At 42.3% G+C, this 51,674-nt stretch overlaps 1 non-coding gene and 7 pseudogenes across 1 annotated transcript; all 8 read right to left on the bottom strand.

Moving 5' to 3' along the window:
- Positions 1-3,859: 3,859 nt before the first annotated feature.
- On the bottom strand, positions 3,860-3,979 carry LOC141268148 (5S ribosomal RNA; annotated as a pseudogene).
- Positions 3,980-11,612: 7,633 nt separating this feature from the next.
- On the bottom strand, positions 11,613-11,732 carry LOC141268147 (5S ribosomal RNA; annotated as a pseudogene).
- A 7,767-nt stretch (positions 11,733-19,499) lies between these two features.
- On the bottom strand, positions 19,500-19,617 carry LOC141270312 (5S ribosomal RNA; annotated as a pseudogene).
- Positions 19,618-20,275: 658 nt separating this feature from the next.
- LOC141267993 (5S ribosomal RNA) lies at positions 20,276-20,395 on the bottom strand (annotated as a pseudogene).
- Positions 20,396-21,016: 621 nt separating this feature from the next.
- On the bottom strand, positions 21,017-21,135 carry LOC141269709 (5S ribosomal RNA; annotated as a pseudogene).
- A 957-nt stretch (positions 21,136-22,092) lies between these two features.
- Positions 22,093-22,212, bottom strand: LOC141267390 (5S ribosomal RNA; annotated as a pseudogene).
- A 24,449-nt stretch (positions 22,213-46,661) lies between these two features.
- On the bottom strand, positions 46,662-46,781 carry LOC141266924 (5S ribosomal RNA). The gene has a single exon (XR_012320943.1). It is a non-coding gene; the product is annotated as a 5S ribosomal RNA (ribosomal RNA).
- A 621-nt stretch (positions 46,782-47,402) lies between these two features.
- On the bottom strand, positions 47,403-47,521 carry LOC141269842 (5S ribosomal RNA; annotated as a pseudogene).
- Between the last annotated feature and the right edge of the window lie 4,153 nt (positions 47,522-51,674).

Below are 51,674 nucleotides of genomic sequence, written 5' to 3'. Positions count from 1 at the left end.
CAGCAGCTGCTAAGTGTGATTGATGTGACAGAGGCCTCGTATGTTTGTATGTTTGAAAAAAAAAAATGTTTCTTTATGTGAAGGTACGAACATATATTTAATTCTGAGGAAATTATAATACATAATTAGGTATTATCTACATATATATATTTCTATATTTCTTTAATAATTATTATTTCTTGATTTAACTAATAGTGGATAAGGGCAACCACACATCAAAATGGTTTACAAAGCAAATTTATATTTAGAATAATTTTCCACATGATAATATTCTTGAATAACTATAATATTATTTTTAATGGTTACCTAAATAGGTACACACCTCTCTTTAGTCAAATCTATGCTACTCATCGATATGAAATGTATGCACAATATTTCTAGAAGAAGAATTATTTTTAATTTGGTTCTGATATATACATAAATTTTATAAAATAATATTTTTGGTATTAAGGGGGAAAATGTGTTTTTGATCCTGATTACATAATCACTTTTGATCAATACTTATTTTCCACACATTTTAATAAAGAAGAAATAATAATAAGGTACTATGGTATAATTAAGAAAGGTATTACATGCAAAGTTGCATAATTTAATATTTTTTGGTGGTACAAGGTTATGACAAATATGAAATCATCCAGATAATGGAGATATAAGGGTATTTTTTATGGAGAATATAATTACTCTGCATTTGTCATTAAAATTTAAAGGCCTTATTTTTATTTTTATTCTTATTTTTACTCTTAATTTTATTTTTCATTTCTAAAATTTTATTCTTACTTTATATTTCTTATTTTTTTCTTTTTTAATTTTTTAATTCTCATTTGATTTTATTTGAGTTCAATATCTCAATTGAGAAAACACATTAATATTTAATAAAGTAATGTCTAATACAAGAGTATTGCTTCATTAAATATATATTGCTAAGGAAAAAAATGTTTACATTTTCTGAGTAAACACAACAATTCATTCATTCATTTATTCATTCATTCATTCATACATTCATATATTTATTCATTTTGGTTCAGGAGTATACATTCTTTGATATTATTGGTTTAATAAAGATATAAAAACTTGTTTTTTCAAAATACACTGACACCTATGGGTTGGAAAAGGTAATTACACCTATGACATAAAAATGTTCTATCATATGGAGAACTTGATTGATAATGAATTATTATCTATTCTTGTTTATTATTCCAAACATAATTTATTTTAATATTTTGATAATAATTAGATGGATATTACTGATTGCTATGGTACGCTGTGATATTATAGGTTAGGAAAAACTGCCAGATTTGGTATCAGATTAGGGAATGAAGACTTCAATCAAGACATCGCAATTATGAATTCTATCTTAATAAAGACTTTTAATTTTTATAAATCAAAGAGATTCTCAAAAGTTACAAGAAGAAGCAACTGATATCCGGACGTCTCAGAAGGTAACACGTGTGAATGCTGAGTGTTATAATAGACTGTGTCCATTACATACAATACAATTCACACCACTGATCACCAGGACGGCAGAGGATGATGATCCTATATGTACTGTGTTGTGTTCAAGTTTCATCACGTTCTAGTGGTTTCTTATCACCTGCAACGCTTCAATGAAAGCTGGTGAACAGGTAATACCTGGCATATGTGTCTTGTATATAAAGGACTGAGTACTGGTTATGGTGCTATATAAAGCAGGAAAGTGTCAAGTTAACCCTTGCTTTACTGACCAAAGACGTCACATCTATTCCAAAAATGACACGAGACCAGTGCAGACACACGGAAGATTCCAAAGATGATCCAACGTAAGTCCAGGTGACACTGCACAGATATTAAAGCTACATTTCATCCATGGACTTTGTTTTCTTATCAACTGACACACATGATCTTTCTAATAAAGAGTACAGTTTATGGACTGAACAATAATGAACACAATTATGGACTGTACAATATCTACATGCTGTAATTTATTTCAAAAGAGTTTTCATCTAAAGACTGTGTTATAAAAGAACCAAGAATAAGACGAAACGACGACCCGATGACATCAGATGATGACGATTGAACCCGCGATTGCTTCAATTTAGATATAGGGAAGTATAATTATACATATAAATGAATATTAGTCACGGCTTACCATAACATGAATTCACATCATTATATAACAATAATCCGATATTGATACTATTATTACTATTATTATTATTATGGAAATTTAATGATATTGCCAAGGAAGAAGGAAAGAAAAAATGATTGATGAATGTATCTTCTTTTGAGAAGTTTCAGTTAAAGTCCATTTATTCTCAAAAAAGGGGGAAATGTTAAATGGTTAATTATGGAAATTCATTTGGAATGTTAATCGATAATCATTTTTCTGAGTTCTATGCCTCAGCCATCGTGTCTAGTTGACATGCGCTATTTGTGTGTGTATTTTTGGTTCACTACCATATGTAGAACAGGTGTCCATACGACTGGCTATGAAAGCCCATGGTACAGAAAGGGGGGGCTCTCTTGCTCTGCCCACCCCACAAGACACAGAATCTTCATGCTGAGAAGCAGATGACATGTAGGCCTGGACACATGCTGGACAAAGACATGATTTACCAGCCAGGATCCAAGGAAAGATGGGTGAATCTCAACAATTAAACAATTAAGCTAATTATGGACAAATGGACAATTACTTTATAACTAATTATTGTATGTACCTGCTGCAATCTGATTCTTTTTAATGGACAATCCAAGAATAAATAGATACATTTTTTTATAAGAATATCGTGATATTGATACTTTGAGAAGTCCTCAGTAGAAAAAAATAATACAGGAAGAGTATTATTTTACAGTCTCCCATCCAAGTACTAACCAGGCTCAACCCTGCTTAGCTTCCAAGATCAGATGAGATCCGGTGTGTTCAGGGTGGTGTGGCCGTAGGCAAAGACAAGCCTCTCACTTGCTGCATTTCTACTTTGACGTCTGGCTGCCAGCTGCCCTTTCCAGTGCTCAGCAAGACCAGGTCCTTTTGTGCTTTCCCTTCTCTTCAATTTTTTTGCTGGCTTCCTTAAAAGGTCTTGTAGACACAACGCCCCACTCAGAGCCGCTGAGCTCACTGATCGGCTGCAGCGCTGTCGACGGAACGTCAGCTTCATGGCCAATGCCACAGGCCGGGAGCAGAGGCGAGACTCACCGGTAGACCCGGGTAGGATGAGTAGAGCACGGTTAGTGGCTTTCTAATAGGCTGCAGCCGGGGATTAACTTTTAACGAAAGGGAACAATCCCTTTGACTGTCTGCAGCGCGTCACACCTAGGAAGCGCACTCTCACACACAAGCCAGCATGCACACGTGCTCGCACGTGACAACACCCCCTATCTGCCCCTACAACCTCTCCGTCACCATGCGTCAGACTCTCCTGCCTGTTTTATGATTTCAGGGCCCTAGCAGGAATCACCCCCCCTCCCCAATTCCTTCCGCACCTTCCTTGCCTTCCTTGGACTGAGGTTAGCTCTTTGTCAGCCGTCTGGCTTGGTTACACAAGCTTCTTTGCAGAGAACCATGTTACTTCTGCTGGCCCTCGCTAGGCAGCCGGCATCCAAAACCTTCCCTGGGCACCTGCTGAAAGCCTGGCCCCTTCACGGCCCTGGGTGCTTTTAACGCCATCATTTTCACACGGCGAGCTGCGGAGTCAATAAGCACTCCTAGCCGTGGCAAGGAGCTCGGTGTCAGGCCTGCGTGAAGGGCGGTGGGGTAGCGTACTTAGCAGCCAACTGGCTCAGAGGCCTTGGGGCTTCCATCATCTAAGTTACTTAAGGTCAGTGTCCGGCAAGGCGCCGTTCCATGCTAGCCGAGCTGGGCAGTAGGGCAAAACGTCATCAAAATGGTCTACAGCACCCGGTGTTCCCAGGAGGTATCCCATTCAAGTACTGTCCGAACCCAGCCCTGCTTTGCTTCCGAGATCAGACGAGATCGGGCGAATCCAAGGTGGTATGGCCAGTAGACGCTGCTCGATCCATCGCCCGGCCAGCCTTTCTCAGGATCGCTTGATGGCGAGCAATCTGGCCGTGATGGGGCGGGCTCCGAAGGGTCCATGTAAAGGCTGTGCCGTCCCTACAGGTGTGGTTTGTTTAGCAGTGATTCACCCGCCGCATCAGGTGTCTTCAAAAATGGCTCGGCGCAGGGTCTCCTGCAGGCTAAACCCTTCATCGCGGTAATATGACAGAAAGAGCAAGCTGGACCCGTAACTTGTGGGCGGAGCGATACATCCAGGGGTGAAGGAAGGAAGAGGGTGAGATGGTTGCCAGTGACTTTGAGCTGCTCTTCAGGGGGGAGGGTCGTGTTGCCTGCAAAGGTCTTCTGCTTGGGGTTACCGGTGGTTGCCTCCAGCCACCCGGGAGATGCTGGTCCTGGTGAAAAGGAGCCTAGTATTAAAAGTAAATAAGCAACAATGCTGGAGGCCCACGGTGATCAGAAGGATGCTGGTATTTTGCAGAGATGAAATAGCGCAAGAGAGAAAGCAAATGAAAAAAAGAAAAGAGAATGAATGTGTGCACTTGTGAAAGGGAATGGAAAAAAGGCATAGAAGAGAGTGCCCCCTGCTGGTGGAAGGAAGGAAAAAGCAAAAGCCTACAGCACCTGGCATTCCCAGGCGGTCTCTGTTAATTGGTTAATTATGGAAATTCATTTGGAATGTTAATCGATAATGATTTTTCTGAGTTCTATGCCTCAGCCATCGTGTCTAGTTGACATGCGCTATTTGTGTGTGTATTTTTGGTTCACTACCATATGTAGAACAGGTGTCCATACGACTGGCTATAAAAGCCCATGGTACAGAAAGGGGGGGCTCTCTTGCTCTGCCCACCCCACAAGACACAGAATCTTCATGCTGAGAAGCAGATGACATGTAGGCATGGACAAATGCTGGACAAAGACATGATTTACCAGCCAGGATCCAAGGAACGATGGGTGAATCTCAACAATTAAGCTAATTATGGACAAATGGACAATTACTTTATAACTAATTATTGTATGTACCTCCTGCAATCTGATTCTTTTTAATGGACAATCCAAGAATAAATAGATACATTTTTTATAAGAATATCGTGATATTGATACTTTGAGAAGTCCTCAGTAGAAAAAAATAATACAGGAAGAGTATTATTTTACAATGGTGGGCCAGCCAGTCCTGTTTTTTTTGTTTTTTAAATTAAGTAAGTGAATTTCTTCCGTGAACAAGGGGGGAGTCCTGACGAGCTGAACAGCTGTTGTTCACGTGTCAGTAAATTCAATAGTTTGTCACGAGAAGCAGAAAGGACCTACAGACTGAGGAAAGACAGGAAGCAGAGGTACTAACAAGGAACAGAATCACACAGGAAAAGAATCAGACGAACTGAAGACAGGACGTGCTGATAAAGAGAAGCCAAGGAATCTTAAGGTAAGCAAAATATGGATATAATTTCTTCTTTTGCTAAACAAAGTAATATTAATTTCAAAGTTAATGTAGGAGATGACAAAGAAGTTTTGTGGCTCAGTTTTTACAAAGAATGTGAATTGCAGAATTTACAGTTAACTTCTAAATTGGTAAATAGAGACAAACAGAAATTGAGAAATATTCTACATTTGGTAGATTTTTTTCATAGTCTTGTGTTAGAGATTTCTAAGCAGGAAAATAGTGTAGAAGTGTCAGACGGTGATACTGATTCAGACTGTAATGTGGAAAATGAACAAGAAGTAAGACACGTGTCTGTAACTGAAGGTGACCTTGGGTCTGACCAAGAGACGGACATACAGAAACCTGACATGGGAGGAGACATGACTGACATACGAGAAACCGACATACTAGGTGATGTGGGAGGAGACGTGAGTGACGTAGGAGGAACGGACGTACAAGAGCCACTAAAAATATCAGAGAATTCTGGAATTACCCAGGCTCAACTCCAAATTAAAATGAGGAAAAATTTGCTGAAATTATACAAAATCATGCCAAAATATGATGTCAAAGTCCATGCCTGTAGAAATTCAGAGACATTTGAGAGCTTCTCTGATAAGTTTGATTTATCCAATGAGGAGAGGAATCAATTATTTAAAATATGGATTCCTGTGACATTGTCCAGACGTTTACATTTAATGCCCTGTGAAAATGACTCTCCTAATGGATGGGAAAATGATTCGGACAGATTAAGATCTTTGTTTTATTGTGTCACAAAGGATTTTCCCAACATAGAAGATCTGCAGAAACTAAGGATTGGTAGGAAGGAATGTACATATACATTCATGTCCATATTTGAACGGTTGTACAAAGCTCTCATCAAAAATGGAAAAGTACAACATATGATAACAACTTTTGCACAAAAATTCAAATTCCTAAATTCAGTTTCCCAAGTTATGGCATCACAAAAAAATTCATTATTTGAATGAGCGCAGATGCTGGATTTTGTTAGAAAACATGAGAATCGTGAAAAGAAAATAAATCAAGCTAAATTTATAAAACCAGGAAAGGTAAAATCTTACCAAAAGCCAATATCAAACTCTCCTAGACTGAGTCATCCCCATAGTTAACTCTGTCAAATACGCAGAAGATTACATATATCTTATAACCCATATCAGCCAGTGCAAAGATCCATCTCTCCACAGAATGAGTTAATTCTCAGTCAGAACTGTGATTCTATAAAAGGGAAAATGGCTGAAACTGATGGACAGAGACAGGTGAGACGACCAACTCACAGTGACGTCATGGAATGTGGACAGAAGAACAGGCAGTTCTCTGAGGTTTTGAAGGATAGAAAAATGTCTTTCCTAAATAGGGCGTTCCTGGAGATATTTGAGAGAGACAGAAGATTTGGTTTAGGGAGTGGCTAAGGAAAAACTGTAATTATAATGTTGTATCAAAATGCAATACAATGTCTCAATATTTATTTATAATCTTATACAGTAAAATTGTAGTTACATAGTTTCTAATAGTTCATATATATATATATACACTTGTCTAAGTAGAGATTGCGTATAATTGTATTTATATAAACGTTTATAAGATATATATATATATATTAATTAATAAATTAGAACTTCATATATATAAATTTAAGAAGCAATATTTTGAATTACATTAGAACCAACCAATATATGTATAAGATATTTAAATAATTCTGTATCTGTATGAATTTGATATTTAATTTTATTTTCTTATATTTCCTTAGAGTTTTCATTCCAAAGCAGGATTTGATCAAAGAACTCTAAAATGGATTTATTTTTTTATTCACACAGGAAGTGAAAAAATTGCATGATTTTTTGTGTATAACATTTTAAAATAATAACAATATATCTAGTTGAACTATAATATATATGTAATACTTATTAATTCTTTTGTGTTGCTAATATTTTCTGTGCATGAAGTGTTCGTGCAAATTAAAGTAGCTTTACAGCATGACGTGTGACAGCTGCGGCCTTTGAACTTTGAGCTAATAGTATAGGATCCCATTCATTCTATTTTCAACTGATGTAACTTAAGACCGGACAGCCAGTGAAAAAAGAATCTAAGACAAGAGTTTTTTCAATTGTCTGAAATTCCAGTGACTTACTCTCATAATATATAATATGTACTTGGGGAATAGTCAAAGAAATATAAAGATATTCAATTGATATGGCAATGCGCATTAATAAATTGGGATACAACAATTTTGGGTTAAATATTTATATATATATATAAAACTTCATATGTGGAATGTTTGAGTTGAACAGATCTGTGAATGTCAGAGTGAAGGTGACAGATGAGTAAATCAGCAGCTGCTAAGTGTGATTGATGTGACAGAGGCCTCGTATGTTTGTATGTTTGAAAAAAAAAAATGTTTCTTTATGTGAAGGTACGAACATATATTTAATTCTGAGGAAATTATAATACATAATTAGGTATTATCTACATATATATATTTCTATATTTCTTTAATAATTATTATTTCTTGATTTAACTAATAGTGGATAAGGGCAACCACACATCAAAATGGTTTTCAAAGCAAATTTATATTTAGAATAATTTTCCACATGATAATATTCTTGAATAACTATAATATTATTTTTAATGGTTACCTAAATAGGTACACACCTCTCTTTAGTCAAATCTATGCTACTCATCGATATGAAATGTATGCACAATATTTCTAGAAGAAGAATTATTTTTAATTTGGTTCTGATATATACATAAATTTTATAAAATAATATTTTTGGTATTAAGGGGGAAAATGTGTTTTTGATCCTGATTACATAATCACTTTTGATCAATACTTATTTTCCACACATTTTAATAAAGAAGAAATAATAATAAGGTACTATGGTATAATTAAGAAAGGTATTACATGCAAAGTTGCATAATTTAATATTTTTTGGTGGTACAAGGTTATGACAAATATGAAATCATCCAGATAATGGAGATATAAGGGTATTTTTTATGGAGAATATAATTACTCTGCATTTGTCATTAAAATTTAAAGGCCTTATTTTTATTTTTATTCTTATTTTTACTCTTAATTTTATTTTTCATTTCTAAAATTTTATTCTTACTTTATATTTCTTATTTTTTTCTTTTTTAATTTTTTAATTCTCATTTGATTTTATTTGAGTTCAATATCTCAATTGAGAAAACACATTAATATTTAATAAAGTAATGTCTAATACAAGAGTATTGCTTCATTAAATATATATTGCTAAGGAAAAAAATGTTTACATTTTCTGAGTAAACACAACAATTCATTCATTCATTTATTCATTCATTCATTCATTCATTCATACATTCATATATTTATTCATTTTGGTTCAGGAGTATACATTCTTTGATATTATTGGTTTAATAAAGATATAAAAACTTGTTTTTTCAAAATACACTGACACCTATGGGTTGGAAAAGGTAATTACACCTATGACATAAAAATGTTCTATCATATGGAGAACTTGATTGATAATGAATTATTATCTATTATAGTTTATTATTCCAAACATAATTTATTTTAATATTTTGATAATAATTAGATGGATATTACTGATTGCTATGGTACGCTGTGATATTATAGGTTAGGAAAAACTGCCAGATTTGGTATCAGATTAGGGAATGAAGACTTCAATCAAGACATCGCAATTATGAATTCTATCTTAATAAAGACTTTTAATTTTTATAAATCAAAGAGATTCTCAAAAGTTACAAGAAGAAGCAACTGATATCCGGACGTCTCAGAAGGTAACACGTGTGAATGCTGAGTGTTATAATAGACTGTGTCCATTACATACAATACAATTCACACCACTGATCACCAGGACGGCAGAGAATGATGATCCTATATGTACTGTGTTGTGTTCAAGTTTCATCACGTTCTAGTGGTTTCTTATCACCTGCAACGCTTCAATGAAAGCTGGTGAACAGGTAATACCTGGCATATGTGTCTTGTATATAAAGGACTGAGTACTGGTTATGGTGCTATATAAAGCAGGAAAGTGTCAAGTTAACCCTTGCTTTACTGACCAAAGACGTCACATCTATTCCAAAAGTGACACGAGACCAGTGCAGACACACGGAAGATTCCAAAGATGATCCAACGTAAGTCCAGGTGACACTGCACAGATATTAAAGCTACATTTCATCCATGGACTTTGTTTTCTTATCAACTGACACACATGATCTTTCTAATAAAGAGTACAGTTTATGGACTGAACAATAAGGAACACAATTATGGACTGTACAATATCTACATGCTGTAATTTATTTCAAAAGAGTTTTCATCTAAAGACTGTGTTATAAAAGAACCAAGAATAAGACGAGACGACGACCCGATGACATCAGATGATGACGATTGAACCCGCGATTGCTTCAATTTAGATATAGGGAAGTATAATTATACATATAAATGAATATTAGTCACGGCTTACCATAACATGAATTCACATCATTATATAACAATAATCCGATATTGATACTATAATTACTATTATTATTATTATGGAAATTTAATGATATTGCCAAGGAAGAAGGAAAGAAAAAATGATTGATGAATGTATCTTCTTTTGAGAAGTTTCAGTTAAAGTCCATTTATTCTCAAAAAAGGGGGAAATGTTAAATGGTTAATTATGGAAATTCATTTGGAATGTTAATCGATAATCATTTTTCTGAGTTCTATGCCTCAGCCATCGTGTCTAGTTGACATGCGCTATTTGTGTGTGTATTTTTGGTTCACTACCATATGTAGAACAGGTGTCCATACGACTGGCTATAAAAGCCCATGGTACAGAAAGGGGGGGCTCTCTTGCTCTGCCCACCCCACAAGACACAGAATCTTCATGCTGAGAAGCAGATGACATGTAGGCCTGGACACATGCTGGACAAAGACATGATTTACCAGCCAGGATCCAAGGAAAGATGGGTGAATCTCAACAATTAAACAATTAAGCTAATTATGGACAAATGGACAATTACTTTATAACTAATTATTGTATGTACCTGCTGCAATCTGATTCTTTTTAATGGACAATCCAAGAATAAATAGATACATTTTTTTATAAGAATATTGATACTTTGAGAAGTCCTCAGTAGAAAAAAATAATACAGGAAGAGTATTATTTTACAGTCTCCCATCCAAGTACTAACCAGGCTCAACCCTGCTTAGCTTCCAAGATCAGATGAGATCCGGTGTGTTCAGGGTGGTGTGGCCGTAGGCAAAGACAAGCCTCTCACTTGCTGCATTTCTACTTTGACGTCTGGCTGCCAGCTGCCCTTTCCAGTGCTCAGCAAGACCAGGTCCTTTTGTGCTTTCCCTTCTCTTCAATTTTTTTGCTGGCTTCCTTAAAAGGTCTTGTAGACACAATGCCCCACTCAGAGCCGCTGAGCTCACTGATCGGCTGCAGCGCTGTCGACGGAACGTCAGCTTCATGGCCAATGCCACAGGCCGGGAGCAGAGGCGAGACTCACCGGTAGACCCGGGTAGGATGAGTAGAGCACGGTTAGTGGCTTTCTAATAGGCTGCAGCCGGGGATTAACTTTTAACGAAAGGGAACAATCCCTTTGACTGTCTGCAGCGCGTCACACCTAGGAAGCGCACTCTCACACACAAGCCAGCATGCACACGTGCTCGCACGTGACAACACCCCCTATCTGCCCCTACAACCTCTCCGTCACCATGCGTCAGACTCTCCTGCCTGTTTTATGATTTCAGGGCCCTAGCAGGAATCACCCCCCCTCCCCAATTCCTTCCGCACCTTCCTTGCCTTCCTTGGACTGAGGTTAGCTCTTTGTCAGCCGTCTGGCTTGGTTACACAAGCTTCTTTGCAGAGAACCATGTTACTTCTGCTGGCCCTCGCTAGGCAGCCGGCATCCAAAACCTTCCCTGGGCACCTGCTGAAAGCCTGGCCCCTTCACGGCCCTGGGTGCTTTTAACGCCATCATTTTCACACGGCGAGCTGCGGAGTCAATAAGCACTCCTAGCCGTGGCAAGGAGCTCGGTGTCAGGCCTGCGTGAAGGGCGGTGGGGTAGCGTACTTAGCTGCCAACTGGCTCAGAGGCCTTGGGGCTTCCATCATCTAAGTTACTTAAGGTCAGTGTCCGGCAAGGCGCCGTTCCATGCTAGCCGAGCTGGGCAGTAGGGCAAAACGTCATCAAAATGGTCTACAGCACCCGGTGTTCCCAGGAGGTATCCCATTCAAGTACTGTCCGAACCCAGCCCTGCTTTGCTTCCGAGATCAGACGAGATCGGGCGAATCCAAGGTGGTATGGCCAGTAGACGCTGCTCGATCCATCGCCCGGCCAGCCTTTCTCAGGATCGCTTGATGGCGAGCAATCTGGCCGTGATGGGGCGGGCTCCGAAGGGTCCATGTAAAGGCTGTGCCGTCCCTACAGGTGTGGTTTGTTTAGCAGTGATTCACCCGCCGCATCAGGTGTCTTCAAAAATGGCTCGGCGCAGGGTCTCCTGCAGGCTAAACCCTTCATCGCGGTAATATGACAGAAAGAGCAAGCTGGACCCGTAACTTGTGGGCGGAGCGATACATCCAGGGGTGAAGGAAGGAAGAGGGTGAGATGGTTGCCAGTGACTTTGAGCTGCTCTTCAGGGGGGAGGGTCGTGTTGCCTGCAAAGGTCTTCTGCTTGGGGTTACCGGTGGTTGCCTCCAGCCACCCGGGAGATGCTGGTCCTGGTGAGAAGGAGCCTAGCATTAAAAGTAAATAAGCAACAATGCTGGAGGCCCACAGTGATCAGAAGGATGCTGGTATTTTGCAGAGATGAAATAGCGCAAGAGAGAAAGCAAATGAAAAAAAGAAAAGAGAATGAATGTGTGCACTTGTGAAAGGGAATGGAAAAAAGGCATAGAAGAGAGTGCCCCCTGCTGGTGGAAGGAAGGAAAAAGCAAAAGCCTACAGCACCTGGCATTCCCAGGCGGTCTCTGTTAATTGGTTAATTATGGAAATTCATTTGGAATGTTAATCGATAATGATTTTTCTGAGTTCTATGCCTCAGCCATCGTGTCTAGTTGACATGCGCTATTTGTGTGTGTATTTTTGGTTCACTACCATATGTAGAACAGGTGTCCATACGACTGGCTATAAAAGCCCATGGTACAGAAAGGGGGGGCTCTCTTGCTCTGCCCACCCCACAAGACACAGAATCTTCATGCTGAGAAGCAGATGACATGTAGGCATGGACAAATGCTGGACAAAGACATGATTTACCAGCCAGGATCCAAGGAACGATGGGTGAATCTCAAAAATTAAGCTAATTATGGACAAATGGACAATTACTTTATAACTAATTATTGTATGCACCTCCTGCAATCTGATTCTTTTTAATGGACAATCCAAGAATAAATAGATACATTTTTTATAAGAATATCGTGATATTGATACTTTGAGAAGTCCTCAGTAGAAAAAAATAATACAGGAAGAGTATTATTTTACAATGGTGGGCCAGCCAGTCCTGTTTTTTTTGTTTTTTAAATTAAGTAAGTGAATTTCTTCCGTGAACAAGGGGGGAGTCCTGACGAGCTGAACAGCTGTTGTTCACGTGTCAGTAAATTCAATAGTTTGTCACGAGAAGCAGAAAGGACCTACAGACTGAGGAAAGACAGGAAGCAGAGGTACTAACAAGGAACAGAATCACACAGGAAAAGAATCAGACGAACTGAAGACAGGACGTGCTGATAAAGAGAAGCCAAGGAATCTTAAGGTAAGCAAAATATGGATATAATTTCTTCTTTTGCTAAACAAAGTAATATTAATTTCAAAGTTAATGTAGGAGATGACAAAGAAGTTTTGTGGCTCAGTTTTTACAAAGAATGTGAATTGCAGAATTTACAGTTAACTTCTAAATTGGTAAATAGAGACAAACAGAAATTGAGAAATATTCTACATTTGGTAGATTTTTTTCATAGTCTTGTGTTAGAGATTTCTAAGCAGGAAAATAGTGTAGAAGTGTCAGACGGTGATACTGATTCAGACTGTAATGTGGAAAATGAACAAGAAGTAAGACACGTGTCTGTAACTGAAGGTGACCTTGGGTCTGACCAAGAGACGGACATACAGAAACCTGACATGGGAGGAGACATGACTGACATACGAGAAACCGACATACTAGGTGATGTGGGAGGAGACGTGAGTGACGTAGGAGGAACGGACGTACAAGAGCCACTAAAAATATCAGAGAATTCTGGAATTACCCAGGCTCAACTCCAAATTAAAATGAGGTAAAATTTGCTGAAATTATACAAAATCATGCCAAAATATGATGTCAAAGTCCATGCCTGTAGAAATTCAGAGACATTTGAGAGCTTCTCTGATAAGTTTGATTTATCCAATGAGGAGAGGAATCAATTATTTAAAATATGGATTCCTGTGACATTGTCCAGACGTTTACATTTAATGCCCTGTGAAAATGACTCTCCTAATGGATGGGAAAATGATTCGGACAGATTAAGATATTTGTTTTATTGTGTCACAAAGGATTTTCCCAACATAGAAGATCTGCAGAAACTAAGGATTGGTAGGAAGGAATGTACATATACATTCATGTCCATATTTGAACGGTTGTACAAAGCTCTCATCAAAAATGGAAAAGTACAACATATGATAACAACTTTTGCACAAAAATTCAAATTCCTAAATTCAGTTTCCCAAGTTATGGCATCACAAAAAAATTCATTATTTGAATGAGCGCAGATGCTGGATTTTGTTAGAAAACATGAGAATCGTGAAAAGAAAATAAATCAAGCTAAATTTATAAAACCAGGAAAGGTAAAATCTTACCAAAAGCCAATATCAAACTCTCCTAGACTGAGTCATCCCCATAGTTAACTCTGTCAAATACGCAGAAGATTACATATATCTTATAACCCATATCAGCCAGTGCAAAGATCCATCTCTCCACAGAATGAGTTAATTCTCAGTCAGAACTGTGATTCTATAAAAGGGAAAATGGCTGAAACTGATGGACAGAGACAGGTGAGACGACCAACTCACAGTGACGTCATGGAATGTGGACAGAAGAACAGGCAGTTCTCTGAGGTTTTGAAGGATAGAAAAATGTCTTTCCTAAATAGGGCGTTCCTGGAGATATTTGAGAGAGACAGAAGATTTGGTTTAGGGAGTGGCTAAGGAAAAACTGTAATTATAATGTTGTATCAAAATGCAATACAATGTCTCAATATTTATTTATAATCTTATACAGTAAAATTGTAGTTACATAGTTTCTAATAGTTCATATATATATATATATATATATATATATATACACTTGTCTAAGTAGAGATTGCGTATAATTGTATTTATATATACGTTTATAAGATATATATATATATATATTAATTAATAAATTAGAACTTCATATATATAAATTTAAGAAGCAATATTTTGAATTACATTAGAACCAACCAATATATGTATAAGATATTTAAATAATTCTGTATCTGTATGAATTTGATATTTAATTTTATTTTCTTATATTTCCTTAGAGTTTTCATTCCAAAGCAGGATTTGATCAAAGAACTCTAAAATGGATTTATTTTTTTATTCACACAGGAAGTGAAAAAATTGCATGATTTTATGTGTATAACATTTTAAAATAATAACAATATATCTAGTTGAACTATAATATATATGTAATACTTATTAATTCTTTTGTGTTGCTAATATTTTCTGTGCATGAAGTGTTCGTGCAAATTAAAGTAGCTTTACAGCATGACGTGTGACAGCTGCGGCCTTTGAACTTTAAGCTAATAGTATAGGATCCCATTCATTCTATTTTCAACTGATGTAACTTAAGACCGGACAGCCAGTGAAAAAAGAATCTAAGACAAGAGTTTTTTCAATTGTCTGAAATTCCAGTGACTTACTCTCATAATATATAATATGTACTTGGGGAATAGTCAAAGAAATATAAAGATATTCAATTGATATGGCAATGCGCATTAATAAATTGGGATACAACAATTTTGGGTTAAATATATATATATATATCTAAAACTTCATATGTGGAATGTTTGAGTTGAACAGATCTGTGAATGTCAGAGTGAAGGTGACAGATGAGTAAATCAGCAGCTGCTAAGTGTGATTGATGTGACAGAGGCCTCGTATGTTTGTATGTTTGAAAAAAAAAATGTTTCTTTATGTGAAGGTACAAAAATATATTTAATTCTGAGGAAATTATAATACATAATTAGGTATTATCTACATATATATATTTCTATATTTATTAATAATTATTATTTCTTGATTTAACTAATAGTGGATAAGGGCAACCACACATCAAAATGGTTTACAAAGCAAATTTATATTTAGAATAATTTTCCACATGATAATATTCTTGAATAACTATAATATTATTTTTAATGGTTACCTAAATAGGTACACACATCTCTTTAGTCAAATCTATGCTACTCATCGATATGAAATTTATGCACAATATTTCTAGAAGAATAATTATTTTTAATTTGGTTCTGATATATACATAAATTTTATAAAATAATATTTTTGGTATTAAGGGGGAAAATATGTTTGTGATCCTGATTACATAATCACTTTTGATCAATACTTATTTTCCACACATTTTAATAAAGAAGAAATAATAATAAGGTACTATGGTATAATTAAGAAGGGTATTACATGCAAAGTTGCATAATTTAATATTTTTTGGTGGTACAAGGTTATGACAAATATGAAATCATCCAAATAATGGAGATATAAGGGTATTTTTTATGGAGAATATAATTACTCTGCATTTGTTATTAAAATTTAAAGGCCTTATTTTTATTTTTATTCTTATTTTTACTCTTAATTTTATTTTTCATTTTTAAAATTTTATTCTTACTTTAAACTTCTTATTTTTCTATTTTTTCATTTTTTAATTCTCATTTGATTTTATTTGAGTTCAATATCTCAATTGAGAAAACACATTACTATTTAATAAAGTAATGTCTAATACAAGATTATTGCTTCATTAAATATATATTGCTAAGGAAAAAAATGTTTACATTTTCTGAGTAAACACAACAATTCATTCATTCATTTATTTATTCATTCATTCATTCATTCATTCATACATTCATATATTTATTCATTTTGGTTCAGGAGTATACATTCTTTGATATTATTGGTTTAATAAAGATATAAAAACTTGTTTTTTCAAAATACACTGACACCTATGGGTTGGAAAAGGTAATTACACCTATGACATAAAAATGTTCTATCATGTGGAGAACTTGATTGATAATGAATTATTATCTATTATTGTTTATTATTCCAAACATAATTTATTTTAATATTTTGATAATAATTAGATGGATATTACTGATTGCTATGGTACGCTGTGATATTATAGGTTAGGAAAAACTGCCAGATTTGGTATCAGATTAGGGAATGAAGACTTCAATCAAGACATCGCAATTATGAATTCTATCTTAATAAAGACTCTTAATTTTTATAAATCAAAGAGATTCTCAAAAGTTACAAGAAGAAGCAACTGATATCCTGACATCTCAGAAGGTAACAGGTGTGAATGCTGAGTGTTATAATAGACTGTGTCCATTACATACAATACAATTCACACCACTGATCACCAGGACGGCAGAGGACGATGATCCTATATGTACTGTGTTGTGTTCAAGTTTCATCACGTTCCAGTGGTTTCTTATCACCTGCAACGCTTCAATGAAAGCTGGTGAACAGGTAATACCTGGCATATGTGTCCTGTATATAAAGGACTGAGTACTGGTTATGGTGCTATATAAAGCAGGAAAGTGTCAAGTTAACCCTTGCTTTACTGACCAAAGACGTCACATCTGTTCCAAAAGTGACACGAGACCAGTGCGGACACACGGAAGATTCCAAAGACGATCCAACGTAAGTCCAGGTGACACTGCACAGATATTAAAGCTACATTTCATCCATGGACTTTGTTTTCTTATCAACTGACACACATGATCTTTCTAATAAAGAGTACAGTTTATGGACTGAACAATAATGAGCACAATTATGGACTGTACAATATCTACATGCTGTAATTTATTTCAAAGGAGTTTTCATCTAAAGACTGTGTTATAAAAGAACCAAGAAGAAGACGAGACGATAACCCGATGACATCAGATGATGACGATTGAACCCGCGATTGCTTCAATTTAGATATAGGGAAGTATAATTATACATATTAAATGAATATTAGTCACGGCTTACCATAACATGAATTCACATCATTATATAACAATAATCCGATATTGATACTATTATTACTATTATTATTATTATGGAAATTTAATGATATTGCCAAGGAAGAAGGAAAGAAAAAATGATTGATGAATGTATCTTATTTTGAGATTTTTCAGTTAAAGTCCATTTATTCTCAAAAAGGGGGAAATGTTAAATGGTTAATTATGGAAATTCATTTGGAATGTTAATCGATAATCATTTTTCTGAGTTCTATGCCTCAGCCATCGTGTCTAGTTGAAATGCGCTATTTGTGTGTGTATTTTTGGTTCACTACCATATGTAGAACAGGTGTCCATACGACTGGCTATAAAAGCCCATGGTACAGAAAGAGGGGGCTCTCTTGCTCTGCCCACCCCAAAAGACACAGAATCTTCATGATGAGAAGCAGATGACATGTAGGCCTGGACACATGCTGGACAAAGACATGATTTACCAGCCAGGATCCAAGGAAAGATGGGTGAATCTCAACAATTAAACAATTAAGCTAATTATGGACAAATGGACAATAACTTTATAACTAATTATTGTATGTACCTGCTGCAATCTGATTCTTTTTAATGGACAATCCAAGAATAAATAGATACATTTTTTTATAAGAATATCGTGATATTGATACTTTGAGAAGTCCTCAGTAGAAAAAAATAATACAGGAAGAGTTTTATTTTACAGTCTCCCATCCAAGTACTAACCAGTCCTGACCATGCTTAGCTTCCAAGATCAGATGAGAGCGGGCGTGTTCAGGGTGGTGTGGCCGTAGGCAAAGACAAGCCTCTCACTTGCTGCTTTTCTACTTTGACGTCTGGCTGCCGGCTGCCCTTTCCAGTGCTCAGCAAGACCAGGTCCTTTTGTGCTTTCCCTTCTCTTCAATTTTTTTGCTGGCTTCCTTAAAAGGTCTTGTAGACAAAATGCCCCACTCAGAGCCGCTGAGCTCACTGATCGGCTGCAGCGCTGTAGACAGAACGTCAGCTTCACGGCCAATGCCACAGGCCGGGAGCAGAGGCGAGACTCACCGGTAGACCCGGGTAGGTTGAGTAGAGCGCGGTTAGTTGCTTTCTAATAGCCTGCAGCCGGGGATTAACTTTTAATGAAAGGGAACAATCCCTTTGACTGTCTGCAGCGCGCCACACCTAGGAAGCGCCCTCTTACACAAAATCCAGCATGCACACGTGCTCGCACGTGACAACACCCACTATCTGCCCCTACAACCTCTCCGTCACCATGCGTCAGACTCTCCTGCCTGTTTTATGATTTCAGGGCCCTAGCAGGAATCACCCCCTACCCTCCCCAATTCCTTCCGCACCTTCCTTGCACTGAGGTTAGCTCTTTGTCAGCCGTCTGGCTTGGTTACAAAAGATTCTTTGCAGAGAAACATGTTACTTCTGCTGGCCCTCGCTAGGCGGCCGGCATCCAAAACCTTCCCTGGGCACCTGCTGAAAGCCTGGCCCCTTCACGGCCCCGGGTGCTTTTAACGCCATCATTTCCACACGGCGAGCTGCGGAGTCAATAAGCACTCCTAGCCGTGTTGCCTGCAAAGGTCTTGTGCTTGGGGTTACCGGTGGTTGCCTCCAGCAACGCGGGAGATGCTGGTCCTGGTGAAAAGGAGCCTAGCATTAAAAGTAAAGAAGCAACAATGCTGGAGGCCCAGGGTGATCAGAAGGATGCTGGTATTTTGCAGAGATGAAATAGCGCAAGAGAGAAAGCAAATGAAAAAAAGAAAAGAGAATGAATGTGTGCACTTGTGAAAGGGAATGGAAAAAAGGCATAGAAGACAGTGCCCCCTGCTGGTGGAAGGAAGGAAAAAGCAAAAGCCTACAGCACCTGGTATTCCCAGGTGGTCTCCCACCCAGTACTAACCAGGCCCAACCCTGCTTAGCTTTCAAGATCAGACGAGATTGGGCATGTTCAGGGTAAGTAGAGCGCGGTTAGTTGATTTCTAATAGGCTGCAGCCGGGGATTAAATTTTAATGAAAGGGAACAATCCCTTTGACTGTCTGCAGCGCACCACACCTAGGAATCGCACTCTCACACACAAGCCAGCATGCACACGTGCTCGCACGTGACAACACCCCCTATCTGCCCCTACAACCTCTCCGTCACCATGCATCAGACTCTCCTGCCTGTTTTTTGATTTCAGGGCCCTAGCAGGAATCACCCCCCCACCTCCCCAATTCCTTCCGCACCTTCCTTGCCTTCCTTGCACTGAGGTTAGCTCTTTGTCAGCCGTCTGGCTTGGTTACACAAGCTTCTTTGCAGAGAAACAGGTTACTTCTGCTGGCCCTCGCTAGGCGGCCGGCATCCAAAACCTTCCCTGGGCACCTGCTGAAAGCCTGGCCCCTTCACGGCCCCGGGTGCTTTTAACGCCATCATTTCCACACGTCGAGCTGCGGAGTCAATAAGCACTCCTAGCCGTGGCAAGGAGCTCGGTGTCAGGCCTGCGTGAAGGCGGCGGGGTAGCGTACTTAGCTGCCAACTGGCTCAGAAGCCTTGGGGCTTCCATCATCTAAGTTACTTAAGGTCGGTGTCCGGCAAGGCGCCGTTCCATGCTAGCCGAGCTGGGCAGTAGGGCAAAAGGTCATCAAAATGGTCTACAGCACCCAGTATTCCCAGGAGGTCTCCCATCCAAGTACTGTCCAAGCCCAGCCCTGCTTTGCTTCTGAGATCAGACGAGATCGGGCATATCCAAGGTGGTATGGCCAGTAGACGCTGCTCGATCCATTGCCCTTCCAGCCTTTCTCAGGATCGCTTGGTGGCGAGCAATCTGGCCGTGACGGGGCGGGCTTCGAAGGGTCCATGCAAAGGCTGTGCCGTCCCTACAGGTGTGGTTTGTTTAGCAGTGATTCACCCGCCGCATCAGGTGTCTTCAAAAATGTTTCGGCGCAGGGTCTCCTGCAGGCTAAACCCTTCATCGCGGTAATGTGACAGAAAGAGCAAGCTGGATCCGTAACCAGGGGGCGGAGCGAGACGTCCAGGGGTGAATGAAGGAAGAGGGTGAGATGGTTGCCAGTGACTTTGAGCTGCTCTTCAGGGGGGAGGGTCGTGTTGCCTGCAAAGGTCTTCTGCTTGGGGTTACCGGTGGTTGCCTCCAGCCACGCGGGAGACGCCGGTCCTGGTCAAAAGGAGCCTAGTATTAAAAGTAAAGAAGCAACAATGCTGGAGGCCCACGGTGATCAGAAGGATGCTGGTATTTTGCAGAGATGAAATAGCGCAAGAGAGAAAGCAAATGAAAAAAAGAAAAGAGAATGTATGTGTGCACTTGTGAAAGGGAATGGAAAAAAGGCACAGAGGAGAGTGCCCCCTGCTGGTGGAAGGAAAGAAAAGGCAAAAGCCTACTGCACCTGGTATTCCTAGGCAGTCTCCCATCCAAGTACTAACCAGGCCTGACCCTGCTTAGCTTCCAAGATCAGATGAGACCAGGCTTGTTCAGGGTGCTGTGGCTGTAGGCGCCAGCCAAGCCTCTCACTTGCTGCTTTTCTACTTTGAAGTCTGGCTGCCGGCTGCCCTTTCCAGTGCTCAGCAAGACCAGGTCCTTTTGTGCTTTCTCTTCTCTTCTATTTTTTTGCTGGCTTCCTTAAAAGGTCTTGTAGACACAACGCCCCACTCAGAGCCGCTGAGCTCACTGATCGGCTGCAGCGCTGTCGACGGAACGTCAGCTTCACGGCCAATGCCACAGGCTGGGAGCAGAGGCGAGACTCACCGGTAGACCCGGGTAGGGTGAGTAGAGCGCGGTTAGTTGCTTTCTAATAGCCTGCAGCCGGGGATTAACTTTTAATGAAAGGGAACAATCCCTTTGACTGTCTGCAGCGCGCCACACCTAGGAAGCGCTATCTCACACACAAGCCAGCATACACACATGCTCGCATGTGACAACACCCCCTATCTGCCCCTACATCCTCTCCGTCACCATGCGTCAGACTCTCCTGCCTGTTTTATGATTTCAGGGCCCTAGCAGGAATCACCCCCCCCTCCCCAATTCCTTCCGCACCTTCCTTGCCTTCCTTGCACTGAGGTTAGCTCTTTGTCAGCCGACTGGCTTGGTTACACAAGCTTCTTTGCAGAGAAACATGTTACTTCTGCTGGCCCTCGCTAGGCGGCCGGCATCCAAAACCTTCCCTGGGCACCTGCTGAAAGCCTGGCCACTTCACGGCCCCGGGTGCTTTTAACGCCATAATTTCCACACGGCGAGCCAATTGTGCTTAATGACACGGAGTCAATAAGCACTCCTAGCCGTGGCAAGGAGCTCGGTGTTCGGCCTGCGTGAAGGCGGCGTGGTAGCGTACTTAGCTGCCAACTGGCTCAGAGGCCTTGGGCTTCCATCATCTAAGTTACTTAAGGTCGGTGTCCGGCAAGGCGCCGTTCCATGCTAGCCGAGCTGGGCAGTAGGGCAAAACGTCATCAAAATGGTCTACAGCACCCGGTGTTCCCAGGAGGTCTCCCATCCAAGTACTGTCCAAGCCCAGCCCTGCTTTGCTTCTGAGATCAGATGAGATCAGGCATTTCCAAGGTGGTATAGCCAGTAGATGCTGCTTGATCCATCGCCCGGCCAGCCTTTCTCAGGATCGCTTGGTGGCGAGCAATCTGGCCGTGACGGGGCGGGCTCCGAAGGGTCCATGCAAAGGCTGTGCCATCCCTACAGGTGTGGTTTGTTTAGCAGTGATTCACCCGCTGCATCAGGTGTCTTCAAAAATGTCTCGGCGCAGGGTCTCCTGCAGGCTAAACCCTTCATCGCGGTAATGTGACAGAAAGAGCAAGCTGGACCTGTAACTTGGGGGCGGAGCGAGACGTCCAGGGGTGAATGAAGGAAGAGGGTGAGATGCTTGCCAGTGACTTTGAGCTGCTCTTCAGGGGGGAGGGTCGTGTTGCCTGCAAAGGTCTTCTGCTTGGGGTTACCAGTGGTTGCCTCCAGCCACCCGGGAGACGTTGATCCTGGTGAAAAGGAGCCTAGTATTAAAAGTAAAGAAGCAACAATGCTGGAGGCCCACGGTGATCAGAAGGATGCTGGTATTTTGCAGAGATGAAATAGCGCAAGAGAGAAAGCAAATGAAAAAAAGAAAAGAGAATGAATGTATGCACTTGTGAAAGGGAATGGAAAAAAGGCATAGAAGAGAGTGCCCCCTGCTGGTGGAAGGAAAGAAAAAGCAAAAGCCTACAGCACCTGGCATTCCCAGGCGGTCTCTGTTAAATGGTTAATTATGGAAATTCATTTGGAATGTTAATCGATAATCATTTTTCTGAGTTCTATGCCTCAGCCATCGTGTCTAGTTGACATGCGCTATTTGTGTGTGTATTTTTGGTTCACTACCATATGTAGAACAGGTGTCCATACGACTGGCTATAAAAGCCCATGGTACAGAAAGGGGGGGCTCTCTTGCTCTGCCCACCCCACAAGACACAGAATCTTCATGCTGAGAAGCAGATGACATGTAGGCCTGGACACATGCTGGACAAAGACATGATTTACCAGCCAGGATCCAAGGAAAGATGGGTGAATCTCAACAATTAAGCTAATTATGGACAAATGGACAATTACTTTATAACTAATTATTGTATGTACCTGCTGCAATCTGATTCTTTTTAATGGACAATCCAAGAATAAATAGATACATTTTTAATAAGAAAATCGTGATATTGATACTTTGAGAAGTCCTCAGTAGAAAAAAATAATAAAGGAAGAGTATTATTTTACAATGGTGAGCCAGCCAGTCCTGTTTTTTTGTTTTTTAAATTAAGTAAGTGAATTTCTTCCGTGAACAAGGGGGGAGTCCTGACGAGCTGAACAGCTGTTGTTCACGTGTCAGTAAATTCACTAGTTTGTCACGAGAAGCAGAAAGGACCTACAGACTGAGGAAAGACAGGAAGCAGAGGTACTAACAAGGAACAGAATCACACAGGAAAAGTATCAGACGAACTGAAGACAGGACGTGCTGATAAAGAGAAGCCAAGGAATCTTAAGGTGAGCAAAATATGGATATAATTTCTTCTTTTGCTAAACAAAGTAATATTAATTTCAAAGGTAATGTAGGAGATGACATAGAAGTTTTGTGTCTCAGTTTATACAAAGAATGTGAATTGCAGAATTTACAGTTAACTTCTAAATTGGTAAATAGAGACAAACAGAAATTGAGAAATATTCTACATTTGGTAGATTTTTTTCATAGTCTTGTGTTAGAGATTTCTAAGCAGGAAAATAGTGTAGAAGTGTCAGACGGTGATACTGATTCTGACTGTAATGTGGAAAATGAACAAGAAGTAAGACACGTGTCTGTAACTGAAGGTGACCTTGGGTCTGACCAAGAGACGGACATACAGAAACCTGACATGGGAGGAGACATGACTGACATACGAGAAACCGACATACTAGGTGATGTGGGAGGAGACGTGAGTGACGTAGGAGGAACGGACGTACAAGAGCCACTAAAAATATCAGAGAATTCTGGAATTACCCAGGCTCAACTCCAAATTAAAATGAGGAAAAATTTGCTGAAATTATACAAAATCATGCCAAAATATGATGTCAAAATCCATGCCTGTAGAAATTCAGAGACATTTGATAGCTTCTCTGATAAGTTTGATTTATCCAATGAGGAGAGGAATCAATTATTTAAAATATGGATTCCTGTGACATTGTCCAGACGTTTACATTTAATGCCCTGTGAAAATGACTCTCCTAATGGATGGGAAAATGATTCGGACAGATTAAGATATTTGATTTATTGTGTCACAAAGGATTTTCCCAACATAGAAGATCTGCAGAAACTAAGGTTTGGTAGGAAGGAATGTACATATACATGCATGTCCATATTTGAATGGTTGTACAAAGCTCTCATCAAAAATTGAAAAGTACAACATATGATAACAACTTTTGTACAAAAATTCAAATTCCTAAATTCAGTTTCCCAAGTTATGGCATCACAAAAAAATTCATTATTTGAATGTGCGCAGATGCTGGATTTTGTTAGAAAACATGAGAATCGTGAAAAGAAAATAAATCAAGCTAAATTTATAAAACCAGGAAAGGTAAAATCTTACCAAAAGCCAATATCAAACTCTCCTAGACTGAGTCATCCCCATAGTGAACTCTATCAAATACGCAGAAGATTTCATATATGTTATAAGCCATATCAGCCAGTGCAAAGATCCATCTCTCCACAGAATGAGTTAATTCTCAGTCAGAACTGTGATTCTCTAAAAAGGAAAATGGCTGAAACTGATGGACAGAGACAGGTGAGACGACCAACTCACTGTGACGTAATGTAATGTGGACAGAAGAACAGGCAGTTCTCTGAGGTTTTGAAGGATAGAAAAATGTCTTTCCTAAATAGGGCGTTCCTGGAGATATTTGAGAGAGACAGAAGATTTGGTTTAGGGAGTGGCTAAGGAAAAACTGTAATTATAATGTTGTATCAAAATGTAATACAATGTCTCAATATTTATTTAAAATCTCATACAGTAACATTGTAGTTACATAGTTTCTAATAGTTCATATATATATATATATATATATATATACACTTGTCTAAGTAGAGATTGCGTATAATTGTATTTATATATACGTTTATAAAATATATATATATATACAGTGCCTACAAGTAGTATTCAACCCCCTGCAGATTTAGCTGGTTTGATAAGATGCAAATAAGTTAGAGCCTTCAAACTGCAAACGAGAGTAGGTTTTATGAACAGAAGCATAAATCTTACAAACCAAAAAGTTATGTTGCTCATTTGAATTTTATTAAATTTTAAACATAAAAGTGTGGGTCAATTATTATTCAACCCCTATGTTTAATATTTTGTGGAATAACCCTTGTTTGCAATTACAGCTAATAATCGTCTTTTATAAGACCTGATCAGGCCGGCACAGGTCTGTGGAGTTATCTTGGCCCACTCCTCCATGCAGATCTTCTCCAAGTTATCTAGGTTCTTTGGGTGTCTCATGTGGACTTTATTCTTGAGCTCCTTCCACAAGTTTTCAATTGGGTTAAGGTCAGGAGACTGACTAGGCCACTCCAATACCTTGACATTTTCCCTCTTGAACCAGGTCTTGGTTTTCTTGGCTGTGTGCTTTGGGTCGTTGTCTTGTTGGAAGATGAAATTATGATCCATCTTAAGATCCTTGATGGAGGAGCGGAGGTTCTTGGCCAAAATCTCCAGGTAGGCCGTGCTATCCATCTTCCCATGGATGCGGACCAGATGGCCAGGCCCCTTGGCAGAGAAACAGCCCCACAGCATGATGCTGCCACCACCATGCTTGACTGTAGGGATGGTATTCTTGGGGTCGTATGCAGTGCCATCCAGTCTCCAAACGTCACGTGTGTGGTTGGCACCAAAGATCTCGATCTTGGTCTCATCAGACCATAGAACCTTGAACCAGTCTGTCTCAGAGTCCTCCAAGTGATCATGAGCAAACTGTAGACGAGCCTTGACATGATGCTTTGAAAGTAAAGGTACCTTACGGGCTCGTCTGGAACGGAGACCATTGCGGTGGAGTACGTTACTTATGGTATTGACTGAAACCAATGTCCCCACTGCCATGAGATCTTCCCGGAGCTCCTTCCTTGTTGTCCTTGGGTTAGCCTTGACTCTTCGGACAAGCCTGGCCTCGGCACGGGAGGACACTTTCAAAGGCTGTCCAGGCCGTGGAAGGCTAACAGTAGTTCCATAAGCCTTCCACTTACGGATGATGCTCCCAACAGTGGAGACAGGTAGGCCCAACTCCTTGGAAAGGGTTTTGTACCCCTTGCCAGCCTTGTGACCCTCCACGATCTTGTCTCTGATGGCCTTGGAATGCTCTTTTGTCTTTCCCATGTTGACCATGTCTGAGTGCTGTTCACAAGTTTGGGGAGGGTCTTAAATAGTCAGAAAAGGCTGGCAAAAGAGATCTTTAATCCACACATGTGAAGCTCATTATTCTTGGTGCCTGAACTACTTCTTAATACTTTAGGGGGACCAAACAGAATTCTTGTGGTTTGAGGGGTTGAATAATAAATGACACTCTGAATTAACTTTTAACGTTTTAAAAAAACAAAAAAACAAAAAAAAAGTTGCTGCAGTGCATTTCCCACTTCCAGGCTGATCTACAGTACAAATGTCACAATGCCAAGTTAATTCCGCATGTGTCAACCACCTAAATCTGCAGGGGGTTGAATACTACTTGTAGGCACTGTATATATTAATTAATAAATTAGAACTTCATATATATAAATTTAAGTAGCAATATTTTGAATTACATTAGAACCAACCAATATATGTATAAGATATTTAAATAATTCTGTTTCTGTATGAATTTGATATTTAATTTTATTTTCTTATATTTCCTTAGAGTTTTCATTCCAAAGCAGGATTTGATCAAAGAACTCTAAAATTGATTTATTTCTTTATTCACACAGGAAGTGAAAAAATTGCATGATTTTATGTGTATAACATTTTAAAATAATAACAATATATCTAGTTGAACTATAATATATATGTAATACTTATTAATTCTTTTGTGTTGCTAATATTTTCTGTGCATGAAGTGTTCGTGCAAATTAAAGTAGCTTTACAGCATGACGTGTGACAGCTGCGGCCTTTGAACTTTGAGCTAATAGTATAGGATCCCATTCATTCTATTTTCAACTGATGTAACTTAAGACCGGGCAGCCAGTGAAAAAAGAATCTAAGACAAGAGTTTTTTCAAGTGTCTGAAATTCCAGTGACTTACTCTCATATTATATAATATGTACTTGGGGAATATTCAAAGAAATATAAAGATATTCAATTGATATGGCAATGCGCATTAATAAATTGGGATACAACAATTTTGGGTTAAATATATATATATATCTAAAACTTCATATGTGGAATGTTTGAGTTGAACAGATCTGTGAATGTCAGAGTGAAGGTGACAGATGAGTAAATCAGCAGCTGCTAAGTGTGATTGATGTGACAGAGGCCTCGTATGTTTGTATGTTTGAAAAAAAAAATGTTTCTTTATGTGAAGGTACAAAAATATATTTAATTCTGAGGAAATTATAATACATAATTAGGTATTATCTACATATGTATATTTCTATATTTCTTTAATAATTATTATTTCTTGATTTAACTAATAGTGGATAAGGGCAACCACACATCAAAATGGTTTACAAAGCAAATTTATATTTAGAATAATTTTCCACATGATAATATTCTTGAATAACTATAATATTATTTTTAATGGTTACCTAAATAGGCACACACCTCTCTTTAGTCAAATCTATGCTACTCATCGATATGAAATTTATGCACAATATTTCTAGAAGAATAATTATTTTTAATTTGGTTCTGATATATACATAAATTTTATAAAATAATATTTTTTGGTATTAAGGGGGAAAATGTGTTTTTGATCCTGATTACATAATCACTTTTGATCAATACTTATTTTCCACACATTTTAATAAAGAAGAAATAATAATAAGGTACTATGGTATAATTAAGAAGGGTATTACATGCAAAGTTGCATAATTTAATATTTTTTGGTGGTACAAGGTTATGACAAATATGAAATCATCCAGATAATGGAGATATAAGGGTATTTTTTATGGAGAATATAATTACTCTGCATTTGTCATTAAAATTTAAAGGCCTTATATTTATTTTTATTCTTATTTTTACTCTTAATTTTATTTTTCATTTTTAAAATTTTATTCTTACTTTATACTTCTTATTTTTCTATTTTTTCATTTTTTAATTCTCATTTGATTTTATTTGAGTTCAATATCTCAATTGAGAAAACACATTAATATTTAATAAAGTAATGTCTAATACAAGAGTATTGCTTCATTAAATATATATTGCTAAGGAAAAAAATGTTTACATTTTCTGAGTAAACACAACAATTCATTCATTCATTTATTCATTCATTCATTCATTCATTCATACATTCATATATTTATTCATTTTGGTTCAGGAGTATACATTCTTTGATATTATTGGTTTAATAAAGATATAAAAACTTGTTTTTTCAAAATACACTGACACCTATGGGTTGGAAAAGGTAATTACACCTATGACATAAAAATGTTCTATCATATGGAGAACTTGATTGATAATGAATTATTATCTATTATTGTTTATTATTCCAAACATAATTTATTTTAATATTTTGATAATAATTAGATGGATATTACTGATTGCTATGGTACGCTGTGATATTATAGGTTAGGAAAAACTGCCAGATTTGGTATCAGATTAGGGAATGAAGACTTCAATCAAGACATCGCAATTATGAATTCTATCTTAATAAAGATTTTTAATTTTTATAAATCAAAGAGATTCCCAAAAGTTACAAGAAGAAGCAACTGATATCCGGACGTCTCAGAAGGTAACAGGTGTGAATGCTGAGTGTTATAATAGACTGTGTCCATTACATACAATACAATTCACACCACTGATCACCAGGACGGCAGAGGACGATGATCCTATATGTACTGTGTTGTGTTCAAGTTTCATCACGTTCCACTGGTTTCTTATCATCTGCAACGCTTCAATGAAAGCTGGTGAACAGGTAATACCTGGCATATGTGTCCTGTATATAAAGGACTGAGTACTGGTTATGGTGCTATATAAAGCAGGAAAGTGTCAAGTTAACCCTTGCTTTACTGACCAAAGACTTCACATCTGTTCCAAAAGTGATACGAGACCAGTGCGGACACACGGAAGATTCCAAAGACGTAAGTCCAGGTGACACTGCACAGATATTAAAGCTACATTTCATCCATGGACTTTGTTTTCTTATCAACTGACACACATGATCTTTCTAATAAAGAGTACAGTTTATGGACTGAACAATAATGAACACAATTATGGACTGTACAATATCTACATGCTGTAATTTATTTCAAAGGAGTTTTCATCTAAAGACTGTGTTATAAAAGAACCAAGAAGAAGACGAGACGACGACCCGATGACTTCAGATGATGACGATTGAACCCGCGATTGCTTCAATTTAGATATAGGGAAGTATAATTATACATATTAAATGAATATTAGTCGCGGCTTACCATAACATCAATTCACATCATTATATAACAATAATCCGATATTGACACTATTATTACTATTATTATTATTATGGAAATTTAATGATATTGCCAAGGAAGAAGGAAAGAAAAAATGATTGATGAATGTATCTTCTTTTGAGATTTTTCAGTTAAAGTCCTTTTATTCTCAAAAAAGGGGGAAATGTTAAATGGTTAATTATGGAAATTCATTTGGAATGTTAATCGATAATCATTTTTCTGAGTTCTATGCCTCAGCCATCGTGTCTAGTTGACATGCGCTAGTTGTGTGTGTATTTTTGGTTCACTACTGATAGGAAAATTAGTATACCATATCAATTAATCCCTTTTAATATAACCCTTTAACACTCCTATAAACCAATGTAGTAAAATATGCTGCTTAAACAACTAAATTATAATAAGATTAATTAATAATCTCTAAGCAAAGATGTAAAGTTTACCCAAGCCACTGTGGAATTTGCAGGGGTTGCTTATCTTAGTCAAAATGCCCTTTTGAGGTCAGGTTGATCTAGGGAAAGCACATTGACCAACAAAACAGGTACATTGCATCAAGTAATTATATAAGTACATAGGTAAGTATTTTATGTAATCGCCTGATTACTAATGATTCGATGCTAGTTGTTTATATTGTAAGATGATTGGTTATGTTATAATCTTCCTATGTCCCACCTACTATGTACAACCCACAATTTATACTATAAGAATTGTGCCCCAATACAATGGAGGCAGTTCTGTTCTAATATTGATCAGAGCTCTTGTGGCTACAATAAAACTTTCTTTAATCTGCAGAGATAGTGTGTGCACTCATCCTTTGGGAGACTGAGACGTTATTCCATATCAGTTGGTGCCGAAACCCGGGACCTCACGCCGCTACTTTGGACGGGAGAATTGCAAGCTGTATGCTGGCTGGACAGGTGGATCACTACTACAAAAGCGCGCTGCAGGTGAGAATTCCCTGTTGTTTGGGTGGTCATCCACTTTGGGCTGTCAGTAACTTCTTGTTCCTGTCCAGTAGCGTCTGAGGTATTTATTTTAGCCTTTATTTTATCCACTCTCCCAAAGGGTATATAGTAAATGTACGTAAGGTATTAGAGTTTATTTCAATGTTATAAAGTTTTACTGTCATGTAAATATTGCTGATTTTTCTGGTCTGTTTCCTGAGAGAGCTGTGTAATATACTATTGTTTACCTAATCAATATATCACTCACACTCACTGCCAGTTTCTCCTGTTCAGTGAACGTTTCACAAGCACAAGCTAATGAGACGGGACAGTGGTATTAATATTGCACAGCACTCTGAGCAAACATATTGGAATAACCAGATAAAAATTACAAATAGACATACGGTTATTGTCATTAATTGTTTGAACTAATAACTTAGTTTAGAAAAATAAGTTTGAAAAGTGATAAGAAACTTAGTATCATTCATATATATATATATTTACACTGAATATTGTTAACTCATAAGTTGGTCTGACGAGACCCACATTTATTTCCTGTAATAAAATAACTCCAAAGAGGAAATGGGGAATGTCCATAGCAATTGTGCTAAACCCGGCAAAACCCCACAGAAGGAAATTAAATGTGTACAATACTCAGAAGGGAGTCCAATGATTTATATGATTGATACATATGGGCAACCAGCATTCAATATATGGACTAGATGGAGATCTGTTTTGCCTGATCTACCAATCGAAGGCACATTAGATATTACTCTATTAAAGACTATATCACCTTGCTGTATCAGTGAGGAAGAACAGAAAATGTACTGTTCTTGGTTAGAAGTAGCTGCATCTACCACTAATCCAGTATCCGTGACTCCTCTTATGCCTCTTGCCCCACCATCATATTATTCTAGTAAACCAAAATTATTAAATATGATGGATTGTGATGATGAACAAATGATAGCCTGCATGGCCCAGAGCCTGATAGACCAAGCCCGGGCTGCCAGAGTTGCACAAGCAGCTCAGCCTTATGCATCCGTAACCACACCTTCCCCATTGCAAGCTTCTGCCCCAATAGGTCCCGATGCACCTTTATCCATGATCACAGATACTGGTTTTATAAAAACAGGCCCATCATCATCTGGTGCTAGTATAGATGAGAAGGTGCATGAAGGAACACTTGCTAGGACCACTGTAGTAAGAGAAGAATTATACCCAAATAGGGAATTGGAAGAATATTCTGACAAAACACCAATAATAGATAAAAATTATACCAATGTAAGCACAGATAACATTATAACTGAAGGTAGAAGGCGCCTACAAAGCAATCCCCCTGCTCAAATGTACCCCATGCAAGAAATCACAGGCCCAGGTAACCAGTCATGGAAGATGAGAAAACCTTACACTTGCACTCATTTGTTTGAGATAAATAAGCAAGTGGGTGAATATAGGAAAAATCCCAGAAGATCTTGGGAAATGTTAGATAAGATCTTTCATACACATCAACTATATGGTCAAGATATTCTACAAATCTTGCATACTGAATTTACACCTGCAGAGGTTGTAGAATTACTTAAAAATACTCAATATACTGGACCTAATCCAGAGTTCAAAATTGATGAGGTACAAAATCAGTGGGATAAAATTCGTCACAATTATAAGGAAATGTTTAAGCAAACCCCTGATTGGAATACTATAAGCAATATACAACAAGGGTCAACTGAATCAGTAAGAGAGTATTATCACAGATTCAGTCAGTTGGTGAAAGATCAGAGTGGTGAAAAAAGTCTATTTGAAGTTCCTGAAGTAGCTATAATTCTTATCCAAACATTTGTTGATGGGTTAACTAAGGTGTTAAAAAGCAGATTAACCACTCAGATGCCTCATTGGAAAACTTTAACTATGGATAGTGTGTTAGCTGATTTATATCATCACGAGAAAAATCTAGAGGGGGCACAAAAGAAAAAGGAAGAAAGATTAATGCAGTTACAAATATCTGCTACAGAGAGAACTCTGAAAACCACAGGCACTGCTAACAAGGATGACAACTCAAAAGGGAAGGATTTTAGGTGTTTCAATTGCAATGGGAAGGGTCACATTGCCAGGTATTGCAAGAAACCAAAGAAACAACAAAAGCAGGAAGAAGATAAACAGAGTTGACTAGATGATAGTGAAACTGTGCAATATATGGTTAACCCTTTAATGCCTTTAAACACTTCTTCCTTTTCCTCTAGAGAACCAGTTTTACACTGTGAAGTGGCAGGAGAAACTGTACCTTTTCTCATTGACACAGGTGCTTCAGTGTCTCTAATTAATGATAACTCATTCCTTCCCAAAACAGGAGAAAAATTGAAAACGGTTGGAGTCACAGGAAAACCTAATTTTCTTTCTATTTCAGATCCAACTAGGGTTACTATAGGTCCCATTACAACTGAACATTCTTTTCTGTTGTCAGCAGATGCCCCGATAAGCCTCCTGGGACGGGACCTGCTATGTAAACTGAATTGTACCATATTTTGTACCCCGGATGGAGTACATTTACAGGTACCCAAGGGTCATACGGAGGATGCAGTGAATTTATTGTACATGAGTCCAGATACCATATTGGTCTCCAAAATATTGGATCCTGCGGTAGAATCAATGTTGACAAAGGTCCCACCTAAATTGTGGAATGCTGATTCTACTGAGGTTGGTAACATGAATCATGTCCAACCTGTACAAATTGACTTAAAACCTCACTGTATCCTCCCCTGTAAACCTCAATACCCATTAAAACCAGAAGCTGAAGTTGGCATAGCCCCAACTATTAAATCACTCTTGATACAAGGTGTGTTGAAGAAAATTCAGAGTCCATGTAACAGTCCTATTTTCCCCATCAAGAAACCTGGTAGTAAGGGACAGTGGAGGATGGTTCAAGATCTAAGGACCATAAATGAAGTGGTTGTACCATTACACCCAGTCGTTCCAAATCCAGCTACTATCTTAATGCAGATCCCAGCAAATAGTTCTTATTTTTCTGTCATAGATCTGTGTTCCGCTTTCTTCTCCATCCCCATTCACCCTGACTCCCAGTACCTTTTTGCCTTTACTTACAGAGGACAGCAGTATACATGGACTCGGTTGCCACAAGGTTTTCTAAACTCACCTACCATCTTCAGTCAAGCACTCAGTAACAACCTGGCAGATCTAGTGCTCCCATGCGGATCCATCTTGATTCAGTATGTGGATGACCTGTTGCTGTGTTCTGTTTCAAAAGATGAGAGTCTGGAAGATACAGAAGCCCTTCTGTGCTTTCTAGCAGAAAACGGACACAAAGCAGCACTTGCCAAGTTGCAACTGTGCCAGACTAAGGTAGTATACATTGGACACTGTTTGACAAAAGGACTAAGACATCTCTTGACAGAAAGAGTAATGGCCATTAAACATATGACCATTCCCTATAACAAGAAACAGATGAGACAGTTTTTAGGGATGGTTGGATACAGTAGACAGTGGATTCCTTGTTTTTCTTTATATTCCACACCACTGTATGCCCTTACCAAAGATACTGTCCCAGAACCTTTTGAGTATACAGAGGAAGTTCAAACTGCTTTTGTAGAACTGAAGGAAGCCTTGATCTCTGCCCCTGCTCTTGGTTTACCCAATTATGCTCTCCCTTTTCATCTTTTTTGCCATGAAGTACAAGGGCATGCTCAAGCTGTATTGACTCAACGTCATAATTATGCTAACAGACCAATTGCCTACTACAGCTCAGAACTAGACCCGGTTGCACGAGGAATGCATGCTTGTCTTAAGGCCGTTGCAGCAGCAGCATTTTCTGTGGAGAAATCTGCAGACCTGGTTCTCATGCACTCCTTGATTGTATGGGTCCCCCACTCTGTGTATGCACTGCTCAACTGCCAGAGGACCAAGCATGTCACCCAGGCCAGACTTACCAGATGGGAAGTGACACTCTTACAGCCAAGTCACATCACTTTACGCAGATGTTCCCAGTTGAACCCTGCTACTTTACTACCATATGAGACACTCTTGTCTCAGAGAGAGGGAGTGAATGGTGAGACTGGTGAATTTGACACAGACAGTGAGTTTGACAGAATGGCATGCCCTGATGAACATGATTGTGTACTTCACACGCAAACATTGACACTGCCTAGGGCAGATTTACAAGAAGAACCGCTGCAAAACCCAGATCTGGTGTTTTACGTTGATGGAAGTTGCCACAGGCAAACAGACACAGGAGAATTGAATTCTGGGTTTGCAGTAGTGGATGACCACAATGTGGTCCATGCTGAAGCATTAGGAACACCACACTCAGCACAAAGAGCAGAACTAATTGCACTCACAAAAGCATGCCAGCTAGCAGAAGGACAACGTGTTAACATTTATTCAGACTCAAGGTACGCATTTGGTGTAATACATGATTTTGGTACAATATGGAAAATGAGAAATTTTCTCACTGCTAGTGGTTCTCCAATAAGCCACTCAGGAGAAATTGCTCAGTTACTTGATGCAGTGAATCTCCCAAAGGAGATTGCTGTCATCAAGTGTCAGGCTCATACCACTGGACAAGATCCAGTAGCAAAAGGAAACAACAGAGCTGATGCAGGTGCAAAAACGGCAGCAAGCAAAGTTTTAAACACCCATATGATGAATCTGATTGAAATCCCAAATTGGGAAAAACTGTAAACAATGCAAAATAATTGTTCTCCTCAGGAAAAGGCCCGATGGAAGGACATAGGATGCACCCAGGATTCAGAAGGCCTCTGGAGAAACGGTGAAGGTAAACCAGTGGCCGCAAAATCTCTGCTGACAGCGTTAGCAGATGCTGCACATGGTTTAACCCATGGAGGTAAAACCGCGATGCAAAATTTGGTATATACGTACTGGTGTGCACCAGGTTTCACAGTTATTGCAAAAAGAAAATGTTTGTCTTGTCAAACATGTCTCCAGCAAAATGCTGGAGGAGCTGTGAAAGCCCCACCTTCTCACCTCCCATCAACCACGGGTCCTTTCCAAATTCTGCAGATTGATTACATTCAACTACCTAAAGTTGGTAGATTGCAATATGTCTTGGTATGTGTTGATCAATTCTCAGGGTGGGTAGAGGCTTATCCAACAGCCTCACAGACAGCAGAAATAACTGCTTCAAAGATATGTAAGGAATTTGTGTGTAGATATGGTATTCCACAGGTAATATCTAGTGATCAAGGTCCTGCATTTACAGGTAAAGTGTTCCAAAAAGTATGTTCAATGATAGGAGTAAAACAACAATTGCATACTCCTTATCACCGACAAGCTAGTGGGAAAGTGGAAAGGTATAACCGAACCATAAAAGAGAAACTAGCAAAATGTTGTAAAGAAACAGGTATGAAGTGGCCAGATGCCCTACCTTTGGTATTAATGGATATCAGAATAACACCACGAGGTCTTTTACAGTTATCACCTTTTGAGATTCTGTATGGCAAGATACCTAATCACCCACTTTCACCCCCAGAAACTGCCCAGGCTGCTCAGAATACCTTGAATGTGGACTACGTCTTACGCTTGCAAAAACAACTAAAAGACATTGCCCAGAGTGTACATCTACAGCAACCACAAGTCACTTTGTCCTGTCACGAGGTGCAGCCAGGAGACTACGTGTTGGTACGTAAATTCTTGAGATCTGGTTCCCTTACAGAACGGTGGGAAGGTCCATACCAAGTCCTGTTGACAACCCCTACCAGCGTTAAGGTAGAAGGAAGAGGGACGTGGATCCACGCATCTCACTGCAAAAGAGTGCAACCCACTGCCGAGACGACATCTTCATCTGCGCCAGATAAAGAAGATCCAGCTGACATCATCTGTACCACACACCCTGAGCTGCACCCCTAAGTAAGTTTTTGTGGTCTGAGACAAAGCAGAAATACGCTTCTCTCAGGCTGCCACCTAAGTCGCTGCTGTAACAGCTGAAGATTATTCCAGCGCTGTTCTTCCATCGCGTGAAGAGGATAAAACAAAGAAGAAGATGTCACTCTATGAGCAGTTATATGAACCACATGCGAGCAAAAGACTCTGGGGAGCGGTGATAGGCCTATGTAGTCTTTTGGTGATAATGGTGTGTTTACACAGTTTAAGTGAATGTTCTACGTCCACAGATACTGATAATCCAATAATACCTCTAGATCCATTCTTGGGAGGGAGGAAGAAAAGAGGTATCCCAGATGTTCATGACTGTATAGAGTACTATTGTAAACCTAATGGTTATGAAGCCCGGTGCATAGTTTGGTGTTTTGATGATAGAGAATTCCTTCGAGGTAAACGGGAGTTACATGATCACCTACAAGAGCCGTGGGACAATAAATTGTTAAATATGCATGACACTATAGCCAAGCGCACAGGAACTAAAGATTGTTGGATATGCACTCTGTAGCATCGGCGTCTCTGCCCCGTTCTAGGCAGAGACGCCGTCCCTCTCACCTCCCCGCTCCTGGCGCGGCGTCCTCCAGCGCTTCTCTCCCCGCTGCTTCCGGCACGCGCTCCTTCCCCGGCAGTGTGCTTAGGGCGCGCGCGCGCTCCCCCTCTCTTAAAGGGACCGCGCGCGCCGTCCTAAGGAGTCCCCGGCCAATTGCCGGAGGACCTCCCATATAAAAGGCACCTCCTCCAAAATGGAGGTGCCCGAGCAATGTTGTAGCACTGTTCACTACTCTGCTTCAGCCCTCAGGTCCCGTTTCCAGTTACCTGCCAGATACCTGCCAGATTCCTGCCAGTCTGCTGTCTAATTCCTGCCTGTTATCCTGCTACCTGCCTGCTAGCCTGAGGTCCGAAGGTCTGCCTTCCAACTCCTGTCAGTCTGTCTAAGGACCAGCTTGCCCGCTCACCTGGGAGCGCTCATCTGCTGCCTGTCTGCTAGCCTACCAGGAGGCTCTGCCGTCACGTGCTGTGACCACCCGCCTGTCCAGAGACTCCTGCCCGCTCACCTGGGAGCGCTCATCTGCTACCTGTCTGTTGGTCTTCCTGGAGGCTCCGCCGTCACATGCTGTGACCACCCGATTATCCAGAGACTCTCGCCTGCTCACCTGGGAGCTCACGTCTATCATCTGCCGCCACAGGTCGTACCAATCCTTTACCCAGAGACTGCCCCGGTCACTTGCCGTGACCTCCTGCCCGTTCATCCAGAGACTGCCCCGGTCACTTGCCGTGACCTCCTGTCCGTTCATTCAGAGACTGTCCCAGTCACCTGCTGTGACTGCCTGCCCGTCTTCCCTGGTCGCCACCCGCTCCCTTACAATGACCGCCCCCTTGTATAGTAGCTCAGAAGTTCCGCCTCCCAGATCCGTTACAGTTTGCTCGGGCACCGGAACCCGGTGGCACCCAAGCTCCCTCGCTCTCGGACCTGTGTCATGAACTGTCCCGTCAGAGGTCCCAACAGGAGTCCATCCTGGGTCACCTGCGGAATGTCAATTCTCGCCTGGACACTCTGACTGCTCTGCCTGCAACCACCGCCAGTGCCATTACTCGCAATCCGGCAGCTCCACTGCCCACTAATAACATGGTATCCTACCCCAGACCCCGGCTTTCTGCACCTCCTCGTTTCGGAGGCGACTCCGCCCAGGCTCGGGGCTTCATAAATCAGTGCACCCTGCACTTTGAACTCCTGTCTCACCAGTTTAACTCCGACCGGGCCAAAATTGCCTTCATCATGTCCCATCTCACCGGAGAGGCCCTGGCCTGGCTAAATCCTCTATGGGAGAGAGGAGACCCCCTGGTGTCCGACTTGCCTGCCTTTCTCACGGCTTTCCGGAAAGTCTTCGACGAACCCGGACCGAAGACCTCATCCGCATCATCTCTGCTACGCCTCCGTCAGGGAAGTCTCACCGTGGGCCAATATGCCATACGGTTCCGTACCCTTGCCTCAGAGCTGGCCTGGGATAATGACGCTCTGGTTTCCGTCTTCTGGGAGGGTCTGTCCGGCCGTATTAAAGATGAACTTGCCGGTCGGGACATTCCTACCACTCTCGATGACCTAATAACTCTTGCCATCCGGATTGACCTGCGGTTCCAGGAGCGTGCCAAAGAGGTCACCGTGAGAGGAGGTTTCCACGTCTAGCTCCTACTTTTCAGAAACCCGTCACTCCCTCCGTCTCTCCTCAGCTACACTCTCCTGAGCCTATGCAGGTCGACCAGACCAAGACGGTCGGTTCTCGCCAAGAATCTCGCCGAGCCGAGGGAAGCTGTTTCTATTGTGGCAGTATGAAGCACTTCATCCGTTCCTGCCCGGAAAAGCCGGGAAACGCCAGTGTCTAGGACCACTCGGAGAGGTCGTCCTAGACAAAAGTAAGCCCTCTCCGTCTCTGACCTTACCGGTCTCTATTGCTTGGGGAGAAAACTGTCTCTTTGAACTCGCCCATCTGGATTCTGGAGCTGTTGGAAACCTCATCTCCCAGTCTCTGGTAGAGAGATACCATATTCCCACCAAGTCCCTGGCTGAACCATTGTCAGTCGCCTCCGTGGATGGAAGACTTCTCTCGGAGACCATCCTGCTCGTCACCGAACCCATAACCCTGCAGGTGGGAATGCTGCACTCTGAGGAGATCTCATTCCATGTGCTGTCCGGACTTTCTCACTCCCTGTTGCTAGGTCTACCTTGGCTCCAGACATATGAAACCGTATTGAACTGGCGGTCCGGTGAAGTACTCCGATGGGGTCCTGACTGCCATAGGACCTGCCTGGTCCCGGTCCGTCCACTTCGCCCTCAGCCTACTCCAGCTAACTTACCTGGTCTCCCGGCTCCCTACTGGCCCTATGCGGACGTCTTTGGTAAGAAGGAAGCTGAGACGTTGCCACCCCATAGGCCATACGATTGCCCGATCGACCTGGTACCTGGCACCACTCCTCCCCGTGGGCGTATCTATCCGTTGTCTGCAGCCGAGACCCGAGCCATGTCTGAGTACATTGAAGAGAATCTGGCTAGGGGATTTATCCAAAAATCTACCTCCCCGGCTGGAGCCGGATTCTTCTTTGTCAAAAAGAAAGACGGCTCGCTACGTCCCTGTATTGACTACAGAGGACGCAATCTCATCACGGTAAAAAACAAATATCCCCTGCCACTCATCTCCGAATTGTTTGACCGTCTCAAGGGCGCCAGGATCTTCTCCAAGCTGGATCTACGAGGAGCGTATAATCTGGTCCGTATCCGTCAAGGAGACGAGTGGAAGACGGCATTCAATACCCGGGACGGTCACTACGAGTACCTTGTGATGCCCTTCGGTCTCTGTAATGCTCCCGCGGTCTTTCAGGAACTAGTCAACGACATCTTCCGTGACCTCCTGTACTCCTGCGTAGTGGTATACCTGGACGATATCTTGGTCTTCTCTCCGGATCTCCCCACACACCGGAGGGATGTTCGTCAGGTCCTGCTTAGGCTTCGGCAGAACCACCTTTACGCCAAATACGAGAAGTGCCTCTTCGATCAGACCTCCCTTCCGTTCTTGGGCTATGTCATCTCCCAAACAGGTCTGCAAATGGATCCCGAGAAGCTCTCTTCCGTTCTAAAATGGCCTCGTCCTGAAGGTTTGAAGGCGATACAGCGATTCCTGGGCTTCGCTAATTATTATCGTCTTTTCATCCCACACTTCTCGTCTCGGACTGCTCCCATATCTGCACTTACCCGTAAGGGGGCTAACCCCAGGACATGGTCGCCTGAAGCCGAGGAGGCCTTCCTTTCCCTAAAGAAAGCCTTCGCCTCTGCTCCCGTCCTGCACCGTCCGGACTGTAATAAACAATTCTACCTGGAGGTTGATGCCTCCTCCTCCGGAGCCGGAGCGGTGCTCACCCAGAAGTCTTCTACCGGGAGAATGGTAACGTGCGGCTTCTTCTCCAAAATCTTCTCCTCGTCGGAGCGCAACTACTCCATTGGAGACCGGGAATTGCTAGCCATCAAATTGGCACTGGGAGAGTGGCGCTATCTGCTTGAAGGGGCTCTCTACCCGGTAATTATCTACACGGATCACAAAAACCTGGCATATCTCCAAAATGCCCAGAGACTCAATCCTCGCCAGGCCCGGTGGTCGTTGTTTTTTGCCCGCTTCGACTTCATTCTTCATTTCCGTCCTGCGGACAAGAACGTCAAAGCTGATGCCTTGTCCCGGTCCTTCCTGTCCTCCGATCAAGAGGAGGAACCTACGCACATCATCGACTCCTCCAAGGTGATGAATGTGGCCCCCTTGGATCTGACTCGTCTTCCACCCGGTAAGACGTTCGTAGCTGTGCCAGATCGGGAGAGGGTTCTTCACTGGGGACATTCTTCTAAACTAGCTGGCCATGCTGGCCAAAAGAAGACCTTCCAACTTATTACCCGGCATTACTGGTGGCCTACCCTGCGTAAGGACGTGGTAGACTTCGTCGCGGCCTGTTCATCCTGTGCCCGTAACAAAGTTCCCCGACATCTACCTGCCGGCCATCTCCTGCCCCTTCCCGTACCTGCTGCTCCTTGGCAACACATCGCTATGGACTTTATCACCGACCTTCCAGTTTCTGCCGGTTGTACTGTCATTTGGGTTGTCGCTGACCGTTTTTCTAAGATGGCCCACTTCATTCCCCTGCCTGGTCTTCCGTCTGCACCCGAGCTGGCTAAAGACTTTATCCGCCACATCTTCCGTCTCCATGGTCTGCCCCTCCACATCGTGTCGGATCGTGGGGTTCAGTTCACCTCTCGCTTCTGGAGAGCCACATGTAAGCTGCTGGACATTACCCTGGATTTCTCCTCCGCTTACCACCCTCAGTCCAATGGTCAAGTGGAGCGGATCAATCAGATCTTGTCCAGCTACCTCCGGCACTTCGTTGATGCTCACCACTCGGACTGGGTGGATCTCCTACCATGGGCCGAGTTCTCTTATAACAACCATGAGAGCGAGTCCTCTTCCAAATCCCCGTTCTTTATAGTCGGTGGCCAACATCCCCGGATTCCACTTCCTGTCTCCGTTTCTGTGGACAACCCTGCTGCGGAGTCTCTTGTCAGCGAATTTTCTACTATTTGGGAGAGCACCAGGTCCGCTCTTCTTCTCTCCTCTGAGCGGATGAAGAGATATGCTGATAAGAGACGTCTGGATCCGCCCCAATTCCGTCCGGGAGACAAGGTTTGGCTCTCATCCAAACATGTGCGGCTCAAAGTACCCTCCTACAAGTTGGGTCCTCGATTCATCGGCCCCTTCGAAGTCCTCAGGCAAATTAACCCTGTGGCCTACAAATTAAAACTCCCGGCCACCCTACTGATCCCCAACTCCTTCCACGTATCTCTCCTCAAACCCGTTGTCTTTAACTTTTTTTCCAAAAATCCAGGTGCCCCTCCTGCTCCGGTTTCCGCTGATGACATCTTTGAGGTAGAGAGTATTCTGGCCTCCAAGAGGGTAAGAGGAAAAACCTTATTTCTGGTAGATTGGAAGGGGTTTGGTCCTGAGGAGAGAACTTGGGAACCCAGGGAGAACATCAACGCCCCGCTTCTCCTTGAGAAATTTCTTTCTGACCAAAAAAAGAGGGGGCCTAAAGGGGGGGGTACTGTAGCATCGGCGTCTCTGCCCCGTTTTAGGCAGAGACGCCGTCCCTCTCACCTCCCCGCTCCTGGCGCGGCGTCCTCCAGCGCTTCTCTCCCCGCTGCTTCCGGCACGCGCTCCTTCCCCGGCAGTGTGCTTAGGGCGCGCGCGCGCTCCCCCTCTCTTAAAGGGACCGCGCGCGCCATCCTAAGGAGTCCCCGGCCAATTGCCGGAGGACCTCCCATATAAAAGGCACCTCCTCCAAAATGGAGGTGCCCGAGCAATGTTGTAGCACTGTTCAATACTCTGCTTCAGCCCTCAGGTCCCGTTTCCAGTTACCTGCCAGATACCTGCCAGATTCCTGCCAGTCTGCTGTCTAATTCCTGCCTGTTATCCTGCTACCTGCCTGCTAGCCTGAGGTCCGAAGGTCTGCCTTCCAACTCCTGTCAGTCTGTCTAAGGACCAGCTTGCCCGCTCACCTGGGAGCGCTCATCTGCTGTCTGTCTGCTAGCCTACCAGGAGGCTCTGCCGTCACATGCTGTGACCACCCGCCTGTCCAGAGACTCCTGCCCGCTCACCTGGGAGCGCTCATCTGCTACCTGTCTGTTGGTCTTCCTGGAGGCTCCGCCGTCACATGCTGTGACCACCCGATTATCCAGAGACTCTCGCCTTCTCACCTGGGAGCTCACGTCTATCATCTGCCGCCACAGGTCGTACCAATCCTTTACCCAGAGACTGCCCCGGTCACTTGCCGTGACCTCCTGCCCGTTCATCCAGAGACTGCCCCGGTCACTTGCTGTGACCTCCTGCCCGTTCATCCAGAGACTGCCCCGGTCACTTGCCGTGACCTCCTGCCCGTTCATCCAGAGACTGCCCCGGTCACTTGCCGTGACCTCCTGTCCGTTCATTCAGAGACTGTCCCAGTCACCTGCTGTGACTGCCTGCCCGTCTACCCTGGTCGCCACCCGCTCCCTTACAAGGACCGCCCCCTTGTATAGTAGCTCAGAGGTTCCGCCTCCCAGACCCGTTACACACTCATTCACCAATATCCTCAAAATCTATGCCTTTCTTAGCTACTCCTGTACCAATGGAGGAACTTATCCTGTCATTGGAAGAAACTTTCACATTCCCCACAAATCTAAGTGCTTCACGATATAACAACACTCGTGTGTCCCTTCCAATAGCAGGATGGACAGCTCCACCATGGTGGGTAGCGATTCGAGATCTATCCCTCATTACACCCCACAGCATAGCTGTATGTGGTCCAGGATCTACCAGCATACGATGTAATAGAATTAATATTACAAATAATGAGTTGGGATCCATACCTGTTAATCTAGAATCATTACAGGTTATATTTCTACCAAGTCATGTCCCCTATACATCAGAAAATAATGAAGGATCTACTCTATTCGGGGGCCTAGTATACGAATTAACCGAAGGAACATCAGGTTTGTTGCATGATTTAATAAATAGTTCAGGATATAATGAAGATACGAATACATGCAATCAAACAGTAAGAGGAATACTAAGACACCCCTGGTGCCCGTCCCCGAGGTTACAACCCCTGATATGGTATGCATCTGAAATTTCTTATAGGTTACTATCCCATTTAGGTGGAGAACATATCATTCTTCCAGAAAATATGTATTATGTTTGTGGAACTTTTGCTTACAAATTTCTACCTTATGATGGCGTTGGTACATGTACCCTAGCAAGATTGACCCTAGCTACATGGACCATCGCCCATGATGAGATAGACCTTGATCAGATACCAAGACATATGATGCAGAAGAGAAGAGCTAAAACCCAGCCTTTGATACACACTCCATGGTACACAAAGTTTGGACTCACTCTCACAATTACAGGATTGGCTATCCACAATTCTCATAACATTGAACAATTAGCAGAATTGCTTGATAATGTCACAGATGAAGTATTCGATGCCATCCTAATACTAAACAATCAAACTCGGTTTCATGCAAAAGTACTAAATCAACATACTATAGTATTGGACTATTTAACGGCCAGTCAAGGAGGTATGTGTCAGATAATCGGTCCTGCCTGTTGCAACTATGTAGATGCCAATTTTTCAGTCAGAGTAGATAAACACATCGCCAAAGCCATGGAATTAAAAGAAAGATTCAGAGAAGAACATTCCCATGATGATGAAACCATTTTTAGCAGTTGGTTACAATGGTTGAAACCTGCTAACTGGTTTAAAGGTATAGGAGGATGGATTGTCGGTGTAGGTCACATGTTCCTACAAATTTGTCTGTTTGCTTTCATCATCATATTGCTCATAAAATTATGTAAGTGGGCCATAAACAAAATCCGAAGACCCAAGAACGTCTTAAACGTTCATCTCCTTCCGGCAAATGAAAATTCTGAAATACCTCTAATTGCTCCTCCCCCTCCTTTTCGGAGAGAGGGCAGAAGATACTATTACTTTGATGTAGAGGTGTAAGTGACAAGTGATAATATTATTATCAGAGAGAGGAAAATGATAGGAAAATTAGTATACCATATCAATTAATCCCTTTTAATATAACCCTTTAACACTCCTATAAACCAATGTAGTAAAATATGCTGCTTAAACAACTAAATTATAATAAGATTAATCAATAATCTCTAAGCAAAGATGTAAAGTTTACCCAAGCCACTGTGGAATTTGCAGGGGTTGCTTATCTTTGTCAAAATGCCCTTTTGAGGTCAGGTTGATCTAGGGAAAGCACATTGACCAACAAAACAGGTACATTGCATCAAGTAATTATATAAGTACATAGGTAAGCATTTTATGTAATCGCCTGATTACTAATGATTGGATGCTAGTTGTTTATATTGTAAGATGATTGGTTATGTTATAATCTTCCTATTTCCCACCTACTATGTACAACCCACAATTTATACTATAAGAATTGTGCCCCAATACAATGGAGGCAGTTCTGTTCTAATATTGATCAGAGCTCTTGTGGCTACAATAAAACTTTCTCTAATCTGCAGAGATAGTGTGTGCACTCATCCTTTGGGAGACTGAGACGTTATTCCATATCAACTACCATATGTAGAACAGGTGTGCCATACGACTGGCTATAAAAGCCCATGGTACAGAAAGGGGGGGCTCTCTTGCTCTGCCCACCCCACAAGACACAGAATCTCCATGCTGAGAAGCAGATGACATGTAGGCCTGGACACATGCTGGACAAAGACATGATTTACCAGCCAGGATCCAAGGAAAGATGGGTGAATCTCAACAATTAAGCTAATTATGGACAAATGGACAATTACTTTATAACTAATTATTGTATGTACCTGCTGCAATCTGATTCTTTTTAATGGACAATCCAAGAATAAATAGATACATTTTTTTATAAGAATATCGTGATATTGATACTTTGAGAAGTCCTCAGTAGAAAAAAATAATACAGGAAGAGTATTATTTTACAGTCTCCCATGCAAGTACTAACCAGGCCCAACCCTGCTTAGCTTCCAAGATCAGATGAGAGCGGGTGTGTTCAGGGTGGTGTGGCCATAGGCAGAGACAAGCCTCTCACTTGCTGCTTTTCTACTATGACGTCTGGCTGCCGGCTGCCCTTTCCAGTGCTCAGCAAGACCAGGTCCTTTTGTGCTTTCCCTTCTCTTCAATTTTTTTGCTGGCTTCCTTAAAAGGTCTTGTAGACACAACGCCCCACTCAGAGCCGCTGAGCTCACTGATCGGCTGCAGCGCTGTCGACGGAACGTCAGCTTCACGGCCAATGCCACAGGCCGGGAGCAGAGGCGAGACTCACCGGTAGACCCGGGTAGGGTGAGTAGAGCGCGGTTAGTTGCTTTCTAATAGCTTGCAGCCGGGGATTAACTTTTAATGAAAGGGAACAATCCCTTTGACTGTCTGCAGCGCGCCACACCTAGGAAGCGCACTCTCACACACAAGCCAGCATGCACACGTGCTCGCACGTGACAACACCCCCTATCTGCCCCTACAACCTCTCCGTCACCATGCGTCAGACTCTCCTGCCTGTTTTATGATTTCAGGGGCCTAGCAGGAATCACCCCCCCCTCCCCAATTCCTTCCGCACCTTCCTTGCCTTCCTTGCACTGAGGTTAGCTCTTTGTCAGCCGTCTGGCTTGGTTACACAAGCTTCTTTGCAGAGAAACATGTTACTTCTGCTGGCCCTCGCTAGGCGGCCGGCATCCAAAACCTTCCCTGGGCACCTGCTGAAAGCCTGGCCCCTTCACGGCCCTGAGTGCTTTTAACGCCATCATTTCCACACAACGAGCTGCGGAGTCAATAAGCACTCCTAGCCGTGGCATGGAGCTCGGTGTCAGGCCTGCGTGAAGGGCGGCGGGGTAGCGTACTTAGCTGCCAACAGGCTCAGAGGCCTTGGGGCTTCCATCATCTAAGTTACTTAAGGTCGGTGTCCGGCAAGGCACCGTTCCATGCTAACCGAGCTGGGCAGTAGGTAAAAACGTCATCAAAATGGTCTACAGCACCCAGAGTTCCCAGGAGGTCTCCCATCCAAGTACTGTCTGAGCCCAGCCTTGCTTTGCTTCCGAGATCAGATGAGATCGGGCGTATCCAAGGTGGTATGGCCAGTAGAAGCTGACCGATCCATCGCCCGGCAAGCCTTTCTCAGGATCGCTTGGTGGCGAGCAATCTGGCAGTGACGGGGCAGGCTCCAAAGGGTCCATGCAAAGTCTGTGCCGTCCCTACAGGTGTGGTTTGTTTAGCAGTGATTCACCCGCCGCATCAGGTGTCTTCAAAAATGGCTCGGCGCAGGTTCTCCTGCAGGCTAAACACTTCATCGCGGTAATGTGACAGAAAGAGCAAGCTGGACCCGTAACTTGGGGGCGGAGCGAGACGTCCAGGGGTGAATGAAGGAAGAGGGTGAGATGGTTGCCAGTGACTTTGAGCTGCTCTTCAGGGGGGAGAGTCGTGTTGCCTGCAAAAGTCTTCTGCTTGGGGTTACCGGTTGTTGCCTCCAGCCACCCGGGAGACGCTGGTCCTGGTGAAAAGGAGCCTAGTATTAAAAGTAAAGAAGCAACAATGCTGGAGGCCCACGGTGATCAGAAGGATGCTGGTATTTTGCAGAGATGAAATAGCGCAAGAGAGAAAGCAAATGAAAAAAAGAAAAGAGAAAGAATGTGTGCACTTGTGAAAGGGAATGGAAAAAAGGCATAGAAGAGAGTGCCCCCTGCTGGTGGAAGGAAGGAAAAAGCAAAAGCCTACAGCACCTGGTATTCCCAGGCAGTCTCCCATCCAAGTACCAACCAGGCCCAACGCAGCTTAGCTTCCAAGATCAGACAAGATCGGGCGTGTTTATGGTGGTGTGGCCATGGGCAGAGACAAGCCTCTCACTTGCTGCTTTTCTACTTTGAAGTCTGGCTGCCGGATGCCCTTTCCAGTGTTCAGCAAGACCAGGTCCTTTTGTGCTTTCCCTTCTCTTCAATTTTTTTGCTGACTTCCTTAAAAGGTCTTGTAGACACAACGCCCCACTCAGAGCCGCTGAGCTCACTGATCGGCTGCAGCGCTGTCGACGGAACGTCAGCTTCACGGCCATTGACACAGGACGGGAGCAGAGGCGAGACTCACTGGTAGACCCGGGTAGGGTGAGTAGAGCGCGGATAGTTGCTTTCTAATAGCCTGCAGCCGGGGATTAACTTTTAATGAAAGGGAACAATCCGTTTGACTGTCTGCAGCGCGCCACACCTAGGTAGCGCACTCTCACACACAAGCCAGCATGCACACGTGCTCGCACGTGACAACACCCCCTATCTGCCCCTACAACCTCTCCGTCACCATGCGTCAGACTCTCCTGCCTGTTTTATGATTTCAGGGCCCTAGCAGGAATCACCCCCCCCTCCCCAATTCCTTCCTTGCCTTCATAGAATCATAGAATCATAGAATCATAGAATGGTAGAGTTGGAAGGGACCTCCTGGGTCATCTGGTCCAACCCCCTGCTCAAAGCAGGATTCACTAGATCATCTCAGACAGATGTCTGTCCAGCCTCTGTTTGAAGACGTCCATTGAAGGGGAACTCACCACCTCTCGTGGCAGCCTGTTCCACTCATTAATCACCCTAACTGTCAAAAAGTTTTTTCTAATATCTAATCTGTGTCTCCTCCCATTTAGTTTCATCCCATTGCTTCTAGTCTTTCCTTGTGCAAATGATAATAAAGATGAACCTTCTACAATGTGACAGCCCTTGACATATTTGTAGACAGCTATTAAGTCTCCTCTCAGTCTTCTTTTTTGCAAGCTAAACATTCCCAAATCCTGCAACCGTTCCTCATAGGACATCGTTTGCAGACCAGTCACCATTCTGGTCGCTCTTCTCTGAACTTGCTTCAGTTTGTCTATGTCTTTTTTAAAATGTGGTGCCCAAAACTGTACACAGTATTCCAGATGAGGTCTGACCAAAGAGGAGTAAAGACCGATAATGACTTCACGTGATCTAGACTGTATGCTTCTGTTAATACATCCCAGAATTGTATTTGCCTTTTTTGCTGCTGCATCACACTGTTGACTCATGTTCAGCCCATGATCTATTAGTATACCTAAGTCTTTTTCACATGTACTGTTGCTTAGCTCTATTCCTTCCATTCTGTATATGCTTTTTTCATTTTTATTGCCCAGATGTAGTACTTTGCATTTTTCCCTGTTAAAAACCATTCTGTTGGTTGCTGCCCACTGCTCCAGTTTATTTAGGTCTTTTTGAATCCTCTCTCTCTCTTCTCTAGTATTAGCTATCCCTCCTAGCTTTGTGTCATCAGCAAATTTAATCAGTTTATCCTCAATTCCTTCATCTAAATCATTGATAAAGATGTTGAACAATACAGGTCCCAGAACGGAGCCCTGTGGTACCCCACTTGAGACATTCATCCATCTGGATGTGAAGCCATTTACAACCACCCTTTGAGTCCGATAACTAAGCCAGTTATGAATCCACCTAACAGTTGCCTGGTCCATTGCATACTTGGTCATTTTTTCAATAAGGATGGTGTGAGATACTTTGTCAAATGCTTTGCTGAAGTCAAGATATACTATATCTACAGCATTTCCCTGATCCACCCAGTCAGTGATTCTGTCATAGAAGGAAATTAAGTTAATCTGACATGACTTGTTAGTTACAAACCCATGCTGACTCTGGTTAATCACTTCATTCTTATCCATGTACTTACATACATGTTGTTTAATAATTTGTTCAAAGATCTTTCCTGGTATAGAAGTCAGACTCACCGGCCTATAATTTTGAAGATAGGAAGAACATTTGCTCTTCTCCAGTCTTCTGGGACTTCTCCTGTTCTCCAAGAATTTTCAAAGATTATGGAGAGTGGTTCTAAAATTTCTTCTACGATCTCCTTCAGTACTCTGGGGTGTAATTCATCTGGACCTAGAGACTTGAACTCATTTATGTTAGCTAAATATTCCCTCACAATCTTTCTGTTTACAGATAACTTGGATTCCTCTATTCCTTTAAAAGAACAGTGAAGATCAGTTGATGTTACATTTTCTTTCTGAGAGAAAACAGATGCAATATAGGAATTAAAAAGTTCGGCCTTCTCAACATCCTCTCTTACCATTTCTCCATTTTCATCCTGTAAAAATCCTATAGCATCTTTGACTTTTCTTTTACTTTTGACATACCCCCAAAATCCTTTTTTATTGCTTTTGACATCTCTTGCAAGCCTTAATTCATTGTCAGCTTTAGCTAACCTGATACGTGCCCTACAGGATCTGCAGACTGCATTATAATCTTCTTTAGATATGCCTCTGTAATGCACACGCCCGGACTGACTGGCGTGTGCGTGTTTATGTAGTGATTCCACTGTGCCATGAACCGGAGAGTGCCTGGAGGGGCGTAACTAAGTATCTGCCCGTTCCGACCAAGGTCGCACGACGGCATACGATGCCAGTGCACCAGGGAGGAACCGAGCAGAGGAACCAGGGTCTACTCCAGGTCAGACTCCGGACACGGCTGTTGACCCACACCGGGGAATACAGGAACAGGCAGACTAGAGCACAGGCTGGGTAGGGTCCAGTACAGACTGGGAGACAAATTCGAAACCGCAAACGCGGTAGACAGAGCTGAGCAAAGCGAAAACCGCAGACGCGGCGGACAGAGCTGAGCAAAGCGAAAACCGCAGACGCGGCGGACAGAGCTGAGCAAAGCGAAAACCGCAGACGCGGCGGACAGAGCTGAGCAAAGTGAAAACCGCAGACGCGGCGGACAGAGCTGAGCAAAGCGAAAACCGCAGACGCGGCGGACAGAGCTGAGCAAAGCGAAAACCGCAGACGCGGCGGACAGAGCTGAGCAGAGCGAAAACCGCAGACGCGGCGGACAGAGCTGAGCAAAGCGAAAACCGCAGACGCAGCCAACAGAGCTGAGCAAAGCGAAAACCGCAGACGCGGCGGACAGAGCTGAGCAAAGCGAAAACCGCAGACGCGGCGGACAGAGCTGAGCAAAGCGAAAACCGCAGACGCGGTGGACAGAGCTGAGCAAAGCGAAAACCGCAGACGCGGCGGACAGAGCTGAGCAAAGCGAAAACCGCAGACGCGGCGGACAGAGCTGAGCAAAGCGAAAACCGCAGACGCGGCGGACAGAGCTGAGCAAAGCGAAAACCGCAGACGCGGCGGACAGAGCTGAACAAAGCGAAAACCGCAGACGCGGAGGACAGAGCTGAGCAAAACGAAAACCGCAGACGCGGGGTAGACAGAGCAGAGCAAAGCGAAAACCGCAGACGCGGCGGACAGAGCAGAGCAAAGCGAAAACCGCAGACGCGGCGGACAGAGCTGAGCAAAGCGAAAACCGCAGACGCGACGGACAGAGCAGAGCAAAGCGAAAACCGCAGACGCAGCGGACAGAGCTGAGCAAAGCGAAAACCGCAGACGCGGCGGACAGAGCTGAGCAAAGCGAAAACCGCAGACGCGGCGGACAGAGCTGAGCAAAGCGAAAACCGCAGAGGCGGCGGACAGAGCTGAGCAAATCGAAAACCGCAGACGCGGCGGACAGAGCTGAGCAAAGCGAAAACCGCAGACGCGGCGGACAGAGCTGAGCAAAGAGAAAACCGCAGACGCGGCGGACAGAGCTGAGCAAAGCGAAAACCGCAGACGCGCGGCGGACAGAGCAGAGCAAAGCGAAAACCGCAGACGCGGCGGACAGAGCAGAGCAAAGCGAAAACCGCAGACGCGGCGGACAGAGCTGAGCAAAGCGAAAACCGCAGACGCGACGGACAGAGCTGAGCAAAGCGAAAACCGCAGACGCGGCGGACAGAGCCGAGCAAAGCGAAAACCGCAGACGCGGCGGACAGAGCCGAGCAAAGCGATAACCGCAGACGCGGGGCGGACAGAGTAGAGCAAAGCGAAAACCGCAGACGCGGCTGACAGAGCAGAGCAAAGCGAAAACCGCAGAAGCGGCGGACAGAGCTGAGCAAAGCGAAAACCGCAGACGCGGCGGACAGAGCTGAGCAAAGCGAAAATCGCAGACGCGGCG

Source organism: Phyllobates terribilis, unplaced genomic scaffold, assembly GCF_046119375.1.
Source record: "Phyllobates terribilis strain yellow unplaced genomic scaffold, ASM4611937v1 Scaffold_4__5_contigs__length_816908805, whole genome shotgun sequence".
Classification (NCBI taxonomy): domain Eukaryota; kingdom Metazoa; phylum Chordata; class Amphibia; order Anura; family Dendrobatidae; genus Phyllobates; species Phyllobates terribilis.
Note: the sequence above shows the minus strand (reverse complement) of the source record. Positions and strands in the feature narration are given on the sequence as shown.